At 35.6% G+C, this 65,756-nt stretch overlaps 1 protein-coding gene across 1 annotated transcript; it reads left to right on the top strand.

Moving 5' to 3' along the window:
• Positions 1-7,318: 7,318 nt before the first annotated feature.
• On the top strand, positions 7,319-52,449 carry LOC136027486 (E3 ubiquitin-protein ligase RBBP6-like). Its single transcript, XM_065704797.1, has 7 exons — positions 7,319-7,539; positions 25,279-25,403; positions 29,181-29,416; positions 36,462-36,751; positions 42,071-46,853; positions 50,177-50,231; positions 52,179-52,449. Exons 1-7 carry the CDS (start codon positions 7,411-7,413, stop codon positions 52,282-52,284), a joined length of 5,724 nt encoding a protein of 1,907 aa, XP_065560869.1. The 5' UTR covers positions 7,319-7,410; the 3' UTR covers positions 52,285-52,449.
• Positions 52,450-65,756: the final 13,307 nt, after the last annotated feature.

The following is a 65,756-nucleotide window of genomic DNA, read 5'->3' as shown; positions in this document are numbered from 1 at the left end:
GAAATTCAGTCTATTGAAGATATTGTTCAAATCTTAGTAATAAAGAATTCGTAAATCGTGGAAATATGAAGCCAAATATCTGTATAATGAGTTAACCATGAGAAAAGTCAGCTAGCTAGTAGCTAAATAGAAAAATAAATATTCCAGTATTGATAATTATATAGGCTATTTATGGTACCCAAAGAATAATGGAAATTACACGCACCTTTGCTTATTTACTTTGTATATTTTGTTTATGTACAGGGATTCTTGGTCTCCTGAGAGTAAAAATTCGCATTTGGCCATAAATATTAGAAGATAAAACATTTTCATCATTTATTAGGGTGTAAATTGTCTGCATCTTTAGATATGTAGAATTGCAACTCTCTTCGAGAGTCACGGAAGCAGCTCTAGCCGCACTACTTACGAACGTTGGAAGACTCGAACTTCAAGGTCGATTTTTTTTTTCAAATTTTCCGCCAGTATGTCAGTTTACTCCCAAGACACTAAGTTAAATCTCTTTGATATATCGTAATTTCACTCAGTGCAAAAAAGATGAGTTGTATTTTCTAAGCTGTTCCCAGTATATGCTATTCATTGCCACAACTAGGATTGAGCTATGGTACAGGCTTAGCAGGAGAAATGAACTTGGAGGGAAATTTGTAAGAAAAATATTAAAAGTTTCGAGGAAATTATTTTTTTTTTCAAGCATTAGTTGCTCGTATTCTAAAGCTTGTAAATTAATTTAAGGAGAATAACTATGATTTTTTTCAGTATGGATTGTACCCCATGATTTTATACCCTATGCCAGGGTGTGGGCCTTCCAAACCATCTTTCTAGTATGCCTAGAATATTAATTAATCAATAAAGCTATTTCTTTTGGTTGCAATCAATAAATAATTGGTTTAATCAATAAAACCATTTCTTTGGTGTGATAATTCACGAAAATTTTGAGGATGTGGGGGGGGGATTAATTTATTTTACTAAATCTAAGAGTGTGGGCAACCATTTTTGAATTCTTTCTATGAGAGTACAAAAAAGGTTTTATATAAAACAGGGGGGAGATTCTACCTTCCCCTCAATTGGTACTACTGCTGTGTTGCGTAGCTATCAATTCCTCCGTAATGAAAATTTTCACGTAAATCACCATTTTAGCTTTTTTTTTTTTTTTTTTTTTTTTTTTTTTTTTTTTTTTTTTTTTTTTTTTTGACATTACCACAGCCAAGCTCACGGTGTTCAATAAGTTGAAAATACAGGCAAATGAAACGCAATTCGAGAAAAATGAAACTCATTTTAATATTTCTATTGTCATTCCGATGCGCCATATTACTGTAATATCTTTTGAAATATATTTGATGGCTTGTTCGTTTGTTCAATTGTATTATCAACCGTATGATTTTATTTTTAACTTGTGCATTTTGATTTGCTACTTTCTATTTGTAAAAAAAAACTTGAAAAGATAGTTTATTCGCAAAAAAAGGTTCCGGATTCTTACTTGCTTTACCTTTAACTTTTTCACGACTTGTACCAGTGCTTTCCTAAGTGTCCAGTCTCAGCCAGATGTCATATCATTTTTTATGACTAAGAAAAAATGATTTATGAAAAAGTCTTAAAAGAACAATTAAACTGGTAGGTAAATTGTAGTTTGTTTTTTTTTTTTTTACTTTTTGTAGCAGCCTGAATTTTATTATTATTGTATGTGCATATTTTCTACATATATAGCCGAAGTTTTTAATAAAAGCAGAATTTAAAGTGTTTGAATGTTTTATTACTTTTTTAATACATTTTTGAAGCATGTCCTTTGTGAAACGTTTTTCATGGGGTTAGATCACTAAAAACTTAGGGCGGAGTCGCCACTAGACCACATTTTCCTTAGATACTTTTCTTTAGGATTTTGTATGTGGGATTTCATTCTGAAAGAATCAAAGCAGATTTTTAGGGATAACATCTGTCGGGCGACCAAAACAGTGAAATGGTCGAGATAGCTCGTAAGAGGAAGGATATTGGATTAGTTTATATAGAATGACCGATTGATAGAATGATGGTATAATTTATATAGAATGACGATAACCGATTGGTGCTACAGTTCACCCTTAAAGCACTATTTTAAATCCTATTGAATGGTGCTAATTGGATTTTAGGGGGGAGGGGGCAGTATAAAAAACAGGTATCCATATTAGGCAATAGACTTTATGAAAGACTTGTAGAGAAAAATCATCGCGCTGGAGGGTAATAATGTGCTAGAACGAGGATATATAATATATATATATATATATATATATATATATATATATATATATATATATATATATATATATATATATATATATATATATATATATATATATATATATATATATGCACCTTTATTCTGAAGAAGGACCGGGTTCGATCAAGATGTTTGTCCCATGTGAGGTCTGGTGAGGAACGTGCTCCAAGGAAAATTTTGTCAAATCTTGATAGATTCACCCTCAAAAGCTTAGGTGCGGAAGCAAAAGCTTAGGAGCATGACCTTTGATAGGATGACTGATAGCTCCTTTACCTTAAATGCATCGAAATTGTCCACCCGGACATCAGATCACTTCTGTATCTCTTGAAGATCTGCTCGCAAGGAAAGTCAAGCTATGACTGAATTTTTATGTTAATGGACAGCTGATTTGACCGTACCATTGCAAGTCAAACTCTGGAGAGGATTCACGAGGCATGCGTGTCTAGCTAGAATCCCATGTCTAGACATGTGTCTGGTAAGAAATCAATGTCTTGGCAACTACCATTCACAAGTAAAATTTGGTGTTTGCCTAAACAAGTTACTGCCAAGCATCCAGTTCTGGACCCTAAAACTCAAAACTGTAGGATTTTCGACTACAGCCAATCAGAATGTGTCCAAGTTCCACTATTTTCATCATCTATATTTACGGTGTTAAATTGAAATTTAATTTTGTTTCTTCATTTAATCTTTTTTTTTTTCATTTTAAGCAAATATGCAACATCAGACGTAATTGTGAAGCACGATAAACCAATTGCTGGCTTATCTCATCCAATACCTCAGTGGCAACAAAAGCAGGAATTGCAATTTGAAAGTTTTTCCAGCATAAGTTCTTTTCATTGGTTAGATATTATGACTTTAATCCATTTGAAAGCGAATTTGTAGTTTTACCTAACCAATGAATTCTAGTTGTGAACAGTTGTTGGCAAGACATTGATTTCTTGCCAGACACGTGTCTTGACATGGGATTCTAGCTAGATACGCATGAAGAATTTCAGCCTTCACTGGGTATTCTCAGGAGGTAAAGCCATTGGGATTAGTAAAAAGAGTATGAGAGCTTACAAAACTTAAGCAGCTTCCACACGCCCTTTTCAGCAAAACCCATGCCTATACATGTGTTTCTGACCATGCAGTTGCTCAAGCATGGAAATTCTAGACTCAAGAACTGGATACTGAGCTGTAACTTGTTGCAGCCAAGCAACGAATTCTACATGTGAACGGGGACCACCTAGTTGTTAATGTTTAGACATACACGTGACTAGACATGCAAGTCTAAATATACATTCATGTCTGTGCTGCTCTGATAACATCGAGTAGAAATTTCATCAACAAGCTCTTATGATAAACTCGAAAAATCTTGCTTTATAAAAAGTATATCATCTTAATGTATCTCTGTGCCAGAACATAACCAACTCTTGTTTTTGACTATCCAGATAATGCAGAATCAAGCTTATCATGTGTTGTCTACACTCCTTATCACTAAGAAAGCTGCGACTCCAGGTATACGGAAAAGCTTGATTAAACAGAGCCCAATTTTTGAATTACAAATGTATTTCTCTTTAACACGTAGGGATTAATTGAGAAGGAGTGGTAGTAGTTGTTTTTTTTCTTTTAAACGAGAAGGCATTGAAATGTTGGAATTAGGCAAATCTTAAAATAAAATTTGAAATTGATTTGGACCTCATTGCCATCAGGAGAACATTGTAATGTCTAAAATCAAAGGACGCTTCTCACTTTCTGAAAATAACTTAGGCTCCTAAGAGTGTTGTAGTCATGCGTGCCAGCAAGGGCGGAGGCATGTCCCCCCCTGGAAATTTGGAGCTATGAAGTAATTGTAAGCAAACCAAAGGAAAGAGACCAGAATAGGAAAAAAACATGGGAAAAACGTGTGTTTCCTTATTATTGGCTGCCTGCCAATAGTTTCTGACCTTTAATAAGGTAAGCATTAGTTCTAATTTCTGACTGAGTGAGCTTTTTCTAGTTTTCCACAAACATTTTTCTGTATGATTTGGTTAGAACAACAACAAAAAATCAAATTGTTCATAGTAATGAATGGTAATGGAATAACGATCCTTGTCAATAACGAGAGTATGTGAGTCTACTATTAAATCAAAGAATCAGCTATTTATGGTGATCCTAAATATGCATTTGTTTATCAGTAATTAGTGCAGTTATTAGTACACAAGAAAGTTCGTATAATTATAGAAAACAACTCAGTAAGGGGCAATTTCGGTAAGAATATGGCGTTAACTTTTGCTTCAATTGCAAGAGTACCCATGAGCTGATATGTGAAGCCACTACAACCAGAAATGTTCCCCCTGAACCACATGCTGCGAATTTCTGTCTTTTCTCCCTGAACGGATACGTTTTATTATCTTTTTTTCCCTCCATAAGTGATAGTATGCATCTATTTGTCACTTTGAAAATTATTTAATTTTTTACAATTATGAAGTATAAAGTTTTACAGGATTCAACATTGAACAAAAAAATTATTTGGTTTTCTTAATCTTAGCTTTAATATTTTACGTTGAACACACTACTTTGATAAAACAAGACTCGAAAGCAAATTTTTACAGCAAAAAGAAGTGAACATTTTGCTTTTCAGCCCCGTTGTGAGAGTACAATCCTGAAATATCATCTCGACAGCCTAAAGAAGTTAGGATTTTAAATTTCCCCTGCTTGTTATTACGAAATGAAGATTTTCGCATCCCTGTTGGCTTTTGTGGTAATACGGACAGATTCCCTTGATAAACCTAAATTTAATTAAATATTTTTTGACGGTATGCAACATTTGTAAAATCTAACAGAGACCGCACAAAGTGAGTGAAACCCTGCTTCAAACTTGTTTCCAAAAGAAACAGTATTAATGATTAAAAACTTATTAAAACCTCAACTATTAAATACCAATTACAAAAAAAAATTCGTCCCAAACCAGAGCAAACAGTCCCAACTACAAATCCACCACCTTTTCAAGGGGGGCGCCCGCGCCTCGCCCTGGATCCGCCACTGCAGGGGCGTGATTTTGATGCGAATTGGCTGAAGTTACCTATTCAGGAACCCAGAAACAGAAAAACTTAAGTAAATTTTAATTTCCCAGAGGAAGACAAAATGTTATCAACGAAGAAGCTGTAATTACTTTAAACAAGACGTCTTGTTTTTAGCTGTCTTAAGTACTCACCCATTTATCCTTTTTTATAGCCTTGGTGGTGAAAAAAAAAAAAAAATTCCGTAAATGAGAGGTTTTAGCAATATATTGGACCAAGTACAGGCTTTCAAAGTTCCAAGATTAAACTTGGCTAAGATAAGTATAAATGATGATCAAAAATGGGCCAAGTTCGCACTTCAGAGACTATAAATAAAAAAATGTATAAAGATCAACATATTGAAAAGTTTAAAGAGAAAAACAAAGCTAAAACTTGCATAATGAATTAAAACGAATAAAAACCAAAGACAAGTTAGTGATATGAGCGGTGTTACAGCCCAATTAAGTAAAAAAAGGCTTTAAAAGAAATTTAATAAACTCAAATAAATAGAATGAGCATTAAAAAAGGGGGGAGGGGTATCTCTCAACTTCTGATGAACAGTGAGCATTATGTAACTAGTTCATTGTGACATATTGTATGAAGTTCAACATAAAAAAGGGCGTTTTTGGGTTGTTTTACGATCATAAAGTCTTTTCAAGTCATATGTTTCACCATTGGGATATCTGACTGTTCAGTCTGTGGACAGAAGATGGTGTAAACCACAGGTTCACGAGTAAACTAAAAGGTGTGAAGCCTCAGAGACTCATTGTAATTAGTGAACGAAAGCAAAAGAACCACCAAAAAGTTCAAGACTCGGGTTATGTTATTGTTTATGCCATATTACCAACAAAAACTAGTAGTAACTTCAGCATCGAGATCCAGCCAATATCGCGTTGAACCTAATAAGGCAGAAGCCCAATTTAAGATAAGGAATGCTCAAAACAAATATACTAAAAGGAAATATATTTACAAAGAATAAATTCATCACATTAATGTCGAAATTTTATATTTATGAGAATTGACAGGGCTGTCACCACACAGATCTTTTTCAATCAATGAAAATTTTCTCGTTCTGTTCAGGTTTACATTTGAATGTATGGATTTGGGCTGTCAAATAAAATGTTTGGTAAAATAAGTAGTTTGACTTGACTCGAAGGTCCATCGATGATATTATATACTTTCTATTGTCATGTCTCAATTTGGCAGGGATAGATTACTACAAAATTACGCCATTGAGTAACTGATTATCACATAGACTACTCACATACATTAGCCCATTTTTTCAATGTGCTAAGATCTTACAGCTCACTAGTATTAGCAAATAATCAAATATTTCTGTCAAATAGAACTTTGAAGAGAGAACTTTCATGGTAGTCTCATCAAAGTCCTCAGACCACTGGCCAAAGCAAATTGAAGGGAAATGTTTTCAATAGAACAGTCTTAAGAGGTAAAATTAGACCCCTTATGTTTTCATTAAAGCTGTTTTCTAGTAACAGATATTAGAAGATAGAATTGCTGAGAAAAACGGGGCTATTAGCTACAGTATAATCTGGCTTAGATTAATTTATTAATTTAGGCATACAGATTTAAACTCATAAAAATAAGTTTACCAACACATAAGTTAAATCATCAGATCGGTATAAATTTCACCGAAAACATATAAAAATGAAATAAAAATATTACAACATAGACCATTTTCAAATTTTCGGGATTCCCCCCCCCCCCCCCCCCCCCTTCAGATAAGCTTTTATTGAATGGAGATGATGGGGCTATAACATTAAAAGTTAGCTCTGAGTTAAAGTTTTTTTACTTTTTTACAGGTCTAATTCCGAAGTAATTTTAATCTTTATTTACATCCTACTGCTGTTTATTGATGATTTTATTTCTCTTTGTTGAGAACAGATTAGCCTGTTCTGAAATTACGCCACTCAGGAACTGATAGTTTAATACTCATATACAGTAGTTTGTTAATATTTTGGAAAAGAAAGTTATGATTGATTTACAAAAATATTTTCATTAAAATTTTCTTTTATGAAACATACTTCGAGAAGAAGTTGATTCTTTTTCCATTTTCTTGTGAATTGAAACCGTTTATATTTGTAACATTAAGAAAAGTCAGTCATTATAGAATGCAACAAAAATATGGACAATAATGAAAAAAGTATTCAACCTGGAGATGCTGTACTTGTTGAAGATATTGTTAATCAGTTAAAATCTCAAGGAATATTTGATCAGTGGAGAAAAGATTGTCTAGCTGATGTAGACACAAAGGTAAAATTAAATGGGCCAGCTTTGAATTAACTGAACAGAAGACAGGCTAGGGTGTAGCTTACCAGTTGCTGGAATCTAAAAATATCGTTTAGGTTTAAATATAGATGATACAATATACAGTTATTAAAGTTCATATAAGATATACCACAGAAAAGTTTCTGGACTAGGAATTTTGAAATTCACTAGCTTATAGGCTAGTCAAGCTATAGGCCATGTGTTAGATACAATATTCCTATTGAGGAATTTGTAAAAGTTTGTGAAGCCCCATATCTAATTTAAAATTTAGCTAACTTTGCTAGGCCTAGGGTAAAGTTCTAGTTCTGGGGCTTCTTGCTACCTTGGAAAGCATTTAAATTAGGTAAATAGAACTTTCAGAAATGAATGTATGGTCTGAAATAGGCTATAATTCATTTGAAAAAAAAATGAAACAGTTTTGAAAATTTAAGCTGAAAAAAATTTTGTTGTACTTTGTTCAAGCAGAAGATCTAGTTTGAAAGGTTTCACTTTTTAAAACATACATATTTTTAAAGGTCAGGACCCTCTAGAGGGAGAGCTAATGGAGGTAGGAACTTCAAAATACCTTCCCAGGACATAATTTAGCCTGTGACCCATCCCTGAAAGTTTCATTTTCCTAACCTAACCCCTTTCCAAGATAGCAAGAAGTCACTTAACTAGAATTTTCTGTATTAACAGAGCAGGCTTTTCAAATAGCTAAGAAATAAACTTATCTTTAGAATTAGATTTGGTAAAATTCTAGTTAATTGACTTCTTGCTATCTTAAGGGCCCTCTAGAGGGAGAAGGAGTGGAGGTGGGTACTTTAAAATACCTTCCCAAGACATACTTTAGCCTGTAGACCCATACATTTTCCTAACCTAAACCCTTTCTGAGATAGCAAGAAGTCAATTAACTAGAATTTTACCTCATTGTCACTTTACCTGTAAATTAAATTGACTATGACAAAATTCAGAATAAGTAATTGCATGGGAAATGTATAGGCTAATGTGGGCTTTATATTTAACTAAGGTTAAAAAGGATATGTCAGGTTAACATAGAATTTGCAACATAAGCAATGTTATATTTAGATTCAAGATAAATTTTTGATTAGGCTATAGAGGTAATTTTGTTTCTTAGCTATCTGAATGCTCCATTAATATAAATATTTACCTTCAAGTACATATAGAACTAGCATAAAAAGGAAAATGGTACCATTTTTGATTCATTATATTTTGCTTTGTTTCAACATAATACTCATTACCCTGACAATACACCTCTCCTCCTGATGGTTGCATTTATTGTTCTTTCCATTGATTGATTTATTATGAAACTGGTCATGCTGTGTAGACTCAAATATCCAGTTCAGTTTGAAGTATTGTACTGAATAAAGAATACCATTTTAAATGAATAAAAAATGTAAATGATAATAGAAGGAAACATGATAATATGATTAATATAAACAAACTGCATATTAAAAAGCAAGACTTTCATTGTGTTTGCTTTTTTTTTTAGCTAGATTGCCTACATGTCCTAAGGCTATGTATAAGATCATCAGGGGACTTTGGAGGAACTTTAACCATAAAAGAGCATAAAATTAGCAATCTAAAAATACCTCTTTTTATTTCTAGTATGTCTTCTCCTGAGAGTCACTATTCTGCATTTTTACCAAAATTGTATTTCATTGCTTAAATTGCATATGTCAACAAAGTAAGGCAGTGGCCCACCTATTATTTCCTGAGTCTAAAGGCCCATTTATGCCTCAGACATTCACTTTTTACTTTAAAGATGGTAACAGGGGAAGGATGATCTTTTGTTTTTCAGTTGTACAAATTGAAAATCCTTGAATGATTCCACTTCAAACAAGGAGTAAAATTCATAGCTCTTCATTAAAAAGTTAGAAACAGGGGGAGGGGTATCTGAGGGTATAAATGGTCATTTTTGTGTCCACCCTTCTGCTAAAAAGTAGGAATGAAGAGAAAAAGGCAAGGCAAAGGGGCTGCAGACCTATTTATTGCCTTGAACATCTTTCAGCATCAAATCAGAAGTTAGCTTATTTTTGCACTAAGCCAGGACTTAGTTCACTTCACCTTAAATCACCTTAAATCACAGCTTGGAGCAATATAAGGATTTCCATCCTTGTGATGCTCCAGTGATGAAGAATTTTGTTTGGTGTAGGTTGTGGTTGTTGATCTAGACTCTTGTGGAGGACTCTGCAGTTTCCTATCTACACTAACTTTTTAATGTAGATGTTAAATGTTTCATGTTTAGATGTTTCAAAACATCTAACTTTTTTCTAATGTTTTGGCTACCATAAGAAATAATTTATCAGTCCATGAAATTTTCAAATTTGATAACTCATAGTTCCACAACCAACAATAGGCTTCTTGTGGACAACTTTCTGTGTTTCATTTTTCATTTTATTTCATTTATTTATTAATCACACATACATGTATATATATGACATAGGCCCATGGGGAGACAAGCTTGAAAAACTAGGCCTAGACATACAATAACAAACTTTCACTACAATACAGAGATAAACATGATGGTAAAGATACAATAACACAACAATAATATGAAAGTAGCATCTCTGCCTAGGATCTTTCAATATTATTGAAAAATAGAAAATTTCAATATTATTTAACATTAAATTAATACTGGAAGATAGCTGAGAGGCCCACAATTACCCAGAGCAACAAACCATACAAATAACTTTGCCTTATTAAAAAAAATGCTTAATTAAAAATTACCTTAATTACCTTAATTACCTTAATTACCTTAATTTGCACTTCGGAGCAAATTAAGATCTGTAGATCTGTTGAATGCTCCTGAGTTGAGTCGGTGATGTCTCATAGCAGGTATGAGCAGGACGGAATGTCCCACTCATACTTCCAGTCTTTCGTGGCCCACTCTTTATCCAGTGCCTTCTTGAATGCTTCGGGGGTGGGGGCTGAGACAGTTGCTTCACACAGTTCATTCCAGGGGTTGACGACTCTGTTGGTGAAGAAACTTTTTCTGGCCCTGGTTCTGACTGACTGCTTGAACAGCTTCTTTGAGTGTCCTCTGGTGCACTGTGGGGGGCCTGGGTGGATGGGCAGGATCTTGGCATATGATGAGTTCAGCAATTTGCGGGTCATCATCATATCGCTACGGTTGCGCCTGTACACGAGGGTAGGGAGGTTGAGAGCCCGTAAACGATCTTGATAAGGTTTGTCTCCAAGGTTTGTGATGGCCTTGGTTGCTCTCCTCTGGACTCCCTCAATTAGCCTGACATCTCCTTTGTATGTTGGGAAGGCAGCGCACATGCCAAAATCCAAAACGGGTCTGACTAGTGCCTTGTAAAGTTTCAGGAAAACTAGTGGGGATCTGCTGGTAACTGTTCTTTTGATCAGACCTAAGTTTGTGTTGGCCTGGGACACGCTCTTGATGGTGTTGGCATGGAACTTGAGAAGGCTGTCAACGATGACCCCAAGGTCGCGTTCCTCTGTGCTGGTCTTGATGGGTGGATCGGAGTTGGAGGCATGTTCATGCATATGGTATTGGGCGCATGGGTTTGAGGATCCAAAGTGTAGCGTGCTGCACTTGCTTATATTGAACGATAAGAGCCATTTGTCTGCCCACAGCTGGATTTTCTGGACGTCTGTTTGCAGGGATTTTACATTCACTGCTCCAAATAGCTTTGAGTCGTCAGCATAGAGAGACAATTTGTTTTCCACCTCGCTGAATATATCATTGATGTAGATGTTGAACAGTGTAGGACCAAGAACAGTTCCCTGCGGTACTCCACTGATGACATCACAGGGCTCGGAAAAGACCTTTTCACCTCCAGCACCAAATAGCCTGACTCTCTGGGTTCGTCCTGACAGGAAGTCCATAAGCCAATCAACCAGGTTGGGGTGTAACTGGGCAGCAGTAAGCTTTTCTCTTAGCCTTTTGTGTGGGACTTTATCAAAGGCCTTAGCAAAGTCTAGTAAAACTAGGTCCACTGGCAATCCTTTGTCAAGCAAATCTGTAATGATGTCATATGTTTCCAGTAAATTTGTTTCAACTGACTTTCCTGGTTGAAACCCATGCTGATTAGGGGATAGGATATTGTTGACTTTCAGATGTTCCAGTATTGTATCATTGACCACTCTTTCAAGGATTTTTGCGACTACTGATGTGAGACTTATAGGTCTGTAGTTTTCTGCTTTAAGTCTGCTGCCTTTTTTGAATATTGGGGTCACAAAAGCAGTTTTCCAATCAGATGGGACAGATTTGGCATTAATAGACTTTTGGAATAGGTCAGACAGTGGTCCTGCGATGATGGTTGCCAGTTCCTTCAGCAGTCTTGGGTGTAAGTGATCTGGTCCAGCCGATTTATTCGTGTCAAGATTTTGAAGCCGTTTGAGGATGTTGGAGGGGTCGATGTTGACTTGCTCCATCGTTGTGGGGGCTTCATAGCCCGGGCAGTTTGGCAGGGGGCCTTCCGGTTCACAGGTGAAAACTGAAGCAAAGTGCCTATTTAGTTCGTTTGCTACATCAGTTATGTTGGTTACGGTAGTGCTACAGGGTTTCACCAGTCTGGAGATAGTTCGACGGGAGTGGTTCTTGCTAGAGACATAATTCCAGAATTTTTTAGGATTTGTCTTACTTTCTTTGGCAAGATTGGACTCCAGATTTTCGTAGAGTTTTCTGGTGAGGTTTCTCAGCTTGTTTCGTGCCTTGGTGAATTTTGTGTGTTGCTGCAGGTCTCCTGACTGCCTGAACTTTTTCCATGACCTCTTTTTCCTGTTTATTTCTCTTTTGATGTCTTTTGTCATGTAGGGGAGGGATCTAGGTTTTGGTTTGAAACTGGTCTTTGTGTGGGCATCCTGAGCTTTCAGTAAAACACCCTTGAATTTGGTCCATTGTTCGTCAACTGTGCCACTTAGTACATTCGGCCAGTCTGTAGTGGATAATTCATTTCGAATAGCAATGTAGTCGACAAACACTTTTTTGACTAGCTTGTTCTTAAGTACCTTCACTTTCAGCATGAGCTCTATAGTTAGGTGATCGCTTTTACCAAGGGGTGGTGAGTAATCAATACTTTGAACTAAGCTTTTGTCATTCAAGATAACCAGGTCAAGTATTGTTGGGCGCTGAAACAATCTGTATCTAGTTGGTTGGTCAACTATCTGGTGTAGGGACAATTCACTGAGGCAATTTAGGAAAGGCTGTTGCTTGTCTTGTTCGGTTGGAGTGGCACCATATCCAAAACCGTTTATCCAGTTTATAGATGGAAGATTGAAATCGCCGGTAATAAGCAGATGTCCTTTGAGGTTCGAATTTAGTGTGCATATTATTTCTGCTATTGCTTGTTCGGTTACAAATTGGGATGGGGCTGAGGGACTTCTGTAGATGCATCCGATTCTGACTGTCTCTGACACATGGCTCCCTGGCACACATAGATCAAAGCAAACTGCCTCAACAAAGGGGCAAAAGAGAGGAACATCAATTATCTTTGTATTGTATCCTGCTTTAGCGAGGGCTAGTGTTCCTCTTTTGCAACCCTGGGACGAGAGATTTGAGAGAACTTGGTAACCCGGGATTTTCACATGGGAATCGTGAAGTTTGTTACTACTGTTTTTAGGGCAGACTTCAGTCAGTAAGATCACATCGAACTTTTTTGAGTCAATTAGGGTTTTTAGTTCATCAATTTTGTTGGGCAACTGGTCAACATTAGTAACACATACACTAAAGTCAGAACTTACGGTTGCTGGTTCTGGTTGGCTTTTGTCCAGTATGGTTTGTCTGTTGTTATTTTCACCAGAGTCACTTTCTTCCTCAACAGAAACAAAGCTCAAGTCTTCTTCTTCTTCCTGGGAAGCCTCCGCAGTTACAAACGAGTCTGACGAATTGTCACTAATAGTGTCACTAAGGGTTACATCAACATTTTTATTTTTACCAGGAAAAGCAGAACTAATTACACTATACACTAATGGTGGGGTGAAAATTGGAATCACACCACCATTGCTTCCGGGTTTTTTTGGACGATTTTGTTGCCCCTGATAACCAGATCGAGTTCACCGTTGGAGACACGATCACGCAGTTCTGCCAATAGTAATTTTCTACTGTCCCTGTCAGCTTTAACTTTGTCGTGGCGGAACTGTACAGCGTCTTTGTTATTTCTTCTTTCGTAAGACGTGTTCACGATTTTCCTGGGCAACGAAGGGTTGTTAACCGTGAAGACAGTTGGTACCGTGGTTTTGGGCGGATCTTGAGCAGACGCTGAAGAAGGTCGCTTATTCAGCCTCCTTACATTTGTGACAGTAACAAGCATGCCGTATTCTTTCTGTAGGAATTCCTCGATGAAGGCTTTATCGGCTGTGTTTTGCGCTTCAACTGACAGAGAAGGGTTGATTGGGACCCCGAATGCGATAAGATTGTTTTTGCGCCTTTGTCTTTCTCTGTCAGTTTGTAGCGCTTCGGCTACCTTCTTATCTATTTCACTGGCTAGTGTCTTTGAGATAGCTTGCAGGCCGTCGTCTAACTGCTTTTTTACTTCAGTCCGCATGTCATCCGTTGTGCAGAGTTTATCCATTTCTCTTTCAATGTCCCCAACTCGTTTTGTAAGACCAGACAGCATGTCTTCCATGTCGCTTTTGATATCCTCCTTGAGTTGCTTGGTTGAGTTTGCAACTATGGTACTGACAATGCTGGCAACGTCCTCCTTGCTTATGCCTCGCTTTTGGCGTGGGTCAAGTTCACATAGAGGACAGAGCCAGTGGAACTCGTTTCCCTCGCTAAGGTTATTGATAAGCTTGTATTTAGTCATTGGCATCTCGATACACTGAGTACACAACCACTTCGAACAATTGTCACAGTTCAAGGCGGTGGATTCTGGCGTAAGTGCTACCTTACAGGAGGCACAAATGTCCTCTCCGCTTTTCCGTGGCGAGATCATTTTACGTTTCGCTACACGGTACTGTTCTGCCATCTTCCGGAGGATTTCCGAGTTCGGTGAACAATAGGGATTTTCTCAAGTCCAAAATCACGGCTCGCGCCTAATTCAAAAATCAAAAGCAAACGTGGGTGCGCAAGATCCAGTGCGCATGCGCAGATGAGAGTGTCAAGTTTGTGGGCACGGATTCAGAACTTGGGGGACCTGTGGGAAGCGCGGATACTCAAATCACCTATCCCCAGCAGTTTAAGGATGGATATCCCGCCGGTACCAATACGGCTCTTCGTGTTTGTTATCGCTCTCTTCTGCACAGGTTTCCCCAAATGCAGAAAATAAACGATTCAACTTACGTAATCTGTGGCTTTATCAAAAAAAATAAATACTTCGCAAATGTATTGTGGCAACACTGTATAGGTAGATAAGGAAGAACGGGAAGATGCGCAATTCCCTGGAGAATTGAAAACAAAATGAATTGCCCAAAAGTCTAAATATATCAGTCACAGCACTGAGGTAAGTCCCTTAAATCAACACCTAGGGTAACACAAGACCAAGGAAAATGCAAAAAACAAAGAAAAACAGTTTTATCTCACAGTTTAATACATATATATCCAGGGTTCAAATTTATTCAGCCACATGGATTTGTTATTGTTGTCGACGCAACGTAATCCTGAACTAAATGAAATTTAAGTTTCCTTTTTGTTAAACAGATAGAGAAAAATTTATCAATAAGAGCCTTGTGAGCATCCCAGCACCAAGCTATCAACACAAACAGAGCAAATTTAGATCTGTCAGTATTATACTTGTCAATGTAGATACTCTTTTTTTGTAGAGTGTTATAATTATGTAAATCTTGTGATTGGGAGAACAAACTTTGATTGAGGAAATATGGTGGTAATTTCTTAATGTCATAATTGAATTTGAAAAGAATTGCTCCAAAAGTAAATTGTTGAGAAACTGGAAGTATATCTAGATAAGTATATAAAGATGCTGTTGAAGACTTATTTGGAAGTTCAATAGGTGATGGAATAAAAAGTTTAAGGATTCTTAGGGGTTTATTTTGTAAAATCTGTATAGGTTTAATATGACTTTTAAATGTAGATAAATATACTAGAGAACATAATCAATATTAGTCTGAATCAAAGCATAGTAAATACTTCTTAAAGTAGAGTAGGGTAAATAAAGCTTCAACCTTCGCATTAAACCAACATACCTTGAAATCTTTAAGCATAGATTTTGAATGTGTGTTTTAAAAGATAAGCTTTCATCAATCACAAGTCCAAGGTACTTTGTCATTTTCACCTGAGATACTGATAATAGATACTTTGAAGAAGCAACTTGGGTAATATGAGGGCAGATATTAGACTTTCTGCTGTAAATTATGAAATTAGTTTTTGGTACATTCAAAGCAATAAAATTTGAAGGACACCAATCAAGAACATTAGAAAATGCAGTATTCAGTTTTACCTTCAACTCCTTGTCATTCCTCTCAGAAATTAAAAACTGCCGTGTCATCAGAAAAATGCATGTGGAGACATGGGAATGTAAAAGTTCAATGAAGATCATTTATATAAATTAAAAAAAGCTGAGGACCTAAAACAAAGCTCTGAGATACCCCAACCTTCAAAAACTGAGGTAGAGGAAAAGAAAGGAAATTGCCTCCATCTAATTGTTGCTTTCCCTTATCAAGATAAGATTTAACTAGATAACGCCTGTCTGCACATACCACAATTATATGAAACAATTACATGAAAAAGAATACAATGGGATATTGTATTGAATGCTTTTTTAAAATCTAAATATATTGTTGCTGGAATTTCACCTCTATCTAAGCATTCATGAATATATTGGATGAGAGCAACAATAGTATGTTCAGTATTGTGTCCAGACGAGAAACCAAACTGGGAATTTGTGAAGAAATTAGACGATTTAAGAAAGTCATAAAACCTCTTATAAATTGCCTTCTCAAATATTTTAGAAAATGCAGACAAAGTAGAAATAGGGCAGTAATTAGATGGGTTTTCAGGAGAGTCACCTTTATGAAGTGGAATTATCCTCGCCTCTTTAAAAGCAGATGGGAAAACTTCAGTTTTCCTCAGTATTACTGAGACAATATCTTTCCTTCAGTATTACTGAAGACAATATCTCTTTAACAATTTTAGAACTAGACCTGTCAATTCCTGCTGAATTACCTGGATTTAGATCACACACTATTTTTGTTATTTCAGACTGCAAAATAGGCCCAAGAAATATTGAATTACTTTGAGGAGATGGAAGGTATGAAGAAAAATGTTTATTGCTACGTGAATCAAACTGGTTCATTGTTGATGAAACAATTTTCTCTCCTATATTAGCAAAATAAGTATTCAAAATATCAGCCACTTTTTCCGATTTATTAGTAGTCGATCCATCATCTAAACTAATAACTTCAGGAAACTTAGATTTCCTTTCTTTTTTTTATAAAAGAATTAATTAAAGCCCACGTTTTGCAAGGAGAATTTTGAGCTTCTGCAAAAGACTCTTTATAATATCTATGTTTCGACAATTGTATCAGTGTGGTTAATTTATTTTTGAAAATTCGAAAATTTTTAATATTATAATCAGTTGGATTCTTTAACTGCTTTTTAAATATCTGATTTTTTTTTTCTTAACTAATATCAAAATTCCAGACGTTATCCATGGCCTTTTAGGAAATTTTTCTCTGCAAATTTTATTTGTAACAAACGGCAACTAGAATCAAGGTAGCAATTGAAATTTCTTAGAAAATTATCAGTTGCCATATCTGTATCCTCTGTTGATATTACATCCTGCCAATCCAACAGTCCAAGACTTTCATTCAGGTGCTTTAATGTCATTTTATTTATTAACCGTACTTGACGTTCCTTACTTACCTGTGGTATTTTATAAGTAAAAGCTAAATCTGAAACCACGAAATGATCCAATATATCACTTAAAACAGCAAAATTTGCTTGAATTGGTAAAGATGTAAAAATATTATCAATAAGAGAAGCAGAACTAGGTGAAATTCTTGTAGGTATCAGGCAAGTAGGAATCAGATACGCAGAAAAGCAAGAAGACAATAACTCAACAGAAGATTCATTTGAGGCTTATAGAATGCCTCTTTAAAAGCAGATGGGAAAACTTCAGTTTTCCTCAGTATTACTGAGACAATATCTTTCCTTCAGTATTACTGAAGACAATATCTCTTTAACAATTTTAGAACTAGACCTGTCAATTCCTGCTGAATTACCTGGATTTAGATCACACACTATTTTTGTTATTTCAGACTGCAAAATAGGCCCAAGAAATATTGAATTACTTTGAGGAGATGGAAGGTATGAAGAAAAATGTTTATTGCTACGTGAATCAAACTGGTTCATTGTTGATGAAACAATTTTCTATCCTATATTAGCAAAATAAGTATTCAAAATATCAGCCACTTTTTCCAATTTATTAGTAGTTGATCCATCATCTAAACTAATAACTTCAGGAAACTTAGATTTCCTTTCTTTTTTTTATAAAAGAATTAATTAAAGCCCACGTTTTGCAAGGAGAATTTTGAGCTTCTGCAAAAGACTCTTTATAATATCTATGTTTCGACAATTGTATCAGTGTGGTTAATTTATTTTTGAAAATTCGAAAATTTTTAATATTATAATCAGTTGGATTCTTTAACTGCTTTTTAAATATCTGATTTTTTTTTCTTAACTAATATCAAAATTCCAGACGTTATCCATGGCCTTTTAGGAAATTTTTCTCTGCAAATTTTATTTGTAACAAACGGGCAACTAGAATCAAGGTAGCAATTGAAATTTCTTAGAAAATTATCAGTTGCCATATCTGTATCCTCTGTTGATATTACATCCTGCCAATCCAACAGTCCATGACTTTCATTCAGGTGGTTTAATGTCATTTTATTTATTAACCGTACTTGACGTTCCCTACTTACCTGTGGTATTTTATAAGTAAAAGCTAAATCTAAAACCACAAAATGATCCAATATATCACTTAAAACAGCAAAATTTGCTTGAATTGGTAAAGATGTAAAAATATTATCAATAAGAGAAGCAGAACTAGGTGAAATTCTTGTAGGTATCAGGCAAGTAGGAATCAGATACGCAGAAAAGCAAGAAGACAATAACTCAACAGAAGATTCATTTGAGGCTTATAGAAGGTCAATATTGAAATCTCCGGAAAGGATAACATCTTTACCTTGAAAATGAGGTCGATGCAAAAAATCATGGAGTTTAGAGGGGAAAGACTTGACTAGAGAAGAAGGCGGTCGGTATACTACGCAAAAAAAAATATCTTTTTTTCCTAGACTAATTTCAGTCACCATTACTTCAAAAAGCATTTCCTCATGAGAACCTTCCAGATTTGCAATGCATCAAAAAGAGATGCCTTTTTTTAATTAATACTGCTAAACCACCTTGGCCCCTAGTCAATCTGTTTTTAAAAATAAATTGGTATCCAGGAAAAACAACCTGAGGAGTCAGGTCTATAAGAAAAGTCTCACAGAATCCAACGACATGACAAGATAGTTTATGAACTACATCAACAAGATCATCCCTGGAACTAAAAGAACACCGCCTACAATTTAAAAATCCTGTTCTCACAACAGGTTGTTCTCACAACCTGTACTGGGAAAATCAGAAACTTTGGAATGTAATTTTTATTTACAATTTGGAAAATTAATTAGCTCACCATTATTTATCACTTTTCCTGCTAATTTATGATGGCTCTGGAAAATTGAAAAATCAAAAGGGCTAGACTTAAGGTATCTCAGTCTATCCCCAATACAATTATCTTCCAATGCAGAAAATCAGAATTATGATCCAAACCAGCAGAAACTTTCACAAAATGCATACCGTTTGAGTCTTAAAGCAGCAAAAACAAATGAACCAGTGAGAACTCGAAAACAACTGAAAGAAAAAGAAACTGCTTGAAAAAAATAGAAACAAGAGAAAGAAATGGAACATATTCATTGTAAATTGAACACGGATGCTGAAAAATTATTGCACTCTAATTACCTCATAAAAATAGAAACAAACACAAAAAAGAAAAAAAAAACATAAAATAACCTCATAATAAGCTACAGAGAGACGAAAAATCGCACAAGAAAAAATGCGATTGTATGAACAGAGAAACATTACATATTGTAAAGTAATAGAAATAATCTCACCAAATGTAATGCCATTATTAGTCACCGTAACTAGTCGATTTTAACCCATTGTGAAAAGGGAGACTTTACATTCAAGCCATAATTTGCTCCCTTTTTGTTTAATACGCCTAAGATGAACCGAATCTCGCATGTCCTTTCCCTTAGACAATAGCTCATTCCATAGAAAATGTAGCTTTGGTAGGAGATTACTACAAATGCGAATTCCACTACCTTTCAACTTATGTTTACCTCACTGAGAATCGACCGAATGCTCTGATCCGTGTCTAGCGATATAAAAACAGGGGCCGGTTGAAAACTAGTTTTTCGACTAGTAATGTTTGAACTGCTATTTCTCATAAGGCGATAACAATTGGTAAGAGAAATGTCCTTGGTAACTTGCAATTTGTCAGAAAGAAGAGACATTATGTTGCTAGTCACTGATTGGTTATGCTTTTCAGCAGGCTGACCACGAACGATCAAATTTAATCTCTTTTCTCTCACTTTGATGTCCAAAAGCCTACTCTCCAAATCGTTATTCCGCAATTTTTCTTGCTCTAGATCATTTCGAAGCTTTTTTGCTTCATCTCGTATATTAGCATTTTCTGCTGATATTTGCCTAACTTGGTCTTGAAGGGCAACTATTGAGACCGAAAAACTTTTCTGTTCCGCTAATATTTTATCCAGTGACGCCTGAAACCGTTTCATTCCTTCATCAAACTTTGCTTGAGTGACCGCCACAATAAATGCTACAGCCCGCACGTAGAAGTCTATACTTGCATCAAATTACGCAACAGAAAAGTCCAAAATAATATCAATTTTAATCCTTTTAACTTGAACAAGTAATCCAATTATAGGAGTTCACTCTTCAATAGCTAGTGAATGACATAAATTCTTATCACAAAAAACCCTTCTGTATATGATTTCAGAGCCACTTAATGTTTAGGTTTGTTTTTAACGCATTTTCAAAATTTTGAATAAAAAAAAAATCAGCATGAAAAATAATATCTAATTGTTCTTATTTTAAATTCGTTTTTTTGTCATTGGCAACCTTTTTGAGTATTACTACTACAAAAGGAGCAATGGGTAAACTTGAGAGAACTAATAAATTTTATAAGGCACTATACCATTCCTCTTCTCCAGTCTTAAGTGTAGATATGGAAACAACAAACTTACCTATTTTATAAATGCAGATGGCTGCACTTCAGATCCGTTTGGAAATGACCCCTTTTTTGGAGTATGTATCAGAGGTATGAAACACAACCAGAGCTGAAAAATTCTGACAACTTGGGATCCATCTCATAGAAATATTATGTCCATCATATAACAGAAGGGTCTATAACTGTAGGTTTCAACTTCATGATAAGGAACTCATGGGAAAGTTTATCAAAAGCCTTTGCTAAGTCTAGGAGCGTCATATTGACAGGAAAACCTTTGCCAAGTAGTACTCTGACATAATCATACACCTGTAGAAGGTTAGTGTTAATGGATCTGCCTGATCTGAAGCCATATTGAGAAGGAGTGAAGATGTTTAAGCATTAAAGTGCTGCATTAAAACTTCATTCATAAATCTTTCAAAAACTTCAATTGTGAAAGTTATGCTGATGGGATAGTCTTTTTTAGTACAGTCTTTAGATTCTTTTTTGCAGATCGGAGGAATGTATGACATTTTCCAATCAGAAGCTGATCTTATCACAAGAATCTTCCATACATATCTTACCACTAGAGAGCTCCCAGCAGACTGGAAAGTAGCCATTGTAACTCCAGTATTCAAAAAAGGTTACTGTACCAAGACTAAGAATTATTTGCCTATCAACCTAACTTCAGTTTTGGTTAAGATGCTTGAATGTATAGTCAATTATTCATTGCTCAAACATTTAACCACAAACAAGAAATCATACACAATAATTACAAACCTGATTGACTAAGGACATCAAGGTGGCCTACTGATCTTCGCCAAGGCCTTCGACAAAGTCCCCCATAGATGACTGTACTTGAAAATATCTGCTCCTGGTATCAAATCATCCCTGATAGACTGGCTTATGAATTTCCTCACTAACTGTAAGCAGAAAGTCCATTTATTTGAGATAGGTGGCCAGCCCTCTGATGAAGTCATAGTAATGAGTGGGGTATTGCAGGGAACTGTATTAGGCCCAGCCCTTTTCCTGATGTATATCAACAATATTTCCAATCATGTGGATAACAATATGCATTTGTTTGCTGATGATGCCAAACTTTTTGGCATTGCTAACACATATAAAATCCAACACAATCTAGACAGGCTACAGAATTGGACTCAAGACTGGCTTCTCCAGTTCAGTACAAGCTAATGCTGTATTTTGCAACTTGACCATCTAGTGAAAAGAGAAGAAGAAAGGGACCTTGGTGTGATCAATGATGAGTTGTTGAGGTTCCACAGCCTGAGTTGTTGAGGTTCTCTAGCATATTGTCTCCTGAGCAAACTCCATCCTTGGCCAATTATAAAGGACCATCAGTAGCCGAGAGGTAACAATATTTATAAAACTTAATAAGGGTCTTGTTAGACTCCATCTTAATTTTTGCATATGCCTGGATGGTCCTTCTTACCAGCAAGATGTTTGGCTCATTGGAAACGTCCAGAGGGGAGCAACAAAGTGCATGAAAAGCCTAAAATTACCTGCATATGAGTAACATCTCAAGCAGCTCAAGCTACCTACCCTGGTCTACAGACGCAATCGTTGTGATATGATGCTGACTTATAAACTCCAAAAGGAAAACTCCACCCTATTTAAGGGTAACTACAGTAACAGCCATCATCTCACAAGAGGACATTCAAAGAAGCTACCAAAATTAAGCTCCAGATTAACAATCTGTCAAATGTATCTTTCAAGAAGAGTAATTAACCACTGAAATAAATTGAAGAATAACCACTGAAATGAATTGAAGGACTCTGGTGTCAGCACTCCTTCCATCCAGTCTTTCAAACATCAACTTGACAAGGAGTGGGAGAAGAAGCAGTGGAGGTTCAACTGGGAGTCATCAATTCAAAAGCACTGCAGGCCCAGAAGACCTTAAAGCTCTCAAATGGATTAAGGTAACTTGAGAAGCTAGTTGTCCTTTTTGAGATAGCTGAATTAGGTTTCAGAGGGAAGAGTGGAAGACATTTCAACATTCCCTAAAAAGCTGGGGATGTATCCTGCCCGGTCCTTCAGATTTTTCAACACCATGTATACCAGAATAGAATAGGCTATAATATAATGGCAATATAATAGAATACAATGGCACTGCAGGGACAGATGCATAAAACTGTTTGATGGAAGATGAAGCAAAGTCAAAATCTGATACATTAGTTTTTCTGTTGGTGATGATTGGATGATTAGTTTTTTAGTTGGTGATGAATGGGCCACACCATTATATACAAGCTTATGAATGGTGTGATGGCAGAGACATGATTGTGGAAAGATTTGGGACGTTCTTTAATATCAGACGCAAACTTTTCCTCATATTCAGGTTTCAGTTTCCTAATGACTTTAGGAGTAAGGTTTCAGTTCTTGGTATAGTTTGGCCAACTGTCTTGGGTCTTTTGTCTAATCCCTTAAAAATAGGTTAAATTTAATTAACAGAGCTTCTTCATTTGAATTCATGTCTGAAGCTTATTTGTAAAAATGACGTAAGTGTCAAAATTATTCATTTTGTGCTTAGACCTTTGAAGAATGTGAAAGTCTTTCCATACAAAAGAAAAAAACTTGGCCTGTCCATGACTGGTTTTTAGCATTCAGTAATAGGTTGAGTTCAAAATAAACAACAAATACAACAGCAAAATAAAGGAGAGAGTCTGAAATTTATCTCACCTGGAGCATTTTCCCCCTCTAGATATATTTGTAGCAAAATAATTATTTGATGGTTTTTGTGTTATTTCTGCTGAAATTAATACCACTGATATGACTCTTATTAACCAAATGGTTGATAAGGCGCAGTTTACGTTTGCATCCCTTCAAAATTCCTTTGGAACTGCCAAGAATTCTCTATTCCAACTAAAAGTCGAATCTATACGGCCATGGTCCGAACCATCCTACTCTATGTATGCAAAACTTGGTCCTTGAAGCTTCAACACCAGAGAGCACTAGCTGCCTTCGAACTTGGATGCTTACGTCAAATACTTGGAATTCGCAAGCAAGATCGTATATCTAACTCTGATATTCGCCAACTTGGCAAGATTAGAAGAGATGTCGCTATATCTCAAGCGACATCAAGAGATGTCGCTGAAAGTGCCACTTAGAATGGCTTGGTCACATCCTGCAGAGAACACCAGAATACCTGGCCTTTTGAATCCTTCTAGTTGAGCCCTACGACTCTTGGAAGAGGCATCAAGAAGGGCGAAAGAAGAACTGGTGAACCCTGATCAAGTCTGACCTGGATCCTTTTGTTGGCTTTAAGAAATTTGGACATAGATGTTTGACCCAGTGGCTCCTTTTTGCAGAGCAATCGGCAGCAGATCGTGAAACCTGCTCCACACAAGGATCCTGGAAGCGGGGCGAGGCGGAAATGCCTGACTCCCGCCATAAGTAATAGTAGGCTAAGTAATGATCAAAATCCAAACCTTGGTAATATGCTCTATCTCTAAATATATTGTTGATCTTTTTGCATCTGACCTCACAAGTCAGCTTCACCTTTCTATGTATCATGCTTTGTATTCTATAAATACATGCTTCCAAACATATTCCAGGCATCTGGAAACCATAATGTTAATGAAATTGCAGGAGCTGCTCTTGTCTATGACCATACCTGCAGGAGGCATATCCCCTAGAGAAATGTTTCTTGTTGGTGGGTGGCTGATATTTGGTAATTCCACTCCTAAGTTAATTTTCATATTTATTGTAGTTTCTGCGCAATTGCTACTTATGTCAATTTCCAGGCTTTCTTCTTCCAAAGTCCCCCTCTTTGTCCTATTCCTTGTGCAATGCTGGCAAAAAAAACTGTTGAATACTCCCTTTTTCATGTGCCCTGTGTACTTATAACACCAAAAGCAAGTCCTCATCAAACTACAGAACTGCTAACAGCCATTCCTAGGGTTGGTGGTACCCATGAAATAATTAATTACAGTGCCCCGTCACAGCTCAAATATAATCAAAAAAGCCAAATCAAAGTAGGCCATTCCCCAGGCATGGTGCCCCCAAGCCATGGCGCCCGGGGTAACTGTCCCTGTTGCCCCCTTCCCCTAGGAGCGACTCTAACTACTAAGTCTCATAAGCTACTCAATAAATCAATAAAATATCATTTGAGACATAACGACCAAAGTGACTTCCTTGGTTATTGTAAGTTTGTAAGCTTACTAGTTGTTCTTACAGACTCATATCTTCCTCTACTAGTAAAGATCTTAATTACAGAATTGTTGGTACAAATAGGTGAGGGGATTTTTTTTTTTTTTTTTTTTTTTTTTTTTTTTTTTTTTTTTTTTTTTTTTTATAGACAATTACTTCTATTGGAAGTTAGAGGTAAAACTAAAATATTTGTAGAATGTTGGATAAACAAGCTGGTGCAAACTTTTACGATGGTAAATTTGACCACCAAAATTGAAACAAAAATAAATTTCAAACATGGGCAAAATTTTTAGTAAAAACTTGATACGAAAATGATGATAAAAGTCTGAACCAAAGAAATTATTGAGTAACATTTTCCCTTTTTCAGCCTGCATACCAGAACCTGCAGCAGAGAGTTGAATCAACTGTAAGTAAGTTTCTTGAAAAGCAGTATTGGAGTGAGAAATTGAATAAGAATCAACTGCGTGAAAGACTTCGGAAACACGTTATAAGGTGAGATTGCTTATTATGTACTAAATAATTTATTAATGATGGAATATACTTTTGGGGACGCTGCTTGATTTATTTTTAAAATTGGAAAGAAAGTTGTAAATAGGATTATTTCATTTACACAAAAAATCGCAGAGAAGAAAAGGAAAATGCGAGCAAGGAAAGATTTCAGTCAGTGAAATAGATGCATAAAAAGAAAAAGCTGATATTTTGGCCAGATGCCAGATTGGCATCAGTTCTAATAATAATGAAAGATAGCCAGTAAGCAAAAAAAAAAAAAAAAAAGTAGGAACAGTTACAGTAATGAAAAAATGAGCACCTTTGTGATTGAAGCGAAAAAGGTGACTGAATCCAAACTTTTTTGAATTCGGTTGCCCTCTTTCTTCCAAAATTAAATTACAAAAACATGTTTAAAAAAAATGAAAGTAAAGAGCAACTGTAAGACTAAAGAACGAACAGAAATTATTCCGTATATAAAGGAATTTTACCCCTCCTTAGTACCTTGTTCTTTTTCCTAAAGCTTTTAGCACTTTTAAAAAGCTTTCTATTCTAATTGAATGGCCTTTTTGTTTCAGGAGCCGTTTAAAAAAATTGGGACAATAGTCAAGCTTTAGCGTAAAGAGCAAGGTATTGAGGAGGGGGAAACCTCTGCATATACGAAATAATTTTTGTTCGTTTTAGCGTTAATGTTACTCCTTACTTTCAGTGAAAAAAAGGGAAAATTTATTTAATTTGCGATGGTTTTTCAAATAATGCTGATAAATCTCACTCATCCTCCATGAAATACCACCCCCCTCATAGGAAACTACTCCGTGTAAATTTCCTCTTACGTAAAATACACCCTCCATAAAATTCTCTCCGGACAGTTCCACCCTTGCTGAAAATCCTCCTCTCCGTAAAATTTCTTACAGATGATTCAGTCTGAAAAGTTTTCTTTATCATACTTTCGATTGTAAAGACTTTAAGTTCTAATCGTTCTCCTGATCACTTTGGAAATCCCCTGTCCTTTAGAAATATTTTCCGCGTTCCCAAACATGCTGAAAATAGTCCCTGGATAATTCCCCTGGAACATCCCCAAAGGAAAAATTGAATATAGGAATTCTGTCAAATCCTCTTGTGTAAAATTTCCCCTTTTCAGCCCCAAAAATTTTTCTCTCCTCGGAAAATACCATCTCTCTGCAAAAAGTCCCCCCCCCCCGAAAAATGTCTATACTTACGAATAACAAATACTATACATAAAAACGGAAATTTTCGTGATGTAATGGCCTTTCCTCAGGGGCTGTGGGAGGGGGGGGGGGTATGTTATCCCCAAAAGCATATATACTGCGCTTTTCAACAGTTCTGAACAAAATGGCTATCTTAAGTTCTGATTGGACGACTTTGAGGAACAAAGAGCGGTGGGAGGGGGACTAGTTGCCCTCCAATCTTTTCGGTCACTTAAAAAGGGCGCTAGAACTGTTAATTTCCATTCCAATGAGCCCTTTCCCGATATTCCAGGTCTATTGGTTCGATGTGATTACCCCTGGGGAAAACAAGTAAACAAATAAAAAAAGTAGACCTACATATGTGATTGTTCTTCTGGCAAAAAGAATACAAAATTCTACATTTTTGCAGATGGGAGCTTGAAACCTCTACAATGAGGCTCTTAGATACGCTGAATCACGGTGTGGGTTTCATAGTATTCCTTGACTTTTAGGAGGTGTTTCCCCCCTCCTTTTTTCGAAGATTAGACAAATTCTTTCAGGGTCTTAGTTTTTGATAGGTAACACTAAACGTCAGGAGCCTTATATATTTGGAATCAACGTACTAAGCCAATTCTGTTGATATATCTATTGATATCAGAGTTTCGATTCTAGAGTTCTGATTACTATTGAGCCACGTTGCTCCTCCTTGCCAAAATATTTAGTATGAGCCTTATCAGTACTAGGCCTGAAGATGGTCTGGAAGAAGTCCCTGCCAAAATATTTAGTATAAGTCTTATTATTTTTAGGCCTAAAGATGGCTTGGTAGAGGTCTTTGCCAAAACTTCAATTTTTTTTGGTTTCCATTTCAATGACTGAAAATTTCCTGCTTAAAAGTTTTTCTCTACTCTTTTTTGTTCTTTGTAACTCATGTCTACCCAGTTTTGTTTTAGAACTAAAGAATTTAGAACTTATAAATATTTAAGCCTGCAGCAAACTACATACACAAAATTATAAGTAGCCAACGCGTAAGACTATTTTGTTAACTATAAGTATGATTAGCCAAGAATATAATTAGGACATATGTGTCTAATGATTTAAATGGGGAAATGATTAATTAATATCTCTACATAACAGCTTAATGTCCCAATGATTTTAACAGGCTCCGTGAAGAATATCCGTACATAACGGCTTAAATCGTTAAATGGTTTAACGGCCCAATAGTTTTTATGTAAAGCTGCTTAAAGAATGGCTCTGTATAATGGCTTAAATGATTAAAGGGGCATAATGGCTTAATGATCCAATAATTTTAACAGGTAGCTACTTCTAGAATGGCCTTACATAATGGCTTAAATGAGTAAATGGCACATAGTGGCCTAATACCCCAGTGATTCTCATAGGGAGCTGCTTAAAGAATTTTTATACCTAATGGCTTAAATGATTAAGCAGGAAATTATTGGCTTAATGGTCTAAGGATTTTAATAAGAAGCTGATTTAAAGAATGACCCTGCATAATGGCTTAAAGGATGGTGCCACATAGGCTACTCATTAAGAAGCAAATGATTTTTCTCAATTTGTTTCTAAAACTGGCTATTTTATAATTTTTATTCAGTTGCAATAAGCGTTTAATTTTTAATTTAAGCAGTAGTGCGAACATAAACTTCCTCTACGAGGTCAGCACTCCTGTGCTCCATGATATGTGAGAGCAAATTTTATTCTTTTGATGAAGAAAGAGTGTGAACATTATGATGAGTTTTAACTCCTTTTTGAGAGGTTTAACTCTCTCAGAAGAGTTTTTGCTACTGTGTATGCATTACCATTTGTCTATTTTTTTTAACATATTGAATTGTTTGTGCTGTTATGTTGTAGCTATATTGGTGGAAAAGGACCAAATTATGAGCAAGAGATATATTTGCAGATGTCTCCTTGGGGGGGGGGGGGGTATGTATGCACGTCAAGGTCTTTCCGAACTATACTTTCTCATTCTCATAGAAGCCTTGTGCCAAATTTAAGGGGTCTACTCATTTTGGTTCTCGAAGTGTACTGGAATATTAGAGCCTCTTTAGATCCTGTCCTCGTCATAACGATGGGCTAAGCTGAAGAAGAAGATGAAATTATAATTCTGACATCTGAGCTGGTCTTGCACATTAATTGTTGATTAAGCTTATTGAGTCATCTTTTTTTTAAAAGTAATTAGCATATGGTAAATCACTTCCACCCAATTTTCAGCAGTTATCTTGTTCTTTATCTCACCCAATCCACTTTTGGTGTATGGTCTTGTGGATTCTTGGATTGTTGATTTGGATTGTTGAATCACAAAATTTGTTATAAGTACTTCCTTGACTTTTAACAATATTTCAACAAAATAATATTTCAAGGTTGATTTGGAATCCAAGGGCTCGAGGGAGGGTCCTTTCAACCTCTAACCCTTAAGAAAATCTTCAGGTTTCCCTCTCCTCCTAATAGTGTTTGACCCAAATACGTATATAATTCTCTAGGTTCTTTGGCGAAATTCTGCTTCTTTTAGTTCGCCCGTCTTATTAGTTTGTAAACATCTGTCCATATATTTTGTTTATTTTTTTGTTTATTTTTTTTTTAGTGCTGGATTTCTGGATAAAGGATTAGATAGAATAACCGATCAGGTTGTTGATCCCAAAACCAACAGAGTATTTCTACCTGTTATACAAGACGCTGTTTACGGCTATTTGGGGATTGAAAATCCAAACAAGAAGGCCAAACCAAAACTCCCAGCCCTGATGGCATTGAATCTTCAACCACATATTGGTGCGCCTCCTGGACTCTACCCAGTCACAAACATTAATGAAAGCAAACAAGGTAAAAACAAAATCTAGTTTGGCAAAAAAATTCCATAGGAAGTGCTTTATCTAGGATTCAACTGCTACCACTGAAAATTTGTTGCATCTTTAAGTTGCCTGGTGTCAGCACGTAGTTTAACAGTATTTCTTCATCCATACCTATTTAAAGTATGTAATTTAGTCACTTTTTTTAAGGTGTGTCATATATTGCGGTCGAATACCATCGTAATTCTTGGTCCTCAATCATTATATTTTTCATACTGTAGGCTGCTTATTAGAACAATTCTAAGCACACAGTCTATATCAATCTGGAGGAGATGCCCAAGCTTCCTAAGCTGCTTTTTCATGATGATCATATTGAGCAGGGTCAAATCCTTTTGTTCACAAAGTATCTTGAGTGGCAGTTCATCCCCAAAGTTTATTTCCATAGACTTCCCTTAACAATTTTTTTGAAAAATTTGACTTCATTTAAAGTTTCTTGATTTTACTTTTACATATGTGAATTTGCTCTTCATTCTTTAGTGTCCATGGTTCCACGCCATTTACCGTTGTGCCATTTGCTTCTGACCTTATTGCCTCAAATCTTCTAAGTCTTGAACATGCTTGAGTCCTTCTGTTCTCTCATAAGTTGTGCTTTTTCTCGGCAAAGTGTCTTGTGCTTTTGCTATTCTATTTTCAGCATATTTCCTGCAGCTTCTGCCCTTAGTTATAATGCTACCAAAACTAAAGAAAAGTGTCAATTTTTTCAACCATTTCATCACCTAACTTGTGAAATATTTTGCTTCTCTTAGTTCTTCTTTAGATCTCATTCTGCATTTCGATTATTGAGACTATCAGTGACATGAGTACATCGCTCTACCCTTTTTTCAAGTAATCCGAGATCATCTGCGTGTCTTTGTCCCTAGTGATTTCATCTTCCAAGTTAAAGTTTATGACGCTAGTTTCCTCTAGTCCTTTTTGCAAAACAAAACTATCAGACGAATCCAAATCCCAGTCTTGGCCTTCATTATAGCTGCTTAAAAAATACAGTATCAGTATTATTATAGTATATGATAATAATGTATTACTATATTATATATATTATATTGCTATATTTACAATGTCATTATAATATAGTACACTGTTTTATAATATGGCTTTGCGAATGAAAGTACTCATTAGTTGTTTGAGCTTTAAAAAATAAGTCATCTATAATTACCAACTGGCTGTATTCGTTGCATACTGGAATGGTCTCATGAAAACAAAATTTAGACTTCATTTTATAATTTTTGTCGTAGAAATCTCAGTGGAGAGAGGGCAAGGGCTTCAAGGCTAAAAACTAGTAAACGTCTCTTCTCCATTTTATTATGTTATAAATCTTTATTCAGCTACTGAATAAAGATTTATAACTGACTGACCGTATTTCAAACAGTAGGTTGTACGAAAAGTGTGGTTCAATCCCGCTTTCTGGGGCTATAATGAAAGAAAGGTTTTGATGGCTAGGCCACGTTCTACGGATGAAGGATGATAGATTACCGAAGATTGTCCTTTTTGGCCAACCGTCTGGGGCTACAAGGAAAGCAGGTCGTCCTTGTCTGGGTTGGGAGGATGTCATAAATAAAGATTTAAAGGAAATGGGCCTTCCTGGGAGGGTGTAAAGAGGGAAGCTTTAAATAGATTAGGTTGGAGGAGGAGCGTGCGTAGCTGTGCTGGCCTCAGGCGGCTTGGTGCTGCAGTGAGTTATTAGTAGTAGTAGTAGTAGTTTATTCAGCTATCTCTTACAGCGTCTCGGTGGGATAGAATTGAAAGGCTGAGAACTTCTACCCTATTTATTGGCTATTTAAGGAAACTGTTCTAGGGACACAATTATTATGCATCTTTAGTATATAGTTCCGATTAATATTTGCTACCCATACATAATACAAGCTACTTTCTTTGCAAAGAAAATGGAAGTGTAAAAATTTGTATTTTTCACATAAGGCGAGACTGGCATAGACGTCGAGATGGGAGGGAGAAGACCAGGGAATCCCTCCCAAAAAATTTAAAAATAGTAGCTTAAAAATTCACTTTATTGTGTTTTGCACCCCGCCTTTCTTTTTTAAAGAAAATACTCTTATTCTGAAAAAGATTTTTGCTAAAATTATCGTAACACAGTTTTGCCAAAAAACATTAAAATATTATTTCTGTTTCTTCTTAAATGCCCATTTATAAAGATTTTGAGAGTTCAGGGTTTAAGAATAGGTGTGAAAATTAAAATTATGGGGATTGAGTTTCTTAGACTCGGAATGAACAAGGGGGAAGAGATGATTTTAGGTACCGAGAAAGTGAATTAAGTGGACAGTTTCAATTTCCTGAGGACTATTATTAGTAAAGATAAAGGATGGAGTGAAGACGTAAAAAGTAAATAGCCCAGATGCAGGGTCTATTTTTCTCTGTTGAAAAAAGTTTGGAAGGATAGGAAGATTAGTGTGCAAACTAAAATTAGGATATCTAGAAGCTTCAGTCTTAAAAATGTACGAATATGTCTCTGAAATGGTGCTCCGAAAGGTTGAGGAAGATTTGTCAAATCCTTTAAAAATGAATTGTCTAAGGATAGCTGTAGGCACTCATTTGACTGAATGAAAGTCTCTTTTTTCTGCATCATTTTTAGATATCCTTATTCCAGGGTCCGGTGTACTCTCCCCGCGAAAAAATCCCTCCTCGGCTAAAAATTTCGTCCCCCCCCCCCCGCGACGACTCCCCCATGGAAATTCGCCCCACATTTAAGATGGAGCAGTCAAAGGGAAGTTAAGACAAAAAAAATAAATAAAGAAAAGAAGGGGTTGTCGAAATTCTGCCTATATTCCAAAACGCATGTAGTATATATGGCGTAACGTCAAGCAGCTCGTGATAACGAACTGTAAATAAGGAGCAACTCGGGCCAATAATAGCCACATTCGAAAAAAAGTAATTTGATAACAATTGCTACATATTTTTTTTTTTTTTTATGTGGGCTCCAAATATATGTAGTTCACTAAGTTTAACGTTACACATCAAACGCCTCGAGCCTGAAAAAATTTGTCCGATTTTAAAAGAGGGAGAATACACCCCCAAAAAGGCAAGCGATCCAAATAAAAATCACACCATTAGATCCAGCATATTAATGAATCCTACTGTAGAAGTTTCAAGCTCGTATGTACAATAATTTGTAATATTGGTTTTTCACAGAAGAAGGATCACAGATCTTTGACCAGCCAGCCGGTAAAATCTGTTGCCCCCCCCCAAAAAAAAAACTTTTGCGAACCCTTTATTCTACTATTATTTATCCTTATATTCAGTGTAGTTGTTATGTTTGGGCCAATTCTTTCTGTTAATAAATTCGAAGACCACACTGCCTTTCCATGACGAAAATATAACAGTTCAAAATAGGGATGAAACATTTTAATCGAGAGTGAAACAAATATAAAATTTTAACTGAATATTTCGGACACATATACAGTGTCTATCATCAGCAGTAAAACTCTATTTTACTGCTGGTGATAGACACTGTATATGTGTCCAAATATTCGGTTAAAATTTTATATTTGATTCACTGTCAATTAAATTGTTTCATCCCTATTTTGAACTGTTATATATTCTTTCTTTTATAATTTAAACACAATTCAAACCTTACAAAATAGAGCTGTAAAGTCAGTTTATTTTAATAAACTTAACACTAAAAAAGTTTTTCTCGAATTTCAGTTACTATCAGTAAGACAAATTTATCAGCTCCAAAGTGCTATATTTATGCATAAATACTTGAATAGTTTAGCACCCCCAGGACTAACACAACTTGTCCTTTTTCATTTATCATCGCATTGTCATACTTATCCTATGTCGTCATCTACACATTTTTCTCTCATCTCAGATATTTGTCACACACAAAGAGCAGCTTTTTCTATAAAATACGCTGGAGTGAAATTATGGAACAGCATTCCACTGGAAATAAAAGATTATGTTTCAGTTCCGTCATTTCGATGCAATTATAAAAAGCATGTTCTTTCTACTAGTACAAATGAATAATGTTTTGGAGGATTCTTTTTTTATACTTTTTTTTTCTAGTGCACAGTGCCTTTTTTCAGTATTCTTTCTGTTCCAAAGTTTAACACTTCGTTGTTTTGTAAATAATCAGTGATATATTAATGTGGAATGCTCGTTCTCCAGGGACTACAATTAGGCCCTAGGTATTATTGATCAGTCCCTGGAGTTGTGTTTTATTTGTGTATTTATATTCATTAAAGTCAAAGTTAGAAGTTCATATGACAACTCTTCCAAAGTGGCCCCTGAGTTTATATTTTCAAATTATTTTCTTTAACCTTTATATTACCCTGCTTTGATAACTCAGCCCCCAAAACACGAAAAAGTAACTAATTTAAATAACAATGCAGAAATAAATTTTATAGGATATTCTACTCCACACATTCTTCCTATATTCTGGAACATACTACTACTACAAACCACTCGTCGCAGCACCATGCCGGCTGAAGCCAACACAGCTACGCACGCTCCTCCCCCATCCCAATCTATTTAAAGCCTCCTCTTTACACCCTCCCAAGAGGTTTCCATTTCCATTAAACCTTTCTTTATAACATCCTCCCACCCCTACCGCGGACTACTTGCTTTCCGATTAGCCCTTGACAGTTAGCCAAAAAGCACAATTTTCGGCAATCTGTCATTCTTCATCCGCAGAACGTGCCCTAGCCATCCCAACTTTTCTCTTATTATAGCCCTAGAAAGCGGGATAGAACCGTATTCCTGTACAACTTCCTAAAATCTCTAGGTAGTTCCCCTTTAAAAAAATAATAAACATAATCTTCAGTAACTCATTTCTAACCTCAAAGCCACCATATTTAAGAAAATCCTTTACTACAGTATCAGCACCTGGGGCCTTATTATTTTTTAATCATTTTAGAACTGTCGCTCATTCTTACTAACAAAACAAATCTTCCTTCACATCCAAGGTATCACAAACTTTTTCATTTTCCTCTATATGTTTTCTTGCTACTCTATCTCGGTTTAGCACATTCTGAAAATGTTCTGCCCATCTCTATTTAACTCTTTCCTTATCACTAATTGTGGCTCCTTTCCTATCTATAACTGGGACAAGTCCGGATTGATTACTTCCTCTCAAGTCAGTACAATATTTTTCTGTTATGCCGTCTAGCTGTATCTTCCATATCCTCGGCAGTTTTATCCATGGCCTCCACTTCACACCTTCTTACTTCACATTTTAATGCTTTCTCCTCTTTCTTCACATTCCTCTTGTTTTCATATGATCTATCACTCAGATAGCTCCTGTTCAAGCCCCTTCTCCTCTCTATTAAACTTACAGCTTTTTCACTAATATTTCTAGCTGCGTTCCTCATTTTCTTCCTTAAGTTACCATCAGCAACTTCACAAATTGTCTTACTAAAATTATTCCATCCATCTACATTGTCAAATTTTTAACTCTCCAGTTTAGTATTCAACTATTCCTGGAAAGTTTCTGTCAAATTCTCATCCTGGAGTCTACCAACTTCTTAACTTCCCGGGAGGTAGTTACCCTTTCAAAATTTCATCTCTAAATTAACCCTAGACACTACTAGATGGTGATCTTTCTTGTAACATCAATAACAGCACTCATAATTTCCCGGGATGTAGTTACCCTTCCGAAGTTTCAGCTTCAGATTAACCCTAGACACTACTAGATGGTGATCTTTACTTTTACTAACATCACTCCTATACACCGTCTTGTATTGATCCAGCTAGTTTTCGATTTACAATGACATAATTAATAAGATTTGCTGTCTTGCCATCACGTGAATACCACGTTAACTGATGGGCTATTTTATGACCAAACACTGTATTGGCTATAACTAGATTGTTATACTGATAAAATTGCAGCAGTCTGTAGCCATTTCTGTTTTCCTTTCCTACACTAAATTTACCTAGGCTAGGATACCATCTATCTCTATGTCTACCGACCTGGGCGTTAAAATCTTACGTCTAGCACTGCTTATTCCAGTCCTCCCAAACACTTCATGTGTCGATCTCATGAACTTGCCTGCTTTTACTTTGATCACGACATAACCTGAGTGCTCTTACTGAGGCGGTTTCAGGGAAGGGAGGGACAGAGGAGGTACTTCCCCTGGGCACAGAAACGGTATGGGCGCAAAGTTTCAAACAAATAATCAAAAAGGCATTAGTCGCTTTGTAATTAGTAGAGGGTGCAGTTAATAATGAAAGTATTTAAGAAATTAATTAATAAAAAAAATAAAAAAATCAAATAGTAATTATGAAAATAATTAATAATAATCAAACAATTAAATAATAAATAAAAGAAATTAAGAAATAAATTATTGATTAATTTATAAATTGAAGGTAATATTATTGATAAATGAAAAGTTTGTGAGAGAAGGGAGGTTGTGCTAATAAAATTTTTCCCCGGGTCTAAGGGAGGCCAGAACCAGCACTGGTGCTCTTCCTTGTGCTATAGAGTATGACAGAGGTTTTTGTTCTATTGGACGTGATCATGGGTCATAGGGGGGGGGGGGGGGTGGTGGTGGCAATTTTTAGAAGATTTTTTTTAAATTATGAATTGATTATAAATTCTCCACGAAATTCAAATAAGCTTAATTCGATCATACTAAATTTACTAGTTTTTAATCTTAAAATTGAAAATGCAATGAATCAGCCAAATATTTTATTTTATTTTGGTTAAATTTTGGAATCTGATAATTTTGGGTGACTTAATATAATGGCCAAGGACATGTCTGTTATCTTGGGTTTTTAATTTTCGTTTTTTTGGTTTTTTTTGTGGGTATTTTCCTTTTTTCTTCCTTTTTTTTCGTTTTCCTTGTTATTTTTATTTTATGAGGCTGATAGATTGACTGTCAAAATTGGTCCGACCTACTTGCCTTTCCTTCATTATTATTGGCCTTTCTTCGTTCATTTTTATCTCAAAGTCTTGGATACATATTTGCATGTTTCTTATTCGCCATGGTTTGCCAATTCTGTCTTAAAGTTAATTTAGATTGTTCCTGACGACTCTGCTTCACAACTTTATATTTTAATCTGAAAATTTTCAGGAAAATTTGATGTGGGCAGTGATGAAATGGCACTAGAAAGTGACAGTTCCTCTTCTAGTCCCACACCTCCAGCTTATTCACCGATTGGCGCAGGCCTTCCTAGCCCTCGCAGTGACTCGTCACCAATGCGAATATCTCCAGAAAATGTAAACTCATCACCCAATTTGCGTCGACTTCATATGGAAGGGGTTCGACGGCGAAGCCGCAGCGAAAGCGATGCTTCATCTATGGATATATCATGCAGTCCTGACATGAACGAAATGAATAAAGGATCTGCTGAAATAGTTCAGGTGTGTTTTTCTTTAAATTTATATTCACAAAAAGTACAGAATTCTCAAGTTGAGGTAAAATTGAATTTAGATACGAATGTTATTAATAAACAAAAGTAATGAATTCAGCATAAAAAACCTTAATGAAATCAGCTTAAAAAACCATAGGCAATCTTAATAAGAGGACCAAGGACTTTATTGAGATCCGTAGAGTATAGGTTTCGCCTCATTGGTTTTACGAAAAGAATCTAGAATCTGTTACACAGTCTTGGCCAATACAAGTTTCTCTACCGTTCTTAATTAGTACCAAAACATGTCGGGTGAATGGCATGAAAGAGGAAAACCCGTAGCATATACCCTTCAAGGATCTGGAGAAAATTTGCTCTTCCCTAACCCAAAATTTTCGTTAACCTTGTCAATGTGGGGAGGGGAGATGATTTGATCTCAATAATTTAGTAGTTTGTAATTGTAATAGATCATACATAAAAAAAATAATTGCTTAAAAAATCATGGACGGTTTTGTTTCACCCAAGACTTAAAAGAAAGTCTTGGGGGACTCGGTATTTTATCATGCTTTATTATGTATTTCATACTGTAGATAAAGTAAATCTTTGCTGATGGTCTCCCATTTTTAAATTAAAAACCGATAAGATTCATTATCGGAAGATGAAATTAAAAGGACAAACACTGAAAACGCAACATGATCATACAAATTATGCCTTGGATAAAGCATCTTTAAAGAACATATTTCTTTTAAGTTATGCCTATTGTTGAGTTGCTCGGAAGAAAACCGATCAACTAGGCTAAACTTTATGAATACGGTGTCAAAGTACTGTATTGTCTGTTACTTTCTATAAAATTAACTATACTTGTCAACAGGGGGAGGGGGATTCATCCTCCGTATAAAAGTTTAAGAATTGTCTTTCTCGTTGAAAAATTTTCGCAAGGGAATGTCATCTGCCCTAAAGGCTCTTAAGTTATAAAGGGAAGGTGCTAAAAAGTATTTGATGTAGAAATGTAGAAAAAAATTAATAAATAATAATGATAAATTATAGGAGTAAATTTATATTACAGCAGAAAAATTTAAATTATGCTGAGGAAACAATTCTTGCAAGTTAATATTGAAATCTTAGTTTTTTCTCTCTGTTTGTTCATATTTTCGGCTTAGTATTACTCGCCGAAATCTAGTTCGAGTTTTTTCTGATATTCTATACGTTTCCACGATGCTGCCCCTTAAATTTACGTGTCTATGTTGGGATGTACCCTATATGCAAAGGTCAAAAATGACCTTTTTGTCGAAAAATAATCCCAGGGGAAGATCGTATGCCCTTAGGTTTTGAATTTGTTTGCGCCTTGTTCATAGGGCAACTTCCTGAAAACTAGAGTTGTCACTCAATAATAAGTAATCACATTTTGGATATTGAATACTAACAGTTTTGCAGAACTTAGCTAATGTCGCATGAAAATGAATTGAGATATATTCTCAACACTCAATAGCCTAACATAAGAGAAAAAGGGATAAGGGAAAAGGGAAGTAAAATGTAAATATTTTCTTCGACCAGTTGTATGGTAGTCCACAATGATGGTCACACAGGGAGAGACTATGTATCTCCGCTTCCTGTCTGTGTGTTCCGCAGGAATCAATCATAATCACAACAAGTAATGGTGATAGATCACACCCCTGTAGTTCTTCTGACAAAATCTGGAAGAAACGAGTTTGGCCCTCTGGTGCCTAGGTACAACATTTGCCATCATCATACACGGCGGTAATAGTCGTCGCTGTTTTCTCAGACGGTAATAATCGTCGCTGTCGTCGCTCTTTTTAGTTTCTTCGCTGTTTCTCGTGTCTCACTGGCAGAAGGCGGATCCGTGCTGATATTCACGGGGACAGGAAAAACATGCAAAGAAATTTTGGGTAGAAAATCAGAGTAGGGTTTTTCTCCAGAAGATAGCATTTTTAAAAGTTTAGAATGTATTAGACTTATACGTTTCAGTTTTATTTGATTCTTTTTTTTGGGGGGGGGGGGGAGGATACTTTCCCAGTAGATGGTAAAAATAAACCCCATTATCTTCTAAATATACTATATATGAAATATACGAAAAATAGTGATAGATAAGTGCGATTCTCCCTATTTTAACCCATCGAGCTTGAACTACCATGGACTTCTGAATAAAGTCATTTCTTCTCCGCTGGATACGTCTTAGATATGTTTATTACCTGAAAGCTACAATTCTTTTAGTTGTTTCAAAGTTATGAAATTATTTGCGTAGCATCACATTTTAGTCAGTGTTGCCATGTTGAACCGTGAAAGTAAATAGACAAAAGTAATAAGAGAAATTTGACAGTAATTCTTTTATTCGTTTCGAAATTATGAAATTATTAGTATAGTAGTGTATTTTTTGTCAGTGTTGCCATGTTGAACCTTGAAAGTAAACAAACAAAATTAATAAGTCAAATTTGACAACATTGTTTGTTCGTAAAAGTCAAAACTTTACTATTCTGTTGATTTCCAAACACGACTGCATATTCAAAGGATTAAGTAAAAAAAACAAGTTTTTTCAACTGAAAGTATGGAGCAACATTAAGACAAAAAACGAACAGAAATTATTGCGGATAAAAAGGGGATTGCCTCCCCCTCAACACCTCACTCTTTACACTAAAGTTCTTTAGCACTATTAAAAATTTCTTATTGTTCTAATTAAACGACCCTTGTCCTAGTTCTTTAATAACGACTCCGAAAACACAAGGTTAAAACTCCGAAATTGTTATGCATATGAAGGGGCTTGTCCCAGTTCTTTAATAACGACTCCGAAAACACAAGCCCCTTCATATGCATAACAATTTCTGTTCGTTTTTAGTTTTAATGTTGCTTCTTACTTTCAGTTGAAAAAACTTGTTCTTTTTATGTTGTTTATATATATATATATATATATATATATATATATATATATATATATATATATATATATATATATATATATATATATATATATATATATATATATATATAAATATATATATATATATATATATATATATATATATATATATATATATATATATATATATATATATATATATATATATATATATATATATATATATATATATATATATATATATATATATATATATATATATATATATATATATATATATATATATATATATATATATATATATATATATATATATATATATATATATATATATATATATATATATATATATATATATATATATATATATATATATATATATATATATATATATATATATATATATATATATATATATATATATATATATATATATATATATATATATATATATATATATATATATATATATATATATATATATATATATATATATATATATATATATATTTTACCCTCTAAATACTGAAATGAAAACTAGAGGACTAAAAAAAAAGAAATAAAAAAAAACGAAAAAAAGAAGTACAACAATAATATTTTCACTCAGCAAAACTACGAAAAAAAAAAATTGCTCATAATACAAACACATCTTAGCTGACCTAATACACATAGCATATACTCATAATATATATTCATAACAAATAACATAACATATACTCATATTGGGGATAACCTGGAACATTTTATGAGTAATAGCCAAAGTTCGGAGAATTTGAGTGTTTTTTTTTTTTTTTTGGGGGGGGGGGGAATGCACCAGGAATCCCAGATATCTCGGAGACCTCTTCTAGTGAACTAATTATTGAGTTTGAAGGCTTAGAAGTACGTTTTAATGTTTTAGAGGTACGGAAGTTATAATTTCAAAGTGTCAAATGCTACTGTTTGGTTTGTTCAATTTATGCTTATTTATATATTTTGTCTTTTCTTTCTTTTTTTTTCTTTTTCTTTTTTGTGTATTTGACGACTGGTTTTTAAATACACACTTTTTTTTCAATTTAATTTCTGATCGTTTTTTAAATAATATCAGGAAATTTGGCCCCACCTCCACGGATAAATATCCTCCCCATGGAAATATCGTCTAGATAATTCAATCCTGGTGAAAATTTATCCAGGATATTACCCTTAACAACTCCACGCAGGGAAATTATATGCATCTTCTTAGGTTAAAATAAATGAAAGTGTTCGTAGTTAATTTCAAGTATGCATAGTAAAATTGTTAGTACATAAATCATGTATACATTAGTAGCAAAACGTTCCATACGAATAGACATTAAAAAAAATGATGGTCTACTCTTTTGTGAGGATCGAATCAAAATATTTATGCAATCTCGGCAAAAAATCTGAGTTCGCCTATCAAAAATGATAGGTGAAAGTTGCAACTCGAACCCCTGCTATAAGATAAAACAGGATAATTCACCAAAATTGTAACTTCAGAAAGGCTCATTTACAAAGAAAAAAAAATCCCTGCCTTCCATTGGATGAAATTAGCTATGTATCTACTGCTACTACTACCAAAAACTCACTGGAGCACAAAGTTGACTGAGGTTATTAAACTCTGCCGGCTCCTCCTCCACCCAAATCTCCTCAAAACTTCCCTCTTTACCCCCTGACATGTAGTGTCAATTTTCTTTAAATTATTTCTTATGGCCTCTTCTATCCTCTTCAGTGGCAACCTACTTTTTGTTTGCACCCAGATCTTAATTTTTGCTGCCAATATTTTTTTAAAACTGCTTTGCCACACCTGTCAGTTCCTGGTGCCTTAAGGTTTTTAATCCTTTTAGTACTATCTCGAACCTGTTGTAGTAAAATAAGTATTCCCTCACTTCCAATTTGTCGATTTTTTTTCTTTTCATATATTTTCCTACAACTTAGTCCTGGTTTATCAAATGTTCTGCCCATCTCTCTTCAACACCTGTTTTATTACGAATTGACAATCCGTTCTTATCTTTAACCTTCCTCTCTGTTAGCTGAGAGAGCTGTGCTTGAAATGTAGTTACATACCTTTGCAGCATTACACACACACACACACGAGTTCCTATAAACGAATTTTCTCTTACCTTACCGACACTGTCAATTATATATACTATATAACGAGGTGGAGCACTTTGTATTGCCATACAATCTATAGAAGACTCGATCCTGATGACTATCGATGGAGTCTCTTTTGGGAAAAGCTCTTCGATGGAGATATTCAGTCCGTTAAATACTAATCCCATTGCTCTGTTTCTGTTCATCCTTTGATTATTTATGAAATGTTGAGTTAGTTTTTTCTTTGTACCTAAACACTGAAAATTTGGATTTCCTAGGAACATAGGAATAAAGGAACTTATTTAGTTGTGGTTTTTTCTCCTTCAAATTCAGTACAAAATGCTAACATTCTTATATTTTGTTGTTTATTTTCAGGAAGAAACGCGAACATCACAGTTGGAAGAGAGAGGCATATGTGGGTCATCTCCTGCAGTGCAAGCCCCTCCTGGAAGTGCACTCTCTCAAATAAGTTCCGATATTTCACTACCACCCGGCGTCCGCACACCGCTGCTTGACGAGTCAATTACACCACCACCACCTCCTGGCTTTTTACCAGGGCCTCCCGATGAGGTGCCACCTCCTCCGCCACCGTCTGACAATGACGTAGTTGCACCCCCTCCGCCAAAAATTGAAGATATTGCAGTTCCACCGGAACCGCCGCAAGAACCTCCCCCACCAACACCACCTTTACCAGAAAATACGCCTGCTTTACCTGAACCGCCTGCTCTTCCACCCACTGAGTCGGTTGACTCCTCTCCTTTGACTGATATTGATATCGTTAAAGATGGAACTTCGCCAGCAAGTGAAATATCTAAAGTTTCATCACCTACTGAAGACTCAGATATTGAAGTTAGAGTTATGAATGTATCTGCATCTGTGAAACGTATGGGTATAAAAGAGACGGGCACTATATCTCCGGATTCTGTATCATCCATCAGTCTAGCCGGTTCTTCGCCATCGCCTCTTCCTCCGTCAAAACCTCATGAAAAAGGAGGGCTAGATTCAATGCTAAGTGATATCAGTGACAGCCCTGAACAAGCCTTAGTAAAAAGTCCTAGTGACGAAGGAGAGATAGAAAGTGATAAAGATAAAAGGAAACATGACAAAAAAGATAGAAAAGAAAAAATAGCAGATTCTGATAGTGGTGAAATATCTAGTAGCTCTTCGGATAACTATAAAAAGAAAAAGAAAGAAAGAGGCAGAAGCACATCTACCAGTTCAACCTCTGAAACTGAAAGCTCATCTCAGGAAGATCGAAGGCGACGGTCCAGAGACCGAGACAGGGACCGAGGACATGATCGTGATCGAAATGAATATTCTCGACGAAGCTCCTATGATAGAAAAGATGATGGCCGAGGAAATTATCAAAGAAGCTCTTATTATGGAAGCAGAAGCAAAGATTATTATCGCGGTGGTGATACTAAGGGTCGCCAGATGGATGCTGGGAATGAGAAAATAGTTGAAGGCGAAGTCTTGAAAGTTGAAGAAACTGCTGAAACGCTACATGTATCTGACATATCAGAAGTAGCTTCCTTTTCGAAAGAGACTGAAGCGGTAACGTCTACTCTTGAGACGGATATAGGCCTAACTGAAAACCCAGAAGTGGCTTCAATTTCTAAAGATTCTGATTCTGCCATATCGGTTCTTGAGACAAATAAAGTCTGTAATGAAAAACTAGAGGCTGCATCACTTTTGAAAGATTCTCAATCTGAGACAGATATAGTCCCAAGGGAAAAATCAGAGATTGCTTCAGTTTTGAAAGATTCTGAACTTACAGTATCGTCTCTTAAGACGGACATGGTCCCAAATAAAAGAACAGGTGTAACTTCTGCTATTAAGGATTCGGGATCTTCAATATCTACTGTCGAGGCAGAAGAATTTCCAAGAAAAAAACCAGAATTGACTGTGGTTTCTAAGAATTTCGAGTCATTATCTCCTCTTGCGCAAGATGTTGAGGATAAGTCTGGTGTTGAAACCAGCTTAGAAAATGGTGATTTGTCAAATAATGCTATTGCCCAAAATGAGCTTTTAAAAGTAGAAGCATCGGATATGGTACGAAACCAAGAAATAAAAAAGACCGACATTAAAGGAAAGCGAGTTGATCTTGTAAAAAATAAAACTAATAACGCAAAAGACGCTAAAAATAAAACGCTTCCGGATGAACATAAAAAAATGAAGGATAAAACCCATGATAAGAAGTCTCACATTAGCAAATCGTCAAGTCGACGTCATAAAGATGAAAAAGACCGAAAAGAAAGAGCACAGCCTGAGAAAGACAAAAAGAAAGAAGTGCCCGATGAGACTGTGAAATCTACTGTAATGCATAAAAATCGAAGTGACAAAATTTTAAATGATAAAAAGGATAATCTTGACAAAGGCGGATCTAATGAGGGGCAAAAACTGAAGCGAAAAACTGCTAGTAGTTTTGAAGAAATGCGTAAAGTTATGCGAGAAAGAAGGAAAATGAAAGAATTGAGCAAAGAAAACGGTATCAAAACTGACATGGAGAAAGAAGCTGTAAAGAAAAGTGAAAATAATGATGCTTCCTTGAGTTTAGGTGTCCTAAACAGAGAAGCATTCTTCGCTGATAGTCGTGATTCTGAAGAAAATGTAAAAGAGAATTCAGTTTTAGAAAATCAAATAGAAATGGCACTTCAAATACTTGAAACTATGGAATGTGATGTGGACGATAGAACAAAACAAGATCAGGCTGTATTAAGCAAACCTCAGAAATTAAGAGAAGATGTTGAAATGGTGGCCGGTGCTCCATTGACCGAAAAATCATTGACTGATAAAGATTTAAAGGAGGGCACAGTAGTGGTACATGCGACGGGGCGTTCTGATGTGATTGAAAAATCGAATGGAAATACAAATCTTACAATGCAGGCAGTAAATGGTACTGAAGAGACATCTGTGAAACCAGGAGTAACACCTAAGAAAGAGGAAATACCGAGTAATGCTCAACTCCTTCAAAATGCAATGAGGCCACCTCCTGGCAGAAAAACAATCCTTGACTTGTTTATCAACAAGTCTGATGACGAAATCTTGTCATCATTAGAAGAAAATAAAAAACATACTGATAGTGTAATTCCTGCTTTAGATCTGTATCAGTTTGACGAATATCGTACATGGGGAAAGAAATCCTACATGGTGATACAGATAGGAAATAAGACTTATGATTTGACTGTGAATGGTGTCCAAAAAGCCATACATCCTTCTGATTTGATGAAACACACCAAGACAGAAGTTACAAACACGGAAAAGGAGATCAGTGGCAAACGAAATAGGAAAATCAATAGTAAATACGTAGACAATGAAATTGCTGGTCCTCCCTCACCAGTTCTAAGAAAAACCTCATGTAAAAGTATCGACAGGAAGATGCATGAACAAGAAAAGGCTGAGTTTGTATTTGTAGAAAAGGGGAATGTCTCCCATTCGCGTACAAATGAAAAAGATGACACAAGCAATGTTAGAAATACCAATAAGATCAAGTCAGAAAAAGAAGAATATACACCTAAAAAACAAGATGATACACGAAGTAGTAAGAATACACCCAATAGCCGATCCTCTTCATATGTAGAAAGGGGCAATTTGTCTGGTTCAAGTGATTTTAAAATTAATAAAAAGGAGGATGGTGCCAGTGTCAGCAATTGTAATAACAAAAAGAAGATCAAATCAGAAGAAATTGAGAACGCCCCTACAAGAAAAGACCATAGAAAAAGTATTAGGGACACACCTAAAAGTCAACCTACAAAGTATGATGTTAATGACAGCGAGCTCATTAGTGCTGTTCCATTAAGTCATAGAAGGAGTGCTGCAGTAACTCCCCAACAGAATAGTTTTAAAACCGAGGAAGAAGAAGATAAAGTTGAATCTCGTAGAGTGAAAAAGCGAAAACTCTCTGCTTGCTCAGATGTGGAAACTGATGATAAAGGATGTGTTGCTAAAATCTTGGAAAACTCAAAAACTGAAGCAATAAAACCAGAGAATGGTCTTGAAAAACAAGGTAGCAATGTGTTGAGCGGCAAGAAAATGACAAAAAGTCAGCCTATAAAGGACGAAAGCCCTTCACCAAAATCCAGAAAAAATACTCCAGATATTAGTGTCCGGAACACACTTATAAAAGAAGAAAATGGCGGCTCTCTGAGTTCTAAAAAACAAAAGTCATCTCTCAGCTCTAACTCGAAACCAAGCATTAAAGATGAGGGCGCTAGTAATACAAAGAACTACGGAAATTCTTTAATAAAAGTGGAGAACGTCTCTCAACGTTCATCAAGAAATGACCTAAAACATAAAGATGAAAAGTTGTCACGGAATAAAGAAAAATATACAAAGAAAGCACAAGAATCTAAACCCGTGAAGAGCGAGGAAATGAGTTCTCCTCCTGTGATGAATACCGTTGAGGGGAAAAGGATAAGGAAATTAAGTACTAAATACGGGGATGACTTCTTAATGGTCCCTAAAAGCTATAGGGAAGCCGGCGAAGAGCGTTTACATCCTGTTGTTTTCTCCAAAGAAGACGATGACTATGAACCCCATATGAAAAAAAGTAAGCAAAAAACAGAGCTTATTGCTAAAACCCCAAGAGCTAAGGAAAATTTTGACCTTTCGCCAAAACTGCAAACCTGCAACAGTTTAGATAGTACTTTGGCGGGAAAAAATCCACCTTCCCCGGGGTCAAAGAAGCCAACAGTCTTAATTCCCAAGCCTCGTATGTGCTCCCCCGTCTCATCATCATCAAGTCCCCCTAGTTTTGGCCATAAGGATTACACCCCTTTCCAGCCCAGTCCTTTAAGCAGTAGGGCTGCAACTAGCGAATCTTCTTTGAAACGAGACCGAGATGAGCTTATAGATAACAAAGTTAAAGCGGATAAGGAAGGAAATTTCGAAGGTGCAAAGAAGGCTTCTGCAAATAAATCGAATGTTTATTCGAATTATACAGAGAAGGAACATTCCAGTGTTGGAAAACGGGGAAGAAAAAGTAAAGAAAGTCGTTCAAGTAAAGTTGTTGAATCTAGTGAAGAAGAGAATATGACACCACCTCAAACAGATGAATCCATAAGGGAAGAAACACCCCCTGATTCGGATACGGATAGAAAAATGACGAATTTTAAAATCAGTGAAAAGAAGGCAGATAGCAAAAGTACAACACGAAAAGGTTTTTTTTTTATTATAAATATAAAAATGTAGTTCGTGGGCTGAACCATATGTACACAAAGATCTTACCCTATTGGGGTTGGAATGGGGGGGGGAGACTATAGCGTTATAAAGGAAGGAATTGTTCCCTTTATCAAAACTTAAAGAAACGTTTTGTGGAACTTGTTAGAAATAGAAGTAAAGAACGATTTATTGAGGTTTCTGCGTCTTGATCCTCTATCTAAGAAAATACTGGCTTGTGCTGATTTCCAGAGTAAAAATTTCCTCATACCGACGAAAGAGCTCGTCTTTGTTCACCAAAATGTAGAAAAACGCGGATTAAAACTAATTATGAATACACATTTTTAATTGCCTCTTATGTGAATAATTTTCTTTTATTTATTTTTACATTTTATATTTTCGAACTCTTTTTACATCTGTTGGATTTGTTTCCAGCTCAGTTTTACTATCACGAAAGAAAGTGTAATTTTGGGTTCTCCAAAATTACACTTTTTATATTTTTGTTTTTATTTTTATTTTTATATATTTTTTTTCTTTTTATTTTTTGTATAGTTTCTTTTCTTCTGTAAAACATGAGAAGATCAACAAAAACACTCACCTTTACTTATTTTCTTTATCGTAATGTTCCATTTATGATCTATAACTCGAATCTTAAGTTTAAATGTTTTTTTTTTTCAAATTTCCTTGGTTTTGCCCTATCACAGGGCAGGATTGCCCTATCAATTTGCCGTGTGAAGTTTCTGTCTAGTCTGCAGTCTGTCGCGTCTTCAGATTTGTCTCGTCTGCAGTTTCTGTATCGGTTAAAATTTTGCTTGACAGTAACCCTTGCAAGTTTAAAACTAAGTCAAACTTGAATTTACTTCTAATTTTGAATCAGGACGTAGACATTGCACAAAAAAGTAGGGTAAGGACTTTGGGCTTGGGTTGCTAAAATATTGCAATTTTCCTTACAAATTCCTATATTTACCGTTTATTTCGTCCGTTTTTTAATGCCATAAAAATAATTTACTGTAAAATGTCTAATTGAAATATACCATGTAAATTCAGAGATTATTACTAGATGCTACTAAAAATTATATTATAGGGTAGTTAGAAAGGGTTGTGTTAAAATAATGTAATATTTAAAATGGAAATGAAAAACCTTGCTTAATTGTTAAGTGTGTTTTTGTGTAAAATGATGTAAAGACAAGGTTTTTCGTTGGAGTAAGTTTATAGTATTTGGGAGGAAAGAAGTCTATGACAAACAAAGAACTGAACAGCAAAGCCGTTTCTGGGGTTGCTGTTGCCTGGGAAAAATTACTACATCGCCTCCTTACTCAAATGTAAGCAAAAGCACAGATCATAGTGAAAAAATTTGATCGAAGTTGGCAACCCTCCAGCCACGGCGCCAGAGGTAGCTGCCCCGGTTGCCCCCCCCCCTAACCTCACCTTTGAACAGCTATGGTGAGCAGTCTTTTTGTTGAGTCCATTGTAATTTCGGTTCCAAGGTGGATGGGGTGCCTTATCATGGAAGGGCACCATTAAAAACGGTTCGAAAGTTTTTTGATGATGGTAGTTGATTGTAGAATACACCTAAATTAAGTCTGTTTTGTTTTTAACCACTCTGACTTTAAGATTCAAGGTAACAATTTTAAGTTTGTTTGTTTTGTTGCAGTGGTGGTAAATATCTATAGTTGTTAGTTCTGGAATTTAAAGATGCTGGTACACTGAGTGGGGAGGAGGTTTACTAAAAGGAAAGGGAGTATTGTTAAAAAAAGAAGAAAAATTATATTAACAAACTTTTTACATAATATTTTAAAACGTGAAAGTACAGAACTTACTACATCTGGATAGCATCACACTATCAACACTTTAACCTTGGAATTGTTTACTCATACCAAGGGTTGGGCAAACAACCCCCTAGATTTTTTCTCCTCTCTTAGATTGTGAAAATTATCTTTTTTTGCTGTTGAGAATCCCCTTTTTAGTATTTTCAGTAAAAAAAAAAAAAACATGAAAAACCGATAAATCCCCCCCCTAGGTTTTGAAAACCGTTAATAGATAAGGTGAAGATTTTTCATTTGTATATTCTTAGAAGCAAGGGATAAATGAATATAGTGAATAATTTTTGAATTTAAAGATTTTGGCACACTGAGAGGAGGTGGGATTATTCAAAAGAAGGATTAGGCTATGCTAAATTCTAAATTATATTTACAATGTGGAGGTATTATGCCTACTATACTGGGATTTTGTCACAGCTATTGACCAATTTCACCTTGAAAACATTTGCTCATGCCATGGCAGACCACAATTTCCTAGTTATCCATTTCAGAGTCGCCTGAATCGTGCACTGACAGCTATCGTACGTTTCATAGCGCACGTAATGCGCAACGTTACGCGAAATTTCATTATGTGTACCGGAACACAAATGACGACCGGGACAAAAATGACGACCGGGACACAGGGAATATAAATGACGACCGCAACACTCAAAGAGAAATTACAGACTGGGACACCGGGACACAAATGACGACCGGGACACAGGGAAACAACAACAACGAGGACGCCGGGGGGCACAACATATAAATGACGACGGGGACACAGGGAATGTTCGATTAGCAATCACCATCAACAAAGCTCAAGGGCAATCATTAGAATAATGAGGTATAGATCTGAATGCAGATTGTTTTTCCCATGGACAATTATGTGTTGCATGTTAAAGAACGGTAAACCTGACAATCTATTTATATGCACAGACAATGGGACAACCAAGAATGTTGTATATTCGCAAGTTTTACGTAGTTAAAAATATATATATATATATATATATATATATATATATATATATATATATATATATATATATATATATATATATATATATATATATATCTATATTCACAGGTTGGACACAGGGACAAAACTACAATGGCGCCTAACTAATATGGCGCGTAACGACTTAATATCGCGCGTGGGGGGGCTTGGGGGGCGCGAAGCGCTCCATCAACTAGGTGTTGGGGTGGCGCGAAGCGCCACCCCAACAGCTAGTATATATATATATATATATAAATATATATATACATATATATATATATATATATATATATATATATATATATATATATATATATATATATATATATATATATATATATATATATATATATATATATATATATATATATATAAATGAAAAACTAAAAAGTGATACTGCGTATAGTGAAAACCTTGTCGCCTTGCCTGTTTGATGAGTTTAGGACTATAATTTACAGACTAAATTATGGCTACAAAATGTTTATTCTTCATAAATATGATGTTCCTCTTATGCCCTTTTTTATTTTATAGAAAGAACAATGTCTAATGAACAGCCGAGTCAGAAGAAGCACAAGGTGTCTATTGAGTAAGTCTGTCTGTTTATGATTTGAATACTTAAAACGTTTTTCCGCATGCTGACCAATGGTCAGTGTAACGCAGGTAGCGTGGTTGGGGGCACATCATCCTACACTTCCCATTTTTTTCTCCCAGATTTCTTGAGGTACCCATTTAGAGCTGGGTTGACTCTGGCTGGGCTTACAGAGTCACATCATTGATCCCCGTTCCAAACCAAATAACCAGCGACACCAGGACTCGAACCCCTGTCCTCAGGATTTCAAGTCTAGAGCGCTAACCACTCGGCTTGGACGGCTCGAATACTTGAGGCATATAAGAAAATACGCGATCCAGTAATAGTTTTAGCAGTTTCGTCAATGTTATTAACTATTTACATTTCGCTAATTTCAACGGCTTGTCAGTGTATTATGCAAATACACTTTTATTGAAAAATACACGGTTACGATGGTTCAAAATTATAAAATAAAGTTTCACTAACAAACAAAATTTCGAAGACTAGTTTGTTTTTTAATTTATTGATCTTGTATACCTGAACTCAGTATTTAGTCCATGATAATTGTCTGGCAATAGTGACATCAAAGAAGTACTTGTATTGTAGAAGTTTTTTCAAAAGATTATTTTAGTTCAAAAAAAAATAAAGGCTAGCAAACCACATGTCGCTTGGAAGTGACAGAGATCTTTAAGATCTCTGTCAAGATCTGTCAAGATCTCTGTTTAAGATCTTAAGATCTTTCGTTTAGCTCTATTCTTATGCCTAGTTTTCTTATATACTACTTTAATTTTGAAAAGTGACTCTAGATGGCAGATAATCTATGTGTTTTTTCTTAGAATTTTGATTGCAACCTGCTCTCTTCTAGCGCATATTACATTCTTTACGAATATAATAATCGCTTCTACTGTAAATTCAAATTTAAGCACTTTTTGAGCTCTTAAAAATGACGAATTTTTGAAAAATTATGACAGTTCATATAACTGACTTACCAATAAAGTGAACATACCACTCGATACCTTTTTTTTATTTTCTTTACGAATATAATAATCGCTTCTACCATAAATCCATTGATCCATTGATCCCTTCTAAGAGTGTTCACGTGCGATCAATAAATGGGTTGTCCCCATGGAGAAGGATGTGTGCTCTTGGCAAGTCTTTTAAATTCGTAAAACATGGACGGCCAAAAACAGAATGAGTGCGAAAGTTACCCATGGAATCGGAATAAAATAGTTTCATTTATTGTTTATGTTTCATATATTGTTTCACCCGACCGATTTTTGTTTTGGAAAGATGGCACATTTGTTTCTCTTACAAAAGGGACTTTTTCTCTCTCATTTAACTGTTTTTTTTTTTTTTTGTAATCCAGTAGTTTTATATTATTCATTAAATTTGTATAGCTCATTTTGTCCAAGATATTTTTGGACGTTATTTATTCAAATATTTCGATTATTTTTGACTGTATCCCAATAATTTATCTTCTTATTTCATTTCACCTTTTTGTAACTAATTTGCTAATGTTTTTAAATTTTAGAGTTGTTTATTGTTGATTTCCAAAACGAGTTTAGTTTTCCCCAGGACTTGCCATAGCCTTTTATTAAAATAAGGTATATATACATATATATTTCAATAATACTTATACCTGCACACAAAATGGGGGATTTCCCCTAAGATTGGCCGGAAATGTCCCACCTTCTCTTCTTGGTACAATTTTTAGTGCAGTTTTTCCTGTATCATCGCTTTACATGTCGCTAGAAAAGCCCTATAATTGTGTATTGAGTTCTGTCGCATCGCAAATAAATGGAAAAGCAGTGTAATGAATACTGTGAAGTAAAAAAAAAGCGTTTTGAATAAAATTAAAACCCAATATTAGAGTAAGTTGAGGTTCAAGCCCAATGGTTTGTAGGAAGTCTAAAATTATAACGAAAGCCTCGTAATAATGTTAATTTATTTTTCATTTCATTTTAGGAATAACCAACGGTATGACACATTGGATTTGTACAAGCCACGGATTGGTACTTCAAAGTCGTCGAGAAGATCTTTGCCATCCTTGACTGAAAATAATAAAGTGTGATCCTAATGTATACAGCCATTGTTTTTCGAAATTTTGTTTTTTTCTAGTTAATATAGAAAATCAAATGTAATTTTAAATTTGTTTGGTTTGACCGTATGGAGAGCTCCTTTTAAGCTTTTATTATGTCTCCTGTGTACGAAATAAATTGGTAAAACAATTGTTAAATTGGCATTGTTTGGTATGTTGGTATGTAAGTTTATATATATATATATATATATATATATATATATATATATATATATATATATATATATATATATATATATATATATATATATATATATATTAAACAAAATTTAAAAGTGTTCAAAAATAATGTTTAATTTGGTAAAACAAGAAAGGACCAGAATTAATTGTAAATAGTTTTGGTAGCAGGTTAGAACTGGAATGAATAATGTCATCCAATGATACCCACGTAAGAGAGGTAATGGAGCGGCTAGCTTCTTGCTCTTCTCTCCCAAAAGAGGACCAAATTTCCACATGGATTGTAGAACTGCCATATTACATATTACATTCGATTCCCAAATTCCACATGTGGCCAGACCTCTGTCCACAAAAAAAACTTCGCCCCTAAGAGAAATTCTGCATCTTTACCCCCACTCCTGGAGTCAAACTCTGGAGCACCCTTTGTGTTATCTGTGTTGTCCAAACCGCCCGATTTTGGGGACTTTCCCACCCCATTTTTATTGGTTTGGCCATGGATGGATGGCCGAAAAAGATGATCTTTGGCAATGTGTCATCGCTCATTCCCAATCTCAACCTTTCTCTCAATATCAAACAGTTCATAGTAACGAACTCTTAAGTAGGGAGCGATGTGGCTCAATAGTAACCGACAACAGAGTCTTGATAACAATAGACACATCAAAAGAATCGAGTTTTTATGCTTGTTTAAAATATGTATATTCATCAACTGTATTGTTACCCATCAATGGTTACGAGCCTGAGAAAATTTGCCTAATTTCTGAAAAAAGGGGGAAAAAGACCTTCGAAACATCAAATGATCTTAATGAAAATTACACCATCGAATTCAGCATATCAATGAACCCTTCTGTAGAGGTTTCAAGCTCCTATATAATAAAAATGTGGAATTTTGTATTTTTTTTTCAGAAGAAAGTCCACGGATCTGTGTTAATTGGTTTTTTGTTTTTATTGTTTGTTTTCTCCATGGCTGATCATATCGAACCAGCGATCCTAGAAGGTCGAGAGAAGGCGCATTTGACCGGAAATCTAGTGTTCTTGTGCTCTTTCTAAGTGACCAGATTATTGCGGCCTCCTCTCACGCCCCTTTTTTCGTGCAAGTCGTTCGATCAAAATTTTGAGATAGCCATTTATTCAACATTGTCGAAAGATTTAATAACTATTTCTTTGAGGATGACATGACTCTCTAGAGCCCTGGGAGGAAGGGCCTCAAGCTATGAAAATTTTGCATTATTTACATGTAGTATTTGTGATGGGAAGTGCACCGACATTTTGTAGGAGAGGCGTTTTCTGAAGATGGATGTTCTACGGGGAAAATTTCCTATTGGGATGGAAGTTTCCAGGGTTGAACTTCAAGGGTAAATTTCACATGGGGGAATTTTCCGCCATTCTTATGCGAAATTCATTTTTTTTTCTTTCTCTTTAACGACCACATTTTACATGTGGATATCTTCTGAAGGAATTGCCGGGGGAAATGGTCAGTAAAGTTAGAATTCTCTGGGGGATTTTACGTGGGAGGATTTCCCAAGGGAAAAGTTATGCATTGGGAATGATCACCAAGAGAAAGTCTCTACGAGGAAATTTTCCGCAGGAGAATCCTCCACTGGTGGGGGGAGGAGTTCTGGGAAATACTGTCCGTACAAGGGGGATTCTCCCATGACCTGAAAATCTCTCAGAAATAAAAAAAAAAAAATATGCTAAAGATTATTTTTCAGGAGGAATCGTAAGCAAGAAATTTTCTGGGGGGGGGGAATTCACAGCGAGGATGGAATTCTCCTTGGGTGATTTCCCAGGAGAATAATTTTAAGTGGGAGGAGTTTCCGTGGGGAGAAATTTTCTACATGGGGAGTGGGTTTCCTGTTATTATTTAAAAATAATCAGAAATAAAGAAAAACTAGTTTTTGCTACTGAAAACAAGGAGCAACATTAAAACAAACAGAAATTATTACCTGCTCATTACGCTGATGTCCGACCTTTTGTCCCAGTTCTTTAAGAAAGATTGCTGAAACAGAAGGTCTGTGTAATTAGAATGAGAACCACCCCTTTTAAAAGTACTTAAAATTAGCGTGAAGAGCGGGGTATTGAGGAGAGGGCAGCCCCTTCGCCTTAATTTCTTTGTTTTAATGTTGTTCCTAACTTTCAAAAAAAAATGTTTTTTTATGTATTTAATAGCAATAGAAAGCGGGATAGAACCACATTTTTCCTACAGCACACTATTTTGAAATACGGTCAGAAACTACATTTGAATGAGGCCAGAACAAAACATACCTGTTGGAATTGCCTAAAACTAAATACATATAGAGAAATCGGTGTTGCTGCCTCAATTTTTACACATAGTTTTAGTTTTACCAGATGACCTAGGAGGGCGGATGCAGTTTTTCACTCAGTGTCTTTCAGGTTTTCAAAAAAGGAAAAAAATATCCAACATCAATACTTCTGCGTCCTAACGAAAGAAAATGAAATGTTTGCAAGGTTTGATTACATCCTGAATAACTTGGTTTTCTCCTAAACCGCTCCCTAACTCCCTAAACTGCGAGCTGTTCCATACAAACTTTAGACTAGTGTAAAACAGGGTTGCCAATCCTAGTAATTCATCACTATTTCTTGTGAATTTTAATATTGTCGACCGAAAAAAAATCACCAAATCAGCACATTAATCACCAGATTATTAAAGCAAATCACTTAAATGCACCAAAAAATCAATTAAAATCTAATGTTTTTTTTCATCGGGTGGTAACCCTCGTGTGAAATCTGGCGTCATTTTAATTGTTAATTTCATCTGCAGAAGAGCAAATTAACTAGATCGAATAAATATTCCGAGTGTAAGAAATAAGTTAGAATAAAGTCGTTGACATCTACTAGTATATTATATTATTACTAGTATTATATATATACTAGTATATATACTAGTCTACTATTATTACTAGTAGATAGTAATATCTACTAGTATAGTATATTTAACACAACCAGGCTGGTTGTGTTAAACCAGTGATTCCCAAAGTGGTCCAGGTAGATCCACAGGGCTCCAAGGAAGATCCTACGGGGCTCTACGCTTGTGTGACAAAAGAAGTAGGGGTTATGATTCGTAAATGGGGGTCAACGAAATTTGTCTGGATTTAATAGGGAAGAACAAAAATGTGGGCTTGTCATCACCTATCAAAGTAGGCAGAAAGGTATTTGTCTGTTATCCTGACCACATTCAAGAAGTGATAGATAGAAAGATAGACAGATCAGGACATGGAGCCTTGGCGGAAATTTGTAGATTGATGTGTAATTATTTTACTGTTACATAGAAAATAAATCTGTCTATCTATCCATCTATCGTGACTCAACAATCTGGACAGCACCAAATAGTGTGATTAATAGTCAATTCCAAATAGCAAACTGTCTGGACACTGGGCAACAACAAACAAATAAAAAGGCTTTCAGATGAGTGTGGTATAAATTTGAGGTGAACAGGCTTCAATTATATTGAACTTGCAGTTGGCTATGCAATCAGGGCATGCAATCAAATTGCTTCTTGAAAACTGTCGCAACATAACTTTACGAGTTTTTTTTTCCAGTATATTTAGATAGGTTTCTGAACTTATAGAGGCTTTTGAACTCATTTCCTTGAAACGAATTGCGTATCCAGTTGTTTGAGATTGATGTACCCATACTCATTCATTTGCAGGCATTGATTCAGAAACTAGATCTTTTTCAACATAGCTTCAATTCTATCATGTCTTCGCCATGTAAAAACATAATTCATTCCTTAAGTTCACAAAAAAAATGTCAGCTAAATATTCATGCTTTTGCAGCCAATGAACATCGGATATATAAGAAGACAAATGAAATGGATGATCAATAAAAATGCTCGAACTTCAGACATCCCTTCAAAGAAACGTGACAAAACGACCTCAGGAAAGCCATCCAACTTCAATGTGAAGCAGTAAAGCAACTGGGAAACTTTCAAAATCCTCACAAAGTGTACGGAATAGACGGCAATTTATAGGACAAGATTTTATAAAGTTCATGATTTTCGCAGCATCATTTAAAGTAGTAGATAACTCTGGAGGAATACGCTTACATGCTGAAGTTTGTCTATAAATACAATAACGATTCAAATGAATTTTTTCATTGATCTTCTTCAGCCGTGTCGCTAAACCTTAAAACTTTGCTGTTAACACACACAGACATAGTAAGACCAGGCTATCCCATTCTTTTCACAACACCCATTGATCATTTAAAAATTCCTTTTCCATTTGTGTAGGCTTTCAAAGGTTATGCAAATAGCACATCTTGTGGAAGAATATTCGTAAAAAGATATCTAACATGAACGTAGACTGTGGAACTGATCTCATCCAACGTAAAATTGTAAAATACAACGTAATAACATCCAACGTAATAGTTGTAATACAACGTAAAGATGTAGAATTGTAAAATAATTCATTTTTTTTTCTTTTTAAAAGTTCATTCTCCACATAATTAGCCAAGTCATAAGTCATATCCAACACCGTGTTGTTTGATAAGGGAACTAGCTCATTTTCTTTGCTGTCTTTTTCCAAAGCATACATTTGGCGACGTGTTTCGCACATGGTCCAATGCAATTTCTGCTATTGTATGCCCTTGTACAAATCTTTCAATTCTATATCTTACTCGAAACGATACTTCAAAGGCCATTTTACTAGCTTTGTTTGAAGTCAAGAAAAATGAAAAGCTACATTTTTTTTTTAGATCTGCTAATTTTCTTTTGAAATATTCAGAAGGTTTATGTTCGTGTGCCGGATGTTTTGTTTCAATATTTCTAGGAAGAAGTGATGGTTTTATGCTGCTGTTGGCAAGAACCTCGTCGCGTATAACACAAAGCGGCTTAGGTTCCAACTCATCCCTACCAAAACAAAAACCCAATTGAAGATAGTCGCTGTTAGATTTTCGCTTTTTCCCTTTTCTATCATCTCGATTATCATGTCTCGTTTCTAAATAAACCGTTTTAAACCATCGATTCATAATAAAAATAAGCTATAATAATAATTAAATATATAGTTATTAAATCATTTACACGAGTCACAGTATCACTACCACTCAAGCTTCACAAGTGCTAAGCCTATGAATGAACTTTAGTTAATACAACGCCAGTGGTGTAGCGGACTAATGTTAAACCACTTGTAAGTCTCTGCGAGCATGAGCTTCAAATTGCTTGGAAGCTCTCCAACAACCTCGGAAGCACAGAAATGTAGGGAGTGACATATACTATTGAAGAGTTTGAGTTGAGGCAACCCGTCATCTCGTAATAATATAAACAGCGAATGGTTCCCACCTCACATGTTGTTTGCCCCGTCTGTCCCGATACCTATCAGATTTTTTAGGGGAATTCCACATGAAGCTAAGAAGTCTTTCAGTTCTCGATGTAAAATCCCAGAAGTGGTCGAAGGTCCTTCGACCATGCCCAAAGAAGAACAAATAACTTTCTTCATCTTGGGTCTATAGCATCTGACACAAATACAAATAAATTTCATGGTGGTGACATCAGTCCGTTCGTCCAGAATAAGGGAACATCTGCTGTCACCAATATCAGCCTTCAATTTCGTTGCCCCAGAAACTGGTCCAAGAAAAGCACTCGTGATAATGGTGAATAGATGTTCAATAGTTATAATCGACGAATGACATACGGCATTTGCTGCCAAAATCAGTTCCGCTTTTCGTGCTTTGATATCGAGCAGAGTAATTCCAAGAAAAAGACAGGGGTTTTAATTCGGCAGGTTAATCTGCAGAGTGTCAAATACATCCTGCACGTCTTTCGACAGTTGTTCACTTTTAAAAGTGAACAACAATTTGGAAGAAGACTAAACTGACTTGTTGCGTCAGTTTTGGATAAGCATCTGACGTAAGGGTAAAGACGCCTTACAGACTCAGCTTGAAGAAAGCTTCATATTTTCAGGTATCGACTTTGAATAAAAAGCTTTATTGTAACATCCAGTTTGTGATATTTTTTTTTTACTGCTTCAATCGTTTGAACTGACAAACCACAGAGACAGGCTACTAGTTCTGAATGTAATGAGGGCCTGGATATGTAATGAATCTTTGGGCTATGTGGATCTTTTCGGTCTTCTGGCAACTATCTGCCTCCTTACACTCAATCTCCTTGTACATATACTATAAGAGCATCAAAAAGGAGGATTGAAATTGAAATATAATTTAATGAAACCTGTATAGACTCGCTAATAGAGAATCAGCCTACAGAAAATAAGCACTGAATTTTGTATTTTAATCCTCTTCGGCGCTTGTTCAGTGCATTGAAGGTTTGCAAATAAAGAAGTATTTACAATTTACAAAAATAACATGGAACCTTGTAATGCAAGTTGACATAAAATGCTGACGAAAAATTGTGACAAACTAAATCATAGATGACAAGAAGCAGATTCAAAATGACTTTGGACAAAATTAGGACTGCAAGGTATTCTTTTGTAACATTTTCAGTGTTCCATACTTGGGGGTTATGAAGTCCATCTTCATCTGTTGGCTATGTGGGAGGATCTTTCCTTGGAGGAATTTGTCATGGGGGAAGAGAAATTCAATGAAAAGGGCGCGAGATTTTCTAGCATTATTATAAAAAAAACAATGAAAAAATAAACATGAAAAAGTCTTTTCAGTTGAAAGTAAGGAGTAGTATTAAAACTTAAAACGAACTGAGATTTTTACGCATATGAGAGGTTCTAAAAATACTTTAGCATAAAGAGCGAGGTATTTAGGAGGAGATAAATACTTCGCTCTTTATGCTAAAGTATTTTTAGTAATTTCAACTATTTATTCTACGGCCTTTCTGATTCAGGGGTCATTCTTAAAGAATTGGGACAAAACTTAAGATTTAGTGTATAGAGCGAGGTACTAACGAGGGGACAAACCCCCTCATATACATAATAAAAAAATAAGAATATAAAAGTTTGTTACGTAAATTAATTCTTAAGTTACGTATATTCTTTACTAATAAAAACGTTCGTTAAAAATTAAAAGCTCTAGTTGCCTTTTTAAGTAACCGAAAAATTGGAGGGCAACTAGGCCGCCTTCCCCACCCCTTATTTCTCAAAATTGTCTGATGAAAACTACGAGAAATCCATTTAGCCAAAAAAAGAATTAATATGAAAATTTCATTTTAATAATTTATGTGCGGAGAGTCAAAATCAAGCATGCATTAATTCAAAAACGTTCAGAAATTAAATAAAAAAAAACTAGTTTTTTAACTGAAAGTAAGGAGCGACGTTAAAACTTAAAACGAACAGAAATTACTCCGTATATGAAATGGGTTGTCCTTTCCGCAATCCCTCGCTCTTTACGCTAAAACTCTTTGCCACAATTCTACTTTTTAAAACAATTAAAAACTTTAGCGTAAAGAGCGAGGGATTTCGGAGGGGACAACCCATTTCATGTACGGAGTAATTTCTGTTCGTTTTGAGTTTTAACGTCGCTCCTTACTTTCAATTAAAAAAAACTAGTATTTTTTTTATTTAATTAATATTAACGCGTAGCGTGATAGATAGTAAGGACACCCATATCCACAGTGGCGAGGATACATTTGGGCTGTTTTTGTTTGTTTTTGATTTTAATGACGTTTTAAAAAATCTGCCATCACAGCATGATTTTCAGAAACCCATGTAAACATTGCATTCCCCCCTGGGATTTGTGAACCACCGGTTGGGAATCACTGGTCTGCACTAATCAGCTCATAAATCAACAATCCATCCTGTCGCTACAAAGAATGAAGATCCTATTAATGTTTCCCCATGCTTCTTCTATGAATGGAGAAATGGTCTGATGTTTGGATGATCAATCTTAATGGAGTAAAGATAATGGTAGTACTTATTTCCAATTAAATAAAAAAATAAGAGAGGTTGATCCCAACGTCTTATTTAAAATGATATTTTCAGAAACTTGTCCTTTAAGTTTGTCTATGCAAATTTCTATGTAAATGTCTGGTTTCATCACAAGCTCTTCAAATGCTCCCTTTACACCTTTCTTAAGAGTTTTTCATAGCTTCAGCTTTATTGCATTCAAAATCTGAAATTTGGGACTCATTTACGAGCTGGGTATCATGTGTACCGTAACAGAAAACTAGATACTTGTAATTTCTAGTTTTTTCACTTCCCTTCGGATCAATTACTTCAATACGTACACGCCATTCAGGGTAACCTCTAAACGTAGCCAATACCAGCATATGAACAGTAAATTTAGCCATCTGCTTAACCAGCCAGAAATTAGTTAGAAAAATAGCTTCGATCAAACAGTTCGTGATAACGAAATGTAGTAAGGAGCGACCCGGCTCAATAGTAACCGAAACTCTAAAAAATAGAATTTTGATACCGATAGTTACATAAAAAAAATCGCATTTTAATGCTGATTTTAAATATATAACTTTCATCAAGATTAGGTTTACCTATCAAAAGTTACAATCCTGAGAAAATTTGCCTCATTTTAGAAAATAGGGGAAAACACCTCCTAAAAGTCATACAATCTTAACGAAAATCACACCATCAGATTCAACGAGTCAGAGAACCATATTGTAGAAGTTTCAAGCTCCTATCTACAAAAATGTGGAATTTCGCATTTTTTTGCCAGAAGACAAATCACGGGTGCGTGTTTATTGGTCTTTTTGTTTTTTTGTTTTTTTCCCAGGGGTTATCGTATCGACCCAGTGGTCCTAGAATGTCACGAGAGGGCTCATTCTAACGGAAATTAAAAGTTCGAGTGCCCTTGTTAAGTAACCAAAAAAATTGGAGGGCACCTAGGCCCCCTCCCACGCTTATTTTTCCCCAAAGTCACCGGATCAAAATTCTGAGATAGCCATTTTATTTATCATAGTCAAAAACCTAATAACTATGTCTTTGCGGACGACTTACTCCCCCGCAGTCCCCGTGGGAGGGGTTGCAAGTTACAAGCTTTGACCTGTGTTTACATATAGTAATGGTTCCTGGGAAGTGTACGGACGTTTTCAGGGGGATTTTTTTGGTTTGGAAGGGAAATTTGAGGTGGGGGTGGGGTTACGTGGGAGGATCTTTACATGGAAAAACTTCTCATGGGGGAAGAGACTTCCAATGAAGGGGGCGCAGGATTTTTTAGCATTATTTTAAAAAAAAACAATGAAAAAATAAAAATGAAAAGTTTTTTCTACTGAAAGTGAGGAGCAGCATTAAAACATAAAGCGAGCAGAAATTGTTGCGCATATCAGGCGTTTACCTCCTCGCAATACCTCGCTCTTTACGCTAAAGTATTTTTAGTAATTTCAACTATTTATTCTACGGCTTTTGTGATTCAAGGGTCATTCTTAAGGAATTGGGACAGAATTTAAGCTTTAGTGTAAAGAGCGAGGCATCGACGAGGGGTGAACTCCGTCATATACGCAATAAAAACATACGAATATAGAAGTTCGTTACGTAAGTTAAATCGTAAGTTACGTCTATTTTTTACTAATGAAAATTTTCGTAAAAAAATTAAAAACTCTAGTTGCCTTTTTAAGTAATCAAAACATCGGAGGGTAACTAGGCTTCCTCCCTCTCTCCTTTTTTCTCAAAATCTTCCGATTAAAACTATGAGAAAGCCATTTAGCCAAAAAAATATTAATATGCAACTTTCGTTTTAATTATTTTGTGCGGAGAGCCCAGATCAAAACATTCATTAATTAAAAAACGTCCAGAAATATAAAAAAACAAGTTTTTTTTAAATGAAAGTAAGGAGCGACATTAAAACTTAAAACGAACAGAAATTACTCCGTATATGAAAGGGGCTTTTCCTCCTCAGCGCCCCGCTCTTTACGCTAAAGTTTGACTCTTTCTCTTAACTTAACTTCTTAAAACAGTAAAAACTTTAGCGTAAAGAGCGGGGCGTTGAGGAGGAAAAGCCCCTTTCATATAAGGAATAATTTCTGTTCGTTTTAAGTTTTAATGTCGCTCCTTACATTCGTTTAAAAAAACTTACTTTTTTTTTAATTTCTGGACGTTTTTTAATTAATGAATGTTTTGATCTTGGTTCTCCGCACATAAATAATTAAAACGAAATGTGCATATTAATATTTTTTTGGCTAAATGGCTTTCTCATAGTTTTAATCGGAAGATTTTGAGAAAAAAGGAGAGAGGGAGGAAGCCTAGTTGCCTTCCAATGTTTTGATTACTCCCTCGTCGATACCTCGCTCTTTACACTAAAGCTTAAATTCTGTCCCAATTCCTCAAGAATGACCTTTCAGTAGAAAAAAACGCAAAATTATTGAATTTTACTATTTTTGCTAGAAGACCGATCCAGGATGAGCATTCAGTTTTTTTTTTTTTTTTTTTTTTTTTTTTTTTTTTTGCAACTACTGAAACATAAGTACTTAGAATAAGAATAGTTCCAACGTATTCTGCCTTGTAATCGGATTTTTACTTTATTTGTGCTGTTGAAATGAATATCATTAAAATAAATAATGTGTATTGTCATAGTAAAACCAGCAAATTCAAAAATGATTGAAAATTGGTGTTTCGACCTGTTTTTGGAAAGCCTATTATAACTCCCAGAAATAGTCAAAACTAAATTACAATAGTTTTAGATGTATTTTCATCCTAAATTCAGTTTTTATCTGAAATTCAGTTTCAGATGTGATTAATACTAACGGAAAATAATATCAGCAATAAGTGAGTGAAGCTAATGGGCTATTTTCCATTTCCCTGTTTTCTTTTAAAGATCGAAAGTCAGTTTTTGTGCCACTCACAGTTTCTTAAGCTAAAAGAACTGAATTTGCGCGGAAAAGGCTTTTCTGTGGTATTTTATCATTTGTGAGCAACACGGTTTGCAAACTCCTGTCTTTTTCCATTTTAGGTTCAAAGAGCCGAGTTTTACTTAGGTTGAAAGAGTCGAAGGGTGTTACACTGGTTAGAAGTCAAACTAACGTTTATACTTTCTTTCGGGCGTGTTATTCGGTATCTGAACAAACCATTGTGGACGTTTCATATTCGAATGAAGTGATGGTCCCTCAGATGAAGCAAGAAGGAAACGAGACATCCCCAGGAACTAGTACGCCAGAGCCTCAGTTTTGCCAGAGCCTCAGTTTTAGTGAGATACATCTAAAGACGAAGAGAATTGCCAGTCCAGCGGCCCTACGGTCATTTCTTCGTCCTCTCTCTTGATCAACCATCCCAACCAAAGCTAGTAAAACACCCTGACCAAGTGACACCAAACGGCAAGCCGAAATGGTCATTCAGTGCTTCATGTTATGAAAAGCACCCATGGCTGTAATACTCCGTCCAGAATGATTCTGTTTACTACTTCTGCTGTAGAAATTTTGGCGGCACGTCTACTCTTCCCAGGAAGAGGTACGGATCTAGACTTTTTATAGACGTTGGCGTGTGAAGATGGAAAGACATCTTTAACGTTCTCAAACAAAATACTAGAAGTGACTGTCACAAAGATAGTGCAGTTTCATGGACCAAGTTCAAAGCCCAACAAACCAAGAAGACGCAGCCAACCTAGTCTGGCTGAATGACAGACAGAAACAAGGACATAAAGGGGAGCAGAGAGCACGTAAAAGCCTTATTAAAAGTAATAGCTCTTTTGGGACGGCTTCGTACTACCTTTAGGGGGCACGAGAAAACAGAATCGTTGACAAACAAGGGAAATTTCGTCGAGAAATGCAATCTTCTTGCAGAGTACTATCCTTTACTGCCGAGATCCCGTTGCTGTATCTCTGGGTGTACACGTCATACAAGAACGTCTTACGTACCTTGGAGTCCCAATTGGAAAACATTTCCGATCGACAATGGTCTTGCTTAAAGATTTTTTTGCGAATAAAACTAGGAAGGCATATGGCCTGTTGGTAGTACTGAAGCTCAAGTTTCCGTCGCATCCTTGCTACTTTGTATAATGCTTTTGTAGTTCCCCATTTGCTTGCACTTGCCCCATTTTGGTCTCTTTTCTCGCATTTGGTCTCTTTATGTCAGCGACATAAAGACGTGTTTTTACAAATATGCAAAATATCTGCTTAGATTGCCTCTGTGGACCAGTAATGCGACTCTGTCAACACGTTACAGAGTAGCTAGTACAGTGCGTACAGTAGAAAAGGGAAATGAGCGTTATATAACACGCCTGGGCAGTAATAGCACTTTGTTAAGTGTTTTCCGATAGTTCTTTCATTTTATAAATGCTGAGTTTGATTTCGTTTTTAGAAGTGTGTGATTTTGTTCTTTTCTTTTGTTTTTTTCTCGTATTACTCCATCAGTTTTGTATTTTTGTTGCAATATGATGGGTAATAAAAATATACATACATACATACTAGACCAAGCTATACCATTTGCTTTTTCTTTTGTGTAATTATCTTTGTAAATAAATCAGTTTTCCGTCAATAAATTGATTTTATTTAAAAACACTGCAACCATGATGCTGAAAATTGTAATTTTTTAGTTACTATGGGCTTGTGTTCATTCTTCACTATAACATTTGCTAAGATAATTACACATTGGAAAAGCCTGTGGCTTCTTTTAGTTGAAATAGTAAAAGTCGGACCACAGGGAAGTTGGCATTGACGTAAGTCAGTTATGGTACCATTTCCCAGGAGAGCAGCTTTTATAAAGACGCTTGTGACATATTATCTTTTGAAAGATAAATGTGTTGTATGGTCGAGAATTATTTTCTCTTCATTTTTCCATAGGTCATAGATTGTTACCACTCTCTTCTACTTTGGCTATCACCAAAAATACACGAACGGCTTGGCAGCCATAGTCTAGTGGCGTTATGAAAAACATACAATATTTGCCAACTGCGCACGCAAAGACAATAGTTGGCAAATAGGTAGAGTTGTTTATAATGAACAAACAGTATGTTAGTTCTGAAAAAAAACCGCTGTTTCAAACAAACTGGTGGGAACGAAAGACCCTGTTGTTATTATTAGGAATCCAATCGCGGTTGTCGAGCAAGAATCCAAACGTCACCATGCTAATTGCACTACAAAATAGCATTGCGTACATTAATCCCATGATAATTTTTATGGGAGCTTTATAGTGCTCGAAATATGTGTGCAGTTGTTCACCACATGCAAATTGATAGGTACCATTCCCATCACAATAATTTCTATTTGGTGTATAATTCACACGCTCCTTATCTCCTACCCACTCGGGTCGGGGATCCGGATATCCATTTGGAGGGCAACATGACCATGGAACTTGGAAATAACCATAGTTTTTGTTTAAGATATTAAAATCTACAAATACTCGAGAATCGGGGTTCCAGTAGTTGTCAGTTCCACAACATCTAAGAACATTGTGGTAATCATCGACAAC

This window comes from Artemia franciscana, chromosome 5 (genome assembly GCF_032884065.1).
Source record: "Artemia franciscana chromosome 5, ASM3288406v1, whole genome shotgun sequence".
Lineage (NCBI taxonomy): Eukaryota > Metazoa > Arthropoda > Branchiopoda > Anostraca > Artemiidae > Artemia > Artemia franciscana.
The sequence above is the reverse complement of the archived record's forward strand: the minus strand, read 5'-3'. Positions and strand labels throughout refer to the sequence as shown.

Bases quoted from the DNA above. Each gene is read 5' to 3' on its own strand.
- LOC136027486 (XM_065704797.1), top strand. From the start codon at position 7,411: ATGGACAATAATGAAAAAAGTATTCAACCTGGAGATGCTGTACTTGTT. The intron at 46,854-50,176 runs GTTTTTTTTTTA...TTTATTTTATAG, and splicing joins CAAAAGTACAACACGAAAAG to AAAGAACAATGTCTAATGAA. The intron at 50,232-52,178 runs GTAAGTCTGTCT...ATTTCATTTTAG, and splicing joins AAGCACAAGGTGTCTATTGA to GAATAACCAACGGTATGACA.